A 72,089-nucleotide genomic window follows, 5' to 3' on the forward strand; every position below is an offset into this window, starting at 1 on the left:
TTTCAACTGCACTTATATGTAGCACTTTGTATGTATTCCCATGATTCTGGCTGTTTTGGGTTTGTACTCTAATCGTTGAATGCACAATTGGAAGTCGCTATGGATAAAAGCCGCAGCAAAATGAAATGTAATGTTAAGAAAAACATTCACATCCAAGCAGACTAAAAAGAGAATCCAAAGTTGAGCTAATGTATCACAATACAGTGCTAAGTTAAATAGTCTACTAGTTTAACATGTGCTGAGAGTCATGTTGAAAGCTACAAATTAATGAAAGAAATGATATGCCTCGTGAAGTAAAGCCTAAAAAAGTCTGTTTTGAAATTTTGAATGAAGTCACACAATAGACTTTTGTGGCTTTGTATTGCAGTTTGAAAAGAGCTTTCAGCTTTTCAAAGTTATACACTGAAGAAAAATAAGTATATAACTTTCCTAAGAAGAAGAAGAGAATCAGAGCTAGTCATTAGTGTACTGGCTGTTACAAAGCTCACTCACTCTCTATCTTTTACTTTGGTTCCTCTTGACATGTCTCTGTGACATTACTACTCCCACGTATGTTCTTATAAAGTTTGCTTAAAAAGTGAAAGGTTCAGCTTCAGATGTGTGTGCTTGTATTCTCATATTTGTTTGAGCTTTTGTGTTTTTCTCTTTTTCTCTCCTTTTTGGTCCAATGCAACTCTTTGGGAAAGCGGATTATGTCACTGGCAGACTGTGAAACTGTGGTTAATAAGACATTAAACGAAAAAATAACTGAGTTCAGTCCCAGAGTTTTCACTCTTCGTGCACTTTATAATACATCAGAAACGTTCCCACAAGCCTCCTGTTCCTCAAACATGTCAAACTCTAACTGAGAGGAGTTACAGCTTTGGAGCTTTCAATTGATGGAATGAAAAACGCTAAATACTTCTTTACATTTCCCCCTTTTTAACTTAAAACTGTCCATTAATTGAAACATCCTGCCTGTGTATTATATATCATTACATTTGTCTGCTCCTGCTGTAAATCTCTAAAAAAATCTAGGACATTCAGGCAACATATTGGAGGCAATGAGAGCTGTCATTTTCCATGTCTCCCTCACTCTCCCGCTGACACAGGACTACAGTTTGTCTTGTAGCTAATCAGACTTCTGCTCAGAAAACTGCAGGCATGTGCAGAAAAGTTTTGCTGCAGTCGTCCAACCTTGGATTGTCCAGCTTCAGTTTCTGCTCATTAGTATGTAAACCACTGTTGTAATATGTTCCCTATATCACCTTGATTGTGTTTATAGCTTTGTCGCGCTTCCCCAAATTTTGCCCCAAAAAATCAATGAATGCAAAATATAAACTGAGTTTTGGTCCTTGGCAAAATCTTCATTTGTCCTACACCGCTACTATATTATCGACTGGGAGACTTGTAATTAGTTACACACAGTCAGCCTAAATGCGTAATTTATTCTTCCTGTTGATACAGTGTATTCATCTGAAACTTCCCCCTGCATGCTCCCCTCACACTCTCAGCTGTGCGTCCCATTTTGCCTCTCGCATCCGTACGTCTTCCCCCTCCTCCATTTTAGTCGTCTGGTTGCACAGCAGCGCTCCTGAAATTCATTTCTTCACACAACGCCTCTGGGCTTCTTCTTCACCTCCCTGGGGCCAGGTGAGCCCTGCTGTCATTATCTCTGCTTTCTGCCTGTTTGCCGGTTGAGAAGAGGACTAAACACCGGTTGGGAGGACAGTATTGAAAACCTTGACTCAAACAGGGGTAGCAACTCACCTGCTGAATATAATTTCCGTTATTAGCCCTAAACCCTTTTTATGTAGGTTTCATCATATGTTGGTTACATCCTTGTTGCAAAGCAGCCAAGGAGTCACTTACCGGGTATTGCCTGTCAATCAAATGTTGCGTGCAATAATGTGCAATCTTCCCGTAGTGTTTCTGTATAGGAAACTATAACTGCTCACACCCCTCTTCTAGTAATGGAGTAGTCTAAGGTTTTTTTATGAGTTGAAATGTCAGACTTCCAGTGAATAGACTGAAGAATTATTAATAGGATTCCAGGTAATCATTTATAGTTACTTGTTCATTTAGTCTGCATATATTAAATTGTTCATTCTGTCAATTTTGGTAAAGGCTCATTGTTTTTGTGCAATTTATAGAGGTTTGTTTCAGTGATTAGCATTTTTTGTTTGTTTTTTGTTTGTTTATTCTAGCGCCCCCTTTGGACAAAAGCGGAGGTGTTTTTGTGCGAGTGAAAGAGAGATGGCAGGATGCATGAGTCAATGTATTGATATGTGACTATGTATGATTAGCAATGGTAAAATTACGATTGTGAGGCAAAGTAAACTTTGATCTAGTACTGTTCTGTGCATTTTCTGGTCTGCCTGCCATACATCAATGTATCTAAGTTTGCAGGAATCGTGCCCATACAAAGGCAATAATAATATCTAAATAAAAATATAAAAATATGTTCATTAAATTATTTTAACTTCATCATGACCAAAATGCAACATCATATTAACTTCATAATGTACAAGGCTGTATCTGGTACCACCTGTATGGTCTCCCTGCCCAGCCTCCTTCACTCACCCCTCTCCTATGTAAACCTCCACACTGCTCCTGGAGAGTCTCAGCTCCCACACTGACCTGCTCACCCCGGACTCACTCAGGAATCCCCATATTTACAAGCTTTTCACATCCATTATTTTACCTCACTCCCGTATTGCCCCCCTCTGAAAATGCTCTGCCTTCTTACTGAAATGTATGATTAACATTTTTTCTCTATACAGCTTCTATATCTTCTCTAAACGACTGGATGGTTGTAATATGTGCATGGGCTAAATGCAAATGCAAATAGGTCAGTTTTCAATTTCTACCTTTGAGAATTCTAGCCAAAATAAGAAATCATGCAAAACAATACAAACCGAGTTTTTTTGATTGGCTAAATATCGATGCAAACACAGACTGCAGACCCTGGAACAGAGTCATTGCTTCTGTATTGTTATAACAAATTGGTGGTGAGAGATTAGGCGCGTACTATACGTGCAGGGAGGTTTTGCTGAGAGGGCATACTGAATTCAGCAACTTCACATTCACACACACTTATTTACATTGGTACACTCCCTATGGTGCTATAGTTATCCTCTGCCTGCTATTGAAGAGATCCACCAACCGGGGCCCAGTGTACTCAAGGGAACAGCCTTTGCAGCTGTTTAGAAAAAGAGGACTGCTCAGCTGAAGGATTTTAATGTCAAAGCACAGACCGCAAGCCAATTATAGCACAGGCAAAAACTCTGTTAAATACATCAAACCTGGACTAAATTATACACAGCAGCAACGCCATAGCTGAAATTTGAAAAAAATAAACTTCTGGTATGCAACTTGGACTAAGTTTAAAGTATAAGTAAACACACTGCATAAGTAAACACACACAAAACACACTTCAACCAACTTTTGAAATTCAAATGATGAAAGAATTTTCCCTGGTGCTTCACAACACCATGGGGATAACATTTCAACATATCTTACCAAGCCAGTTCCATATTTATTAAGTCTTTAGATCTAAAGCAAGGGGAGATACGTCCATGTTTATAATTACAACCTCTTGAAAAGAAAAATCAAAAACTCGCTTTAAAGCCTCAAAAAACATGGTTTTAAATATTTCTCCCTAGCAGGAAACATGCATGACTGGATAGCAACATTTAATGTTAAAGTTTGGAGCAACAGCCAACATCCTTATTTGAGAGTTAAACTCTAAAACTCTGCTTTTGATTATGACTCAGACTGTGTGGCTGTCGTTTGATCAGATTTGACTGACGGTGGTGGTAACACATAGCCTGGCTCCGCCCGCCTACCTACTTCCGGCCAAATTTAATTTTCCCTTCAGTAGTCAGTCTGGGTGTGCGGTGAATTTCTCAGTTTTCTCCGGCTAATCTACAGCCGTCCAATCAGCGAACAGAGCGAGTGGCTGAGAACGATGACGTTGAAGTCGCGCTCCAGTTTCAGTTGAATGCTGCGTTCCTTTATACTCGGAAGAAGGAGATTTCCGACTTGGTAGTTCCGAGTTCCAACCTGTCTGTGTTCCAGTGCATCTGCTCGCGAAAGTATGGACGCCGACAACCTTTCTCGTCCAAATAACTAAACGTTAGGCTCTAACAAGTTACCGTTGCCAGGTACCGGTAGATCCATAGACTACAATATGTAGTGAAGTCGGAGTTCCCTGTCCAACTGGAACGCACCGTCAGAAGCCGGCTCATGACACACGTGACGACCAAACGTGGTGCGATTGGTTGGCTAATCCAGAGTGGCACTGGGCAGATCCAATAGTTTTAAACTTAAACAGAAACCCGCCTCCAAGTGAGTGAACGTTTACAGCAGTTCCAGAACTTCTGTACAAATGAAATGAAGTACCATGGTCTGGTTGGACTAGGCTAGGTAACACAAGCAAACGACCAAAAAACTGCCATCACGCTTTGGTTCAAGTTTACCTAAACTCTGATTGGTGCAGGGAAATATGATACATCAGCAAACAGGACAACAACAAGGGCCTGCCAGTACCACCGGGGACGAAGCATGAGGGCCTGTTTTTACGACTATGATGAGATTTTAAAATGCTGTAAACGTATATTCGCATTTTGAAATTGCTGTTCCACACACAATTTGTACCACGTCTTCGTTGTCTGTGTTCATCTGCGTGTGTGCATTTGTTCTGCCTGCTCACATAGGCATGTGAAAAACAAAGAGGCAGCGAGACACACACACACACAGGCAGGGAGGCAGGCAGAAATAAGTGTGCTGCGGTTTTAGAAAGCCCCTGTTTTTTAGACACGGACACATGACGAATGAGGAGGGGATGGATGAACAGATGTGCTTTGTTCATGCGCCTGACAGGTGTACCCGAAAGCTCTCTCCCATTTTCTCCACTTCACTGACAAGCAAGCATGCACTCACTCTCTCCCTAAATCTCCTCTGAGCCTACACACCTCTTTCCTCCCTCTCCTGTCCCTCAGACACTAGCCGGCCCACAATGCCTTGCAGGTGGAACCTCACCTCACCGGTGACTTCCGACAATGTACCCGGGATCCTAATTTAAAAACGCTGTTGTGTGGACTGTGTTCTCTCAAGTGTAAAGCCTATTTCGTTTTTCCTAAGAGCCAAACAGCTTGCAGTGACTCGTCGCTCCGGTGGTTCGTCGCGGATGGAAAACAGGAGCTGCAGAGGAGCGGGGTTTGTTTGTTTTTCGCATTTGGTCGTGATCCAGATACAATTTGTGGCGCCGGGGGTCAAATTTGGTTGAGAATCAAGGCTTGAACCTATAGAATAAGCTCTCAGTGGTCTCTCCCTCATCCTTTGTCCAAGTTTGAGATGTGCTGGATAACACATCAAAGGGATTTCTGAAAGAGAAAACTTCTTCAAAAACATGTCTGTGCATTGAGTTCTACACTGAACTACATTTGATTGGTTTTTGCACAACGTTCTAAATCTTAATGAATTAGATATACAGAGTAAGAGGACCTGATATAGGTTGTAATATCTTTTTAAAAAATGTAAGCAATGGTTATGTGTGATCTTCAGATCTTTTGTCATTTGAAGGCCAACAAAAAACGAATATTAAAAAAATTAAAAATTAATTCATCAATGCATTTTCAATCTATTAAATGTCCAAGTGAAAATACCCATTCAGAAACTCCAAGAAACCAAGGCGACATCCTCAAACAGTCCTCAAAACTCAAAGCTCTTCATTGTAACAAAATGACAGGAAAGGATAAAAAGGAGAAGTTGCAGCAAGCAGATATTTGATATTTGATTTGATATGAAAAGTTTCACCCTTACCCTATCAGATAGGGTTGCCAGTTCATTTTCTGTTGACTGGCCTACCACACCCTAACCCTAAGATATCTCTTGATATAGCTCGACCCCTCTCTTTTTCAACCTAACCTTATAAAAGAAGTCGCCTTAATGTTACTGAATCTTGGCTGAGGAGAAAATGTCCCTATTGCTTTGTCACGGCATGACGACTTGAAGGGACTTGTCACCCCGGGACGAGAATCAATGTGACATTTGGGCATGAAGACCAGAAGTTGAGGTATGACAACTGATGTGTCTTCAAATAGCCTCCTTAAAGGCAGTATTGTGCCTGGTCTTGATGATTTTACAGGTGAGAAGTATGTAGGTTAATCTTGACATTGTTTGGTTGAGGAGTAAGGTTTGTCTGAATGTTTTGATGGAACAGCATTGTAATGGCAATACTGAATATCTTCTTATCAACCAATTCAGCCATGCTGATGTTTTTCCCACTGCAAAACAAAGACCAACAATGACCAGATTTAAAGCAGTGAATCTCAGAATCTTTGTTTTAGTTTCTTTGATTTTCCCCAGTCAGAGACCCTCCAGTGCTAGAGTGCTAGGGTTGGATCTATACCATCTTCAAAATTCTGTTTCTACCCCAGACCTTGATGCAAAGGCATTGTCTTCTATATATTTCTGAATCTCCTCCTCTGGTTTCTAAGGAGAAAAACTAACAGTAAATCACCTTTCCCGGTAGGCATAAAGATAATTTAGAACATTTAAAATCATGGCTGGCACTAAAATCCTTAAATGAACTCAGCGAAGGGCCATCTTAATTAACACTTTTTCAAACTGTACCCCACACATGTAAATGTTTTGATTAAATCACAACGTGCTTTATCAAAACTATTCTTAGAACATTTCTGCAGAGACGGAACTGTAGAATAAAAAGTAGAATTAAAAGCCACATACATGAACTAAACCGTGTTTGGTAGTACAAAAAAGAAAGTTGGATAGTTGTTTTCTCTTATTTTAGCGCCAAAATGCCAAAGGGTTTGGGATCAGAATCAGGATTCTGTATCATACCTCCATCAGTAAGCCAGTACGTGTTCTGTTGTTTGAGTAAAATTACAATGCCAGGGCTAGCAAAGAGACCACGTCAGTCAGAGATGTTATCTGTGTTTCTGGGGGAAAGTACCACAGGCATGTAGGTTTAATCTGACCTTTTGGAGGGACACACTCTCCATCAAACAGCGGATCACACCGAGGGCACAGGAGCAGCCCAAAATCCCCCTGACTTCAACACTGAAGATTGGAGCAATATCTACAGATCCACATGAGATAAGTCTGCAGGCAAAGGGTGCGTGAGGAGAATGTTTAGCAACCATGACGACGCAGTAAGACATCGCTCAACTGAACTCTGATCCGAAGAGAAAATTGTAATCATGATTCGAATCTTGGCTGTCGAAAGGTGTTGGCAAAATGCCTTCAAAGGTATTAGAGGGAGAGAATGAAAAGAATCCCATATATAAAGAGTGTCCGTTTTGTAAAAGTGACAAAAGTAAAAGATAAAATGTGTTTCAGTAGAGAGACTTTTATAAGCAAATATACATTAAAGGTGCAGTGTGTAACAGGAGCGGACCTTTTTCAGAACTGACTTTGTAGAAATGGAATAAGTATGTTTTAATTTGTGTATAATCGTGTGAAAATAAAAGTTGTTTAATGTATAACCTTTAGAATGGGTATTTTATATCTACATAGGATCGGGGCCAGTGTTAATTTCGTAGACTAAGACTATGACGAAAAATATTCGTCTACGAACCTTTTTCACGGACGTAAACTAAATAAAAACTAAATAAAAAGGCAGATGTGATGACGAAGACTGAGACTAATTTAAAGGCCTACTTCACCGGTTTGAATATGAAGGTGTATTGAATTCTGAGATCATATGTAGTATAAATGTGCAAAAAAAAATTAAATCGGTTCATCCTAGCCTGAGAAAAGGCAGAAAGAGTGTTTTTTTAACCCTATATTTCTCCTTCTCGTGACATCACAGAAAGAGAAATATAGGGTTAAAAAAAAACTTACTTTGTAAATATTACTGTGATGTCTTTTACTGTGACAGTAATATTTACAAAGTACGTTTTTTTTAACCCTATATTTCTCTTTCTGTGATGTCACGAGAAGGAGAAATATAGGGTTAAAAAAACACTCTTTCTGCCTTTTCTCAGGCTAGGATGAACCGATTTTAATTTTTTTTGCACATTTATACTACATAGGATCTCAGAATTCAATACACCTTCATATTCAAACCGGTGAAGTAGGCCTTTAACTGACACTATAGTCTACGAATAGGAACTAGACGAAACTGTTAGGGCGGGACGAATGGAGAAGAGATCCAATCAGAACTACTCTTTTTGTGGGACAAGTTGGGAAGAAATCCAATCAGTGCAAAGCAGCGAATGCAACGCTGTGTCGGTGAAAATCGACGGGAGACCGCGCAGGTGTGAGCGGGTGGAGTGAGCCGCTGTGCTGAAAAACTCTGCGGCATGATGGACAAAAATGATAGTCAGGGATATCCTGCCCGTTAACGATGTCTAGGGGAACGGCTAAGTTCCGCGATCTGTTTGTAGTAGGCTCTGTCTCGAGTTTGAATACACAGAGCCATGTGAAACTGCCGCCTCCGTCCGTTAGTTTCTGTTTTTAAGTTACAATCAACTCCGACGCATGGACAGCGTTCAATTAAAACCTCTAATTGTATTATCTAAAAGGCTTTGATGCAAAAGAAGTCCGAACACACACAGCGGCAGCAGTGTTGCTTAAAGGAAGGCGCAGTTGCTCAAATGTATCAGCACCTCAACTGCGTGCTGCTGCTGCTGCCCAGGGGCGGCCTTAACGATCTCGGGGCCCGTTTCAAGACCTAGTGTGGGGCCCCCCACTTTTTTAAAATATTTTCTTTATTTTTATTTTTTTTATAAATAATGCTTGTGCATGCTCCCCGCAAAAAGAAAAAAGATTGTGGAATCCAGTTGGTTCATAGACAGATCATGAGATAATGGACCCCCGGGCACAGGCTCTTAAAGGGGACATATTATGAAAAACAAAACATTGCAGGTGTTTGGGCACCCTTTTAGGTTATTGGGGTCTCTACCAGCACACACAAGCTTCAAAAAAACAAATGTGTCAGTTTCTTCAGGGATGCTTTTTTAGAAAAAAGGGGGATTTGAAGGTTTCTTCCAAAAAACACAGACTGGTGACGGAACCGGTCGGTTTTCATTACCATAAATACTCCCACGGGAAAGCTTACCAGAAACTCGGTAGTTGATTGGCAAATCAAGACGCCCCGTTGGTAATCACACACAGCTGAGCCTCCACTCGCTCATGCAACAACAGAGGAGAAGCAAGCTGCAGTGTTAGCTCATCCTCAAGCTACCATCACACCCCAGCCTCGAAGCAGACCGGGGCTGAATGGATTTTTTGTTTGGCTATGCCCAGCAAAGGTTGGCAATCTAGTGTGATCTGCTGTTATACTGGAGTGTGGAGGAGATTGTGCCTGGAAGACAGAGAGACACCATCTCTCCTCTGGAAATGTAAGTAGTCCTATTTAAAAACAAATCTGTCCGTTTATGAGTTCAATGTGTGTAATGTGCTTTAATTTATCCCTCCTATAATAACCAACGCCGACTGAAACGAGAGAATGTCTCTGGGTTAAGTAGTTAGCGTTAGCGCCCGTTAGCTTTTATGCTAACGGTTAGATCTGTGAGTCTGTCCGTGACAGCCCCTGTGTGAAAACACGGTGAAACTGTATGGTGTGTTGGAAACTGAAGAGTATTTGTTTGTTGTTGACAGTGTGTAGTTATGCAAGCAGTTGTGGTACATGCAGCAGTAGGCCTATTACATCTCCAGTGTCATATAATAGACAGGAATAGCCTACTGTAAGTTGCCTCTGTTTGTTTCCTGTCCATTATATTTCAAAAAGCACACAGTATCACTCAGAACTCGTTTCTTCTTGAGCAAGGGCTATACTGAACTTATTAGTGGCCCATCTTATTTAATAATGGAAGAAAAAATATATTTTCATTAGTTTGTAGCTTTGCCATAACTACAGATGTATCATGTATGTAGGCTACACATGATGTAACATTGAATGTGCCATGTTTTACAGCTATCTGGGTGACCTGACGGAGCGTTGACCCACAAGGACCGTCACACTATCTGTTCCATCAGAGGACTGTTCACTGGGTGGAACAGGTGGTCTTCTTCAGGGCCCACCAGCAACAACTGGACAGTTACATACAATATGGCTTTGCTTCTGTTTGAATTATGTACACTTTATATTTCCATTTCACTGGCTATGAATAAACTGCTTTATTTTTAAGTATGGTTTTGGTCATTTTAAAATGTAATGATACTGTTTCAAAGAAAACATCTTCAGAGAGATAAAGGGTTGAATTAAAAAACGTATAAGTCAATGCATGTAGATCGGTCTGAAAACTAGTCCAACATCCTGACTATGAAAATGTGAGTTTCAAGTAATCCTTTACTACACGAAGCAAACAGTGACGGTAAGCAACACAATACATGTTTTAACAGTAAAACTTTATTATAAATGAGTGATCACAATACAAATGATACATTACCTACTAGATATTGAAAGGGTGTCAGATAATTTGCAGCTCTGACTGTAATTGTTTCTATATATATTTTTTTTTTACAAAAGATAATGTCTTTCCAGTGGATCTTGACATGATACATTCCTTTCCTGCCACGTTACTGTACATTTACAGCATGGCTTCACAACCAAAGCTTTTTCACTCCACTGGGTTGTAGATCATTCCCCAGTTTAACCTGTAGAGACATACATAAAACGTTGTATGTTACAAGTTTAGAGAGTTTATTCATAAATACTTAGCTCATATTCTGTTACTGACTGTGACATATTTAAACTGTATTTACCTGAGGATAATATCAGGGAAACCAGAAATCTTGATGCAATTTTCACAGTTTTCAGCTCAGACTCCTGCCTGACCAGGTTCAGTTGTAAAGCTTTTGGTTTAGAAGTGATAAGTGTGCTGATATTTGCTGTAGAAATGAAGGTAAACATGGTAACATCGATCTCCATGCTGCATTGGCCAAAAGTAAACAAAACTGACAGCTGGGCGTGTGCCATGCCCATATAGGTAGGTATAGAGTAAATGAGCAGGGCGGTGCATGCACGCCCATGTAGATAGGAGGGGGGTAGATGTCAAAACCAAATTTTTTAGGGAGAGGCCAAAAAAGGCCTGAAAAGGCAATGAAGAAATGGGCATTGGTAGAAAACTAATGGGCTTTTTGTACAATAGACCATTAAAACCTTTTCTAGTAGACCTCGGAAATACACATTTAAACCTGAGTTTTTGCATAATATGTCCCCTTTAAAGCTCCCCCTCCCCCCTATCCAGTCAGGTACACTGATTTTATGTGAGATTATTACTAATGAAATAGAATACATGTTTTGTATTACAACCATTAAATCTGTGTCTGTATTGCATATTCAAACCTTAATACCATTCAATGAAGAAAAACACTTAGTCGACGAAGTCCGCTGTAGATTTAGTCAAACTAAAATCTGCTTATATTTAAGACTAGACTAGACTAAGACTAAAATATTTTAGATGACTAGAATAGGACTAAGACTAAATGGTGTGATATTCAAAAGACTAAGACTAAGACTAAATCAGAATTTGCTGCCAAAATTAACGGGGCACGCCTTCATGTTTCCCCGCCATGTTTCTACAGTATAGCAGAGAATGGACAAACTTAACAGCCGTACGTGTTTTTATACTGTATATAGGATGTTGGCAGAAATACACCTGTTGGAAGACAATGAAGAAGTACCTACTAAAAAAATCTTCACCTCATCACTTGGTACTTCAGAAAAGCTTGAGGCAGTGGTGGATGATGCTTCTTCAACCCATCTTCTAACCCTATAACCTAACGGAGGGGTAGAGACGGAGCGTTGAAATCTAGAAATTTCCCAACTAAATGATGCCAAAATACACCTTTATTACACAATGCACCATTAAGGTTTTTCTGGTTTTTAGCCCATGCTGCAAAGTGACACATTTAAGTTGTTTAACGGGAATGTAAAGATAACTTTTCACATTTTACCATGACTAATCATTTCATTTGAGTGGCATTTTGACCTTATCGAATGCCCTAATTGCATCCCTTATTTCGCATGGCTACATTTAAACGTCAAGGGGTGCTAGGCTCTGAATAGTTCACCGCGTTCCTCTTTTTTTTGACAGAGCAAATAAGACCAAGCTGTCAGGGAAGCATTAATCATTTAAAAGCATATTTCATTGGGTCATTATAGCTGACATTGACACCCACGGCATTCATTTCTATTTTAAAACAGCCGAATGGGAAGAAGCTCAGAGAAGAGAATATCAGGGTGAGGATGACTGCTGTTCTACAAAATGGCTGTGGAAATTTCAATCTGCATACAGGCAAACCCTTGCTGTGCCTTGGTCTTGGACAAACAGAGTGATTCGTATTTCTGTCAGTGGGAGGAGTGCAGGTGCTGTAACCTTTTTGCTGCTAGTCCTGTCGGAGTGAAAAACCCAGCTGTGCGCCGGGAATGACATACTGCAAATAGGCCTTCAGCTTCTTATTGGCATTCAGCGAGCCTATCAGTTCTCTCTGCCCTCACTCACTCACTCAATCACATACACACACACACACACACACACACACACACACACACACACACACTTCCACTTCCTCGCCTGTCACCATGCATATTGATAAGCCCATCTAGAGCACCATCTTGTGGACATGTCCAGCTCTGTTCTTCTAAAATGTCCCTCTTGATTACATCCAATTAAGTCTTTTCTAAACATTTAGCTTAGGAAGACATACTTAGCATAGCCTTTATACAATTACAGTTTTAGTTGTAAAGTGTTATCTTATGGCATCAAGACCAACTCTAAAATCAGTTTTGTGAATGGATAAAAGCAACAACAAAAAAGCAAACACAATCTCGACACCCAGACTACCCTCCCTACCGTTTATATAGATTACATTGGACATTCAGTGCGTGCATGTGCTGGCATGATATCTGTCTCCCCGGGGTCGGTAGTGGTGCAGCCATCTGGATCAGTGTGGAGCACCTGATACCTTAACACAGCATCTGCTACACTCTCCTCTCCAATCGTTTTCAAACTGAACGCATATTTCTCCAGATTAGGAATACATGTTCCATCCCTGTCTGCGTTGATAAAAAGTATAAATATGTTATATTTGTTGAGAGTTGCTGTGTTTCTGATGTAGGTTTTATTTGGAAACTGTATTGATGCTAAAGGGCCATTGATTCCCTTTTTAGCAGCATCCCTCTTAATTGTTACACATTTCTATCATTAGAGGAGCTCTAACATATTTTAATGTAAAAAAAATTAAAAAGACAAAATTAAATTTGATTTTACCTCGAAAAATGTAAACTTATTTACAGTACTTCAATAGTCATGCCTAGGTTTGTTTGCCAGCCTCACTCGTGCTTTCACCTTGCTTCAGATATATCGACCAACTAACTCAGTCAGAGGGTCTCCACGGAGACAAGCAATCAGCCGGGCACAAGCACACCCATGACCTCTGCTGTCAAGCCCCTGGAGCAGGATGCAGCAGCAGAATACTGATAACAGCTTGCCCCCCAAAAAATCTATATTCCATCTCTGGGTCCAGTCCTGATAGAAATGATGAGTGTGACGCCCTGAAATATAGCATGTACACACAGGGATGGACAAAATATCAGAACCACTTGGCAATATGATTTAGGCCAGTGAAGCAACAACACAAACTACGGCTTCAAATTGAGTTGAATCGAAGCATGTCTGATATAAATGCAACATTGAACATTACACATGTAACATGTTGCATGTTATTATACATTACAATGTGCAAATGATACCTTGGATGAAATTCAAATGATATCTGCAGATTTTGTCATCACAATTTCAACAAGAAAATGGCACCAGAACAGACGGGTAACAAAGCTCCTTGAAGCAAACGTTTTCATCATTGCAAACCGCCGTCGCAAAAGAACTCCTTCGGGACTTCATTCACACCTAATCAGAGGCATGAAAAGCAAGACGAAAAAGTGTGAAAACCTTGAACTGACAAGCAAAACCAAACTCAAAGAGGGTATGATAATGTTTGGGTTCCAGAGCACTGATTAAAAACAAACTGTACAAGCTGATTTTAATTACACCGACATGGTTGGATAAAGAAATAGAACCAAACAATTAGTCCATTAATCAAGTTTATTAGCAACTATCTTTTTTAATCAATTCATCGTTACAGCCATTATTCAAGAAATACTCTTGATAAATTTGCTAAGCATCAGAGTGAGTTTTTTCTTGTCTTTTATGGTAATCAACAGAAAATTAAGTGTTTTGGGATGGTTGGTTAAGCAATTTAAAAGATGTCATCTTGGCATCTGAGGAATTATATTGGACAAGTTTTCAACACAAAACTAGAGAATTAATCAAAACACTATAAAACACATTAATGAACAGATTAAATTATGATGAAATAGTCATTAGTTGCCACCCTAAAAGAGAGGACTTTGCAACACAAAACAACTATGGATCAATAAAGAACTACTGTCTACTCTATGTCCCGGAAAAGTTTTCACAACCAACAGAGCACCAAGTCTGTCATTTGATTTAATTTATTTGCATTTAATATACAGAATGCTTAAATCACAAACAAACTTTTACTACCATGCAATAAAAGTAACCTCTTCAGATTTTTCCAACTTATCTGCAGTCCTCATTCTGGCGTCAACAGTCAGAATGCATTAGGAGTAAAGTGTCTTTCATATGTCCAACATTGAGGGACATACGGTACAAACAGTCCGTCGTAGTCCATTTTTAATGTTCCATTAGAGCTGAGAGAAGAGTTGAGCAGCATTGTCGACGTTTACGGCTTCCTTCGGTGGCTCTCTGATGACCTAAAATAAAATAAAATAAATATAACTTGTTAATTATAGTGTGAGGATTAAAACGTTGGATGCTAAATATGTGTTTCAAATTCAACACCTCTACCTTTGTTAGTTTCTTGGGTTCGGGCGCGACAGACTTTGAAATGCTTGTCACGTCCTTCTGGACTTCTGTGAAGATCTGATTGAGGTTCTCTCTCACCTTTTCATTTTTCACTGCGTTGATCTGTGAAGCCACAAAATGAAGCTATAGCAGACGTGCGAAAAGACAGCAGGTACAAAGGGAGAATACACAAATATACAGTAGCTTATGTGGGAAAGAAAAAAATAGAGATCTTACATTTTTCAGCGTCGTTGTGACAGGTTTGGCTTTGTTCTTGTGCTTCTGCTGCTTGTTTACTACATGAAATACATTCTTCTGTTTCTTCCCCTTTCCTTTATTCTTCCCCATGTTACCTGGGGAGAGAGAAACAACCATGAGCAACGGAGATTTCATTTCTATACCGCCATAGCTTCTGTTTTGTTTTTCTTCCTTTACTGGTTTCAAACGCACATTTGCAGGCTCACACTGCTCTAGTTTGCTCCAGGTTCTCAACATGTCTACGACACGTCACCACTAGCCACTCAATTATCAACACATCTGAATACAACAAGTGTCCTTGAGTCAGTGTCCTACAACTCAAACAAAGTCAAGATATTCACATGATGCATGCACAAAAAGTGAAGAAGCGATCCTGAATGTTGTCTATCTTAAAGGTGCAGTGTGTAATATGACATCATCAAGAAAGTTCTAGAATGCAACGCTCCCTGGGTAACCCCAACCCTTTAGAATAATAACAGAAGCTACAGTGGCCTTCAAGGACAAGAACAATTCTAAATTTTAAACAATGCACCTGATGACATTCCAAAAACATGGATTCCTCCATAAGACTTGCCTGCTCAATGTACAAAATGTAAAATTAATATTTGTAATTCTCTGCTCAGGAGGATAATTCAGATTATTGGCAGAAGTGATTTTACACCAATGAGGACATATTTATGAATGAGGATATTGATTTTAGCTGATAAATTACTTAAAATGTTACACAGTGTCCCTTTAAGGTCAAAAAAAAAAGAAAAAGGAATTTAAAAGTTCTGCAACTGACCTGTCCTTGCAATTTTGTGAACAACATGGTTAGCCACTTATTAAGTGCTTGCAACTATACAGAAGCAAACTGTGTATCACTGTTAATTTTAGGTCCATGTAACCCAGCCTTTATGGGGAAAACAAGAGTCCAACTACAAGCTAAATAATCAAACGTATATTAAACGTTATCCACATCCCTCTAAACATTCAATAAACTAAATGAATTCCCAATTCTAGCAGATCATGTTGTTTTCAGCTGTCTGCGTAACTTAACTATGTGTCTTTGCGCGAGCTAATATCATTAGTTTCTAATCAAGATGACTCATTTCACGGAATAACATTACTAAGACAAAACAGTGCGTATACAGCTTCACAATTAACAATATATCAGTCAATACAGACCGTTTTTGAGGAGCGTTTGGTTGGTGTTTATATCCTCACGCGCTGGCTGGTCCACATGTGTCGCCGCAGCTACGTCATTAATGTGCGACCGGCAGGGACTTCCACTTCCACCTTCCACTCAAGTATGAAAAGATACCTCAAATTTATACATATAATTTAGAAAGTTAAATGTAATTCCAAACAATATTTAATACTATGCTTGTTAAATTATACAATACATTAATTTGACTACAACGGAACTGAAATACATTACATCTCCTTCGACCACACGCCTCATAGTCTCATTGACCAACAGCAGGTGGCGCCATAGTACCACCACAGCTGTGCTCACCACAGGTGTATGCTTTTTTTTTTTTTTTTTTTTTTTTTTTTTTTTTAACCGAGCTATGATTGTACATTGATCTGTACTGGCCACTAGGATGCACTCAAACTACTATTGTGGAGAGACATGGGATATATAATTTTTTTTAGATTGTTGCCCACTTATAGCCTATTTTAGATGCACACGTGAATTGAAGTCTAACTTTGTTTTCTAAAGGCCTACTTATTAAATTGTTTTATTTTATTTTATTATTGCATGCTTGTTAGGCAGGTTACTAATATTATTGTGTTTGAGTCATTAGGTTTTTTTTCTGTATGGGCGAAACACTGAGTTGGTTAACTTATAGGCAGCTCTTTTACTGGTAGACAAATCATGTTCAGCAGACATTCAGTTTATGTTATCTATAGGTCTACTGCTGAACCAGAAAGATAACTCCAAGGCAGCCTACTTATCAGAGAGTCCTCGTTCCAAAGTTAGCCTACATCATTTTAACCCTCCTGTTGTGGTTCAGTCAAGTTTTCTTTCTGAACAATGTAATTTAATGCAATTGTCATGAGGGTCGATGACTTTGTTCACACAGTGCCTCTGAAAATAACAAATTAATTTGGATCTTTTTCATTAAACTGTGTGTGTTTTATTTAACTTTTTTTGCAACCATGGTGTGACCAGCTATTAGAACAAACACACACACATACCTGAGAGCTGTAGCCTACCAAGAAGCTAGCTCAACACTGTTGAGCACTCTCTTGCCTTAGCCTGCTCCCATGATCAGAGATAATGGGTTTCATGACAGTGGTTATCAACCTGATTTGTTAACCCAGGGTTTTTTCTTCAGGCTCTGTGCGCCTTCACATGAAAGGGAGCATCAATTGACTCTCCTGGCGCCACTCTTACAAAGCCAACTTTACAGCCAGGAGCTCCTTCTTACCCATGCATGTCATCATTTCGGCCAGAAGACGGCAGGTGAAAAAGGTTCATGGGTGGTGCTTCTGGTACAGTGGAGAGCGCATGGAAAGGACCACCCCCTCTCCCATGTCGGAGATGTCAACAACAAATGGGAGTGATTGGGGTCAGGGTGAATGAGGAAGGGTGTGGGGGTAAATCGTGTCTTCGGCTCAGTGAAAGCTTCCTCGACCTGCAAGGACCAACTAAATGTGATGAGGCACCTTAAGTCAAGGCCAAGGTAGAAGCTGTGATTTGACTGAACCTCCTTATAAACTTAAAGCGGCGGTAGAAATTCACGAACCCAAGAAAGCACTGTAGCTGTTCTGTTGAGTCAGGCCGAGGCCACTCAAGTACTAGTCTCGCAAAGCCAGACCAAACTACAGCAAGTAGTATGGTCTGGAAGCACTCAGTTTAGAGCCGTCTATTCGGGGGGAAACTGGCCTGGCCTGTTTTTATTTCTTTAAACCAATCACAATCAATTAGGGCGGGGCTAACCCCGGGAAACAGCAGCGGTGTCCTGCAAAATAGTGCCGGGGGGAGAACTTATTTTGATGGAAGGTCTTCACGTCCAGAGGCTGTAAGAGAAATGGCTAAATCTAACCCGCAAACGCCACAAAAAAACTATTAAAGACAAAAGGAATACACATAGTGTGTTGCTTTCTAACTAGCATGTCAAGACACCATACACTTTAGCCCCCGAGGAGCTCACGTGATAATTTAACCGGAATTAACTAGTCACGCAGTTATCTCTGGTAACATTATCATCGGCGGCCCGCTATCCTGTAAATCACCAAAGAAAGGGAACGGCGGACCTTAATCTAGCTGGTTATAAGATCCGGTGCTCAATTCAAACCCCCACGCTTCATTTTCCAGAGTTTATAAGGGTAATTCTGCCCGGGGGAAGTTGTACAATGAAGTTGGACAGCTAGGCTAGGCTAGGCTAGTCCCGGACCACCGCCGCCAATATTATTATCCCGAAATATCGCCACACTTTATTTCTGTCAACAGTATAATTTCTGTCTACAGTAATGTGACTTCTCACACCCTGTGTGTGTGTGTGTGTGTGTGTGTGTGTGTGTGTGTGTGTGTGTGTGTGTGTGTGTGTGTGTGTGTGTGTGTGTGTGTGTGTGTGTGTGTGTGTGAGAGTGAGTGAGAGAGAGGGAGAGCGCTGCACAGAAGCACACAGGTTGACTGTGAGCAAATTGTTTCCTAGTTTGAGGGGGAGCTCAATACGGGAACGCCAGCAACAGGAAATGGAGGCGTAGCGTTGTTAGCCGACGCCAGCGCTAATAGACGCTGGCGGAAACGGTTCAGCCAGACTACTCAAGTACTGACTTGACCTTGTTGGGGTCCATCCTGACGCTGCCCTGCAATACAATGTACACTCAAAAGTTGGAGGCATGGAACACATTTTTCTGCCTTAACCTAAAGCTTGTGCTACAACAACTTCTGCAGTAATGCTTTCACATGGGACACATGCTCTCGATAAGATGAAATTAGGATATTGTCCAGGTACACATAGAAAACTGTATACCTGGACGATAATTAGTAAGGTTTAATTCACTTTGACTGTGTCCGTGAGCAGTCAAAATCCAGAGGTGAGTGATATGGCGGATCAGCTCGTTAGTGCTGTTGTTTGGCAGGAGTAAACGGCACAGAAGCAGTTAGAGAGCCTCAGAGAAAAAAATCAAATCCCCAAACACTCAGAACCAACCCCCTCAACTCGAACCTATACCAACCAGTGCCACCACACCACAACCACAAATACCAACAAATACCACCACAACACCCCTTCCTACCAGCACAACAGGAAAAAAAAAAGCCAGATATATACCAAAAGACGCCAAAAATTATAATTCTAATTGACTCAAATGGTAAATGTATTAATAAAGAACAGTTTTTTCCACGATGGAAAGTCTGAAAAGTATGGTGCCCAAGAACGGACAATGCCCTGCAGCTGCTGAGTCCACCCTGGGTCAGCCCGGCCACATTATCATCCCAACACTGGCACCAACAACCTGAGGGCACCAGCAGGAGAGAGTGGCAGAGTGTTGTGAAGAGAGAGTGGCACATAAAGCTATGGTGGAGATGGTGAGGAGGGGTGTGAGATCTTCCCTCCAACCAACTTCACCATCTCCACCATCCTGCCACTGAGAGACTTCTAGCCCAGCTACCATCCACATGAGTCAACGCCGAGATTTCCAGAGGATGCCAAACGTCCATGTGGCCCACCACCCCACTCCGAACATCAGCAGCCTCCACGATCACATACATCTCCACAAACACATGGTTAATGTCTTTCTGTGCAAAAACACTCAAAGACATTCCCATTTAAATGACGCCAGCATGGAACAGCCGACACAGGAAGAGATCTCTTTCTGTGCACAGTATGTATATCCCCTATAATAAATCTCCATACTAAACTGAAGAAATATTCCCAAAACCTCCACACACAGATCTGCACATTCCAGGCCCAGGGGAAATTTGCTGATCTGTGGGAACCTTAATGCATCCACCGGCTGCTTTCATCAAACTTGGACAATAAATACTTGAGCAAAACTTCCCTGTAAATATCGTTTAACATTCCCCACCATAACTCTGATCCCCAGGTGAAGAGGAACGGCAGAGATGTGCTCCAAAGCCTCGGTCTGTACATTGTTAAGGGTCTGGGTTTAGAGTTGAGAGTCTTTGGGAAACCCACCTTCTGCTCACCTCTTGGCAGTAGAACAGTTGACTAAATGATAACAGACTCAGATGGGCCCCCAAACAGTGCACAAGAGTTCCAGAAAGCAATCGGGGGAATCCACAAATTCAACCACAAATATGACAGCTTTCTGGACAACACACATGCTTGTAATAAAGAAGCAATAGACCAACTTCTTCCCCCTCAAAGAAGAGGATAAGCTACAGATCCTGCTGGGTGAGAAGAAAGAGAGTAGTGTCCTGTCAGCACAGTACGTCGGTATGTTTTCATATCTGTAAGACTTTGGCAATAATGTTTTCCACAATAGTCATGCCAATAGAGATATTTGAATTGAATTGAATTAAACTGAGAGAGAGAGAGAGAGAGAGAGAGAGAGAGAGAGAGAGAGAGAGAGAGAGAGAGAGAGAGCATTCTTACTGTTGACAATGACATTATTTTATTATTTACTGACATTATATGCCTTATCATTTGTTATGTACAGTATATGCATGTGTTCACGGGGAGGGGGATTGTTCTAATTTTAATATTTGTAATAGGCTATAAGTAATTTTTTGGCAATACTGTTTTCTAGTCATGCCAATAAAGCTTTTTGAATTGAATTGAGAGAGAGAGCGAGAGAGAGACATTTGTATTTCTATTCTACAAAACCACTTTATTTGCTATATTAAATATATATTATATAAATAATATATATTATTGTATATATTAAAATACGGTGCAGTTTGTGCATATCTCTTGTGCATTAACCTGTCCAAATTGCAAGTCATTTTCAACAATAGAATAGAATAGAGAGAGAGAGAGAGAGAGAGAGAGAGAGAGAGAGAGAGAGAGAGAGAGAGAGAGAGAGAGAGAGAGAATCATTGATCCATCTAAACTCCTCCCGGTTATTGCGCGCACGTCATGTGGCCAGCAACAGCCTGACAGACTCACGGGGGGGGCCCTATATAAACTCTGCAGCTGTCAGGTGGACGACACTGGCTGACGACTCGCTTTAGGGAATTACAGCTCAAGACACTCGGTAGATCCAAACTATAGCAATGGCTCACGCTTGGGGATACGCCGCAGATAACGGTGAGGCGCTCATTCATTGCACGTACAAGCTACAATGACATTACTGAGAGGAATGTTGAAACCATGTCATACCACCGGGGAGTGAAGTGTGCAGAATGAATGGAAAGCACCGGTCACTGCTGAGATTTCTTTTAATTATGCACATTTTGGGGTGCTTTTTACGCGCGTTTGAAGCACGTCTCCAACCCCAAATGCGCAATTTGTGTCATTACCAAACCCCTTATTTCAGTACTAATATTCTCATAATAACAATTGTATGATGATATCATTTTTTTAGGACCCGACAAATGGGCTGCTAACTTCCCTATTGCCGATGGACCCCGCCAGTCTCCCATTGACATCGTACCTGGTAACGCGCCTTTCGACGGGGGGCTGAAGCCGCTCAACCTCAAGTACGACCCCTCCACCTGCCTTGATATTCTCAACAACGGACATTCCTTCCAAGTGACCTTCGTAGATGACAACGACAGCTCAAGTTAGTGTGACACTCATTAATATTGCATGAACGCGGCCGCTCATCATTACAGTCTGCACACGGATTGGCATCAGCGCTCCTGATTGAGAAATATGCAATATTCCGGCTCAAACGCCACATTTTCCCTTATACTTCCACATACATTTTTTTTGTTGTTGTTGCCGTGTTTGCAGAGATAACAGAGGCGCTGTGAGCTATCTGGACTCATATGTTTGCAAACAAAGACAATGTCCTACTGATGATTTACAGGACGCAGTAACCTCCTCCATAATGCGGCATTCAGGTTCAGTGCTTTCAACCAGCAGCTCCAACAGCCTCGAGCTTAGAGAAAATATTGTTGAAATTAGATGGATGCATTAGTCATGCGCCCCAGATTCAAACGACAGGGAATTGATAATGATCAAACAGACGAAATATATATATTTTTTCTACTATTTTTGCTTTTTAAAAATATATTCTTATATTGCTTTTAATTACAAGACACTTAGGCGAATAGGCTGTATAGGCTAAGGGCTCCATTGAAAACCCGAGCACAAAGCATGCAGCTACTAATTGAATTGGTAATGTAACCCCTGCAAAACCTTTCCCACGCCGACTCGTTTCTGCTGGCAGTGAGGTCGAAAACGCATAGAACAAAGGTTACTCTGCAAACAAACGCTGGCTGGGTGGACTATGTATGCTCAAAACGTGCGTATTAATGAGTTACCATATAAAAAAAAACACTTGTTGTTCTCCCTTATATAATATTTTTTCTTTATTTTATTTAATGAATTAATTAAGGATTTTATTTTGGAAAGATAACACTCTCTTTTGCTCATTTTATGTTTGGCATCTTGGATTGTTTTTCTCTTCAGTGGATCTGATCAAATATAATAAACAATCATCTTTATTGTTACATAATCAACACAAAGACAGAGATTATTTCTAGTGGACATGCCTTAAAATAGAAAAGCTAACAATATGAGCTAGAGCCTCTCTCTTAATTCTTTCTTGAATGCTTGCACTCTTTTTCCACCCTGCCCTTCTAAATAAAGGAGCAAGCTAAGTCTGCATGTCATGGTCATACATCATGTCATGTGTCATGTGCGTGCACAGTGGAAAAAAAGACAAATAACAATCTCTTTATTTAGATTTTTCCAGTAATCCCTTTAAACCCCTCACACACTTAACTCGCCCCTACCAGTTCTGCATCTTCTTATCATATCTGTTTGGAGAGGCCAGTGTGTGTGTGTGTGTGTGTGTGTGTGTGTGTGTGTGTGTGTGTGTGTGTGTGTGCGCGTGTGTGTGTGTGTGTGTGTGCGTGTGTGTGTGCACATGCGTGTGTGCGCATGCGTATATGTGTGCGCATGCGTGTGTGTCCCTCAGCCTTTCTAAACATAGCACAATAACAATATACAGGATTATCTGCCAATACCCGGTATTCTGCAAATAGATAGGCTATATTATGTAACATTGAACGGAGGTTTGACGTTAACAATACCTGGACATCGCTCCAGACTGTTTGTCACCCTCAATTTGACCGTCTTACATAACAGGAACTGAGTCTGCTTCCATATAATAGGAAGTCTGCCACGGTTACACAACTGTCTATACGTGTGTGCGTGTGTAGTGCATCTAAACTCCCACATCTTATCTTTATGTTAAATTCTCTTCTGTTTTCACATTTCTACCCAATTTGTATCATTTCCTACCAAAGACATGCTCTATGGCTGACTGCAGCACAGCCCACACTCAGTGTAGAGGTTGAACTAATGGTGGGCGATGTGTGTTGTTTTGTTCTGCAGCTCTGAAAGACGGACCCATCTCAGGAACCTACAGGCTCAAGCAGTTTCATTTCCACTGGGGAGCGTGCGACGACAAAGGCTCTGAGCACACCGTAGCCGGGACCAAGTATCCTGCTGAGGTAAGGAGGAGATGACGCTCGGGGCAAACACAGATAGAATCTGACAGATGGGAGGGTTGACGTACACTAACAGGGACATATACAGGGGCAGATTAGAGTTTGTAATTGTGTCTGTATTGTAGGTTGTAAAGGTTTTTTCAAAGTTCAAAACTGCTCTGAGGAAAGATACAATCTCAATGATTGGATTGAACCTAATGGATGAGAAGGGATGAGAAACTCTAGAAAAAATCAGACCGTTGTAGAAAACGTAATGCTCTTTGCCTGTTATTGCATGAATTCCTACTAAACTAATAAGACTATTAAACCACAGAGAATCTGTCAGCAAATGCGTGTGATTTTTCTCCTTAAATGCAATTTTTTTATGAAAATATTTCCATTACATTTCAATCCCAAACCCCTACCTGGTACTAAAAAGTAATCTGAGGCAAAATAAACCTTCTTCTCAAAGAAAGTTCTTCCCATCTGCTTCTAACTTCATTATTTACCATTAAATAGGAACTCCACATTTGTTTTCATAAACACATTGCACTAAGGTCCAGTTACCAGATCAGAAATGAATCAACAGCTCTGAAAATGGTTTACAAAAATAAGATGTGCACTGTTTTTTATTTTGTTTCTCTTTTTCCAAGCTCCATCTGGTGCACTGGAACACCAAATACCCAAGCTTTGGTGATGCTGCCAGCAAGCCCGATGGACTGGCTGTTGTCGGAGTATTCCTGGAGGTCAGTAGCAACCGTTAGAGCAAATTGTTCAATATGAAAGTAACCAACATAATACATTGTGTAATTTATGCCGTTTGCTGATAATAGCGTTATTAACCTTCACTATTCATTCTTCTTCTCAGATTGGAGCTGAAAATGCTAGCCTCCAGAAGGTTCTTGACATGTTCGGCGCCATCAAAGCCAAAGTATGTTCCTCTAAAAACCAAATCCTCTTTTTATTTGGTTCTTTATCAAAAGGCCTTTCGCTCACCTGTTATCTATCTTTACTGTTTTCAGGGCAAGCAGACCTCTTTCACTGGCTTCGACCCTGCTTCCTTGTTGCCCGGTTGCCTAGACTACTGGACGTACGACGGCTCCCTGACCACACCCCCCCTGCTGGAGAGTGTTACCTGGATCGTGTGCAAGCAGTCCATCAGTGTCAGCCCCGCACAGGTAACTGTTGTCATCCACTCATTTAGCCTATTCAGCGACAGCATAGGGGATTGGCTGCATGCCTACTGGTCCAAAATAGCCCTGTCTGCAAATCCTCTCTCATGTTTTCGATCTAAGTCAAGGGCTTAATTGTTCAGCTTAGCTGGAGACGAAGAAGAAAACCTCTGTAATGGAAGGAGAGGGGAGACACAGCAGCCTATTTCAGAGACAAGGAAATGAGGGCAAATACAAGGTCACACAGATGGTGGTGCCAATGTGGGCTTACCACAGTGTTGTGTATGAGTCAATACAGTATGTGGGGTGTTTAACAGGAAATGCTATGCGTCTCACACATGCATCATGCCTCATGCAAAAGCAGGTGAAGAGACACGGCTTCAGTGAGATTTCATCCATAACAGAGTAAACACAATACCTGCATTTGCTTGGTATTTACTCCTAAAGCTACACCTAATCCTACCACTGATATGCATATTTGACTTCCAACCACCCATTAATCTAAACTAACAGTCTCTTTTTTGTCCTTGTGGTTGGAGACCTTAGCCACCGTGAAGTTGAACACTACCCTGTCAAATGTTTATTTCACGCCAGCGAGTAGGTTCCTCAAGGGTAAACACGTGAGATGTGTTATCATAACCTTTAGACTTGTAGCCAAGTACGTCCTGTCAAGCAGATAATGACACAGAAGCCTTTCATATAAAGTTATACTAGCCATTAGTTAATGAGTTTTTATCAGCTAATTGTGACAGGAAACACCCACTAGATGAATTATTGTGACCCAGTTGTGCAAAGTAACTCATTGTATACTGAGGTAGTAGCTGAAGCAGTGCTATCTCCATGGTCTAATTCATTAGTCAGAGTTAATGATAAATCCCTTACATATGTAGGTCATCTGACAGTCATGTAGCCGCCTACTTGTTTTTCTTACCCTGCCTGATTTAAAGAAATAGTTTTTGCAAAATATGCTTATTTGCTTTTTGCTGATAGTTCAGTGAAAAAAGGTTCATACCACTCTCATGTCAGTTGGAGTAATAAGAAGCTACAACCAAGAGGTGGCTAGCTTACCATGAAGACTGGGAAGCAGGAAATAACCACAGTTTATAGGTTTTTTATAGATAAAAATAGGATATAGCATTTTAAATGTGGATTCTGGAGAATACTTGTTGACAAAATCAATTTTTGTCAAAATCAGTGAATATTTCCTTCCTGCCCGTACTGTGTGTGCGCTGAAAAAAACATTGGCTGTGAATATACAGCCCAGACTCTGTAAACAGGTATGTAAACATAGCATTGTTGCTTGTTATGGTGAGTTGGTCCAAGCCACTTAACATACCCGTTTACAGAGCCAATAAACTGAGTATTTATACCAGATTGGACAGGTAGCAAAACGTAGATATTCTCTGATTTAAAAAAAAAACTAACCGACCGCATTCACTTCATATTTGGTGTCAGAGTTTTCCTTTGACCTAATACCTTTAGCAGAAGTAGAATGGCTCTACATTCACCTCTGTGCCTTGACCAAGGGACTAACTATGTGTCAGCTGAGTGACAGTCACAGGAGGTCAGCAGGAATGACTAACGTGACCGTCTCCTCCCTTTTCACAGATGGCTCAGTTCCGCAGCCTGCTCTTCTCCGCTGAGGGCGAGAAAGAGTGCTGCATGATGGACAACTACCGTCCTCCCCAGCCGCTCAAGGGTCGCCCCGTCCGCTCTTCCTTCAAGTGAAAACCCCTCCCCCCCAGCTGTGCTGCCCTTTTATGCCCTCTTGCCCTCTCCCTTCCCCCTTCCCTTTAGTCACCCTTTACCTCCCTAGCAGTGAGCCACAAAGCACACATATCTCTCTCCATCCAAAATCTTTTTTTTATGAAATTAAAATTCCTTTCGCTTTTAAAGCTGGGCAGTGTAACCGTGAGCTGTGAGCTTGCATCTCTGTTTGTGTCTGTGTAATGAGCCAGCAAAGATGCCCTGTCATAATTTATTTGATAAGAAAAACACTTCAAGGTGGCTGTGACACGTTTACTCCGTTAAAGCATCTGGTGCCAATGTTTTTTTAGAGAAATCATAGCGGTGTGTGTAGGCCAACAACCACCACAATGATTCAAATAAAGATGGTGCTCTAGACCCAGTAGGAAGCAGAAAGCACGGGCTAGTTGCCCTAGACAAGAGGGGGTTGGACAAAACTATATTACCATATGTGAGGAGGGAAAAATGCAGATAAAAGGATGAACACACACAAGGCACGTTCGACCCCAGCTGCCAGTCTGTCTGTAATCTCTGACCGACTGCCAGCGGATTAATGAAACGCTGCAGCCGCCTCCATCACAACCGATTGACTCAGAAAATCCCCCTCTGGCACATACACACAAACACACACACAGACGAACAACATCGCATGCACTACTCGTCTCATGCAGACATTAGGCCTATAGGCACTGACCTGCTTATTGATTTGAATTCAGTACACAGCAGCAGAGGACATGAGGACATCCATCTGCTTGTGCTGCATGGCTACTGAACATCATGACAGTGACTTGTTTCTCTTCCATGTGTTAGTCATCCCGTGTTGTGTTTTTATTATGGATCGTGTCCTTTTTTAGCCTTAGCTTATGCAAAATAAGTCTTAAGTGATTCCTAAATGATGTTTTGTAGCCACATTTTTCGATGGTTATATAGCAATAGAGAGGAATGATCCTCCTTTTCCAAATGAAATGTTAAGGACAAAAAAAAATCCCTTTGTGTGTTGTTTTGAAAGCCCAGTGTTTAGAGTGCTAAAGCTTAAAACGCACAAACGCCTTGTAGGCGATGCCATACTGGCTAATGCACAAAGCCAAGGAAGAAATTGACCTGCCAACAGATAAGATTATAGTGTTAGCCTGCTGTCAGGCCCTGTATAGGGGAATAATTAACAAAAGGCCATGTGGGGTCCCAAAGACTTCTGGCTGTAGCCATGTATGCATTTTTGACACTATAAAAAAGTTTGAAAAAAGGCTATGTATTTCCAGAAAGATTGTTATGATCATGAAAAATCAGAACGCCTTATGCCGACCCCTTTTAACGCTGTCCCATGAGTATGTGCTGTCGTCATTCAATTTTGGAAGTGGACGTTTTACTAGTTGAATAAATATATTTTGTGACTTACTAAGTGTCTAGTGTTTTGCTTCTTTCTGTACATTTCAACAACTTGACAATATCAGTTAATGTGTAATGAAGTGATGGAGATTTGTATATTATTCAAGTCCATTAGCCTTCTGGTCGTCTCTGGCCTGCAGGCTGTCAGCTGTTTTTGCAAATTCCCCTCAGTGATGTTATTTTCACCTTTCAACACCTAAAACCCAATAAGAATAACACCATCACAAACTACATATTGGTCAAACACTGATGTTCAACATAATACCTTTACATATCTGTATCTAATAAGTTTCACATCTGGATTGATTTAGTATAGCTTAATTGGTGGTTTTGAAATTTCTGTGGAAAATGTGCAAGGGCCTCATGTCATGGTGTTAACAAATCGTGGCACCATTTTCTACTGAAAGATGAACCTTTTGAGATCGTATCTCAAATGTTTGGAAATGCACCTTTTGAACATCACCAAGAGCCCAAAGTGTAAAAATTACAGGTTGTATTTATATGGCATCCAAGTCTTACAGTAAAGCTCAGCTATCCTAACATTAGTTAGTTATGTATTGGATAGATATGAGTGTATTATCAATCCTCAAATCTATATCTTGGCAAGTGAGTTAAAACATGTATTTCCCCAAAATGTCAAACTACTCTTTTAAGTAGAAATAGCAACAACAAAATGTAAACAATACTACATTACAAGTCCTTCATCTCTATGTATAATAAATCAGTAGCTGAATATTATTAACAACTGTCAAACAAACGGTTTCATTTACCAAAGGTGTGTAGTTGAGTATGAATATTCATTACAAATGGGAATGCTCAAGATAAGTATAAGTGCCTCTAATTTCTTCTTAAGTGCAGTACTTTAGTCATGCACTTTTTCTGTTGGCATTGTTAGGAGAAGCGAGGGCTCCATTTGGTGGGATTTTGTAAGTACTTGTGAAAATATCTGCAGGGAATGACTGCCTGTAGTAGGCTACAAAGTGCTGCACTGTCAGCATTGTGGAAGGTGTATTGTATTACCTCATGAGCATATATGCTGCATAATCCTATAGATATCAGTGATTGAACCTATTTTAGTGAATCATCTTTCAACTGCAGACTGGAGAAACATCTCCAATAAACCACATATAGCACAATATATTCACAATATACCCTTTTCCTTGTGATATTTTTATTTCTATTATAAGTCATTTTAGAATTAGAACTGCCACCACCTACCATGGCGGGAGATGGGTGATGATTTCCCATCATCACTTGTGGGCCAGAAAACACAGGGAGCTGCTAACACCTCGGTGTGTAGACTCACTCAAGATTTTAATCAGCAGTGGCATTTCACCCTCAGAGAAATGTGAGGTTGACACACTTGACTTCTCGCCTTTCTTACAAACTCCTGACAGGAAGATGGGACCGGGTTTAATCAACAGGGGTTCCTCTGCTTGAGGGTGGGTGTTTTATTTTGTAGCTGATCTTGAGTCTCTGTGGAGAAATGGGTGTGCCTTCCATGTACAGTAGTAGCTGGCTTGACCAAGACGGCAATGTCAGGATCGCTGAAAAATTAAGTATTTGAGATATTTTCCTATGTAAGTTCATTAGACTTCTAGATCTCCTGCGGTCTGCAGGCTGTCAGCTGAAACTCCCCTCAGTGACTCTATTTTCACCTGTCAACACCTAGAACCCAACACGATTTACACCCTCACAAGATATATAATGGACAACAACAGATGTTTAACAGTCTTACTTTGTGTATCCGTATGTAAATATTATCAGGTCTGGGTTGTTGTACTATGTTGTTGTTTTTTAATATTGAGGGTATGTGTTACCACTTGTTCAGCTAGTCTCGAGTCTCTGTGGAGGAATGTGTGTGCCTACTATGTACAGTAATAGTTGGCTTGACCGCACAGAGCCCTGAATAGATCTGGACAGAACACCCTCAGTCCCCAAAGTGCACTCACTAGACCAGTGCTGCATGTGTCCTCCAAAATATCAATAACATTAGGAGCTATCGACTGCTGAAATGTCTGATGGACTAGGCCTACCCCCAGTAAAACCCCAGTCAAAATCAATAACGAGTACGACTTGTATAATTAACTACGAAACTCTTTGATACAAAGCAGACTGGAAAAGGTCTTTTAGGTTCACATGCTAGTTGAAGTATTTTATAAACCATCTCCCCAAAAGGTCAGCTATGTTGGATGCAGTAGGAGACACAACAGTAGATGTAGCCCGGTGATGTCTGTGAAGCTTTCTGCGGGTGAACCAGTTACAAAACCCACATACAGTATGAACAATGAGCATCAGTCCAGGCTGTCATGTCAGGAGGTTGGTGAAGTATGAGGAAGCGTGCATATCAGATGTACTTTCAAGGAATTCGGGCAGTTGTTTCCTGGAGTTGACCTTTTTTTGTGAAAATCCAGCTCCACTGTGATGTTGCTGAGCCTGTCTTAGTAATGGTTTAAACAATTAGACCTTTGATTTCAGACAGTGGTGGACAAAAGCAGGCATTCCCAGCAGTAAACCGTTGTTTCTACCGTAAACGGTGAAAATATATATTCCTAAACAGTAAAAAAAAAAAAAAAAAAAAAACGCTTAGCAACTAAAACAGTAAAAAGTGACAGTAAAACACAAATATGATGTGATGAGGAAGTAAACAGACTGTTCAACAGTGTGTGTGTGTGTGTGTGCGTGTGTGTGTGTGTGTGTGTGTGTGTGCGTGTGTGTGTGTGTGCGTGTGTGTGTGTGTGTGTGTGTGTGTGTGTGTGTGTGTGTGTGTGTGTGTGTCAACGGTGCTCTGCTACCATACTTGATTGTATTTTGTAGCCGTTTAAACCTTTAACATGATTAGACAAAAGGGTAATAGGTTGGAGGACTAACTTTGTTTGGCAAATGTAGCCCTATATGTCGGTCGTTAGCTGGAATTACAGCTGGACAGTACATACTGTATCCCACTAATTAAGCCGGCGTAAGGTCCATGAGTTGATTGAAAGTAAAAAGAGTCTTGAGTTACAATATATTAGATGGATTCATACTATATGTGATACTTTGCTATGATGTTTGGCTGCTCGGGCTACTTGTTTGTGTTTTTTAACAGTCTAAATTTGAGAGTTGCAAGATAAAATATTATATAATCAGGAGGACTCACTTCTCTGTTTGGCAGATGTAGCCCTATATCTGGTGAAGTTAGCTGGTGGGACTGTGGTGTTAATCTCCCAAAGAGCTGCTAATGTTACCCTCACCTCTGATTGCATCCAGGAGCAGCTTCCATGCAGTAAGCCAACACTGCACAGGGGACGAGCTTCTCATAGTAAACTGCTGCTTGGCCTTGAAATGTAATAATAGAAAGGCCACAACGAGCACCCAGATATGCTAACGAATGTAATCCCTTCCTAACAATTTTACTCTTTCAAAAGGACTCGTAAAAATACACCACCATCCAAACTCTTCAAATGCTTAGCATTACTCTTATACAGCTCCATACACACATATACTATTGCTAGATAAATCTGAATCTTGACAAGCCTCGTTATTGCTGTCTTTTAACAAAAGTTAAGTGTTTTGGCTGACAATAAGACAAACTAAACAAAAAGCAAAACATAAAGATGTCCTGTTGCTGGATTGTTAAAAAAAGAAAAAGAAAAAAAAAACACTTGCAATGATCACCTGTATCCCCTGTGGCCATTTCACTACATCTTCCTGTTTCCACAGTGGTGTTGTCCCACCAGTGCTGTTTTTGTGTTGCGTCTTTTCATCTCACTTGGTGTTGTGACAGCTGGTTGAGAGAGGAAGAGTCCTGCTGGGTGCCTTCACGTGGCTACATTCATTTATTTGCATTGTTGTGTCTCCCTGACGCTCATGCTTTTGTTTACTGGTGAGAATATGGCCCGGTCATAGTCTGCAGCAGCGTTTTTTTCAAGGTCAGAAGCGTCAATGCCATCACAGATTTCTGTTAGTGACACTGGTTTGAGCATCACATGGGAAACCCACAGTGGCAAATGGTGTATTGTTGTGTAGATGGCTTTTTTATTGAACATGTTAGGTGAGCGCAAACAAATCAGGGCTAGTTGTGTATGGTCAGTGCCAGTGGTCATAATATGAGATTTGACACACAGCGAGGTCAGCATGTCACATATTTTCGCCCGAGGCTTCTGGACAGTGGTTGCAGCTTGTTGCATAAGCGAGCGCGGCAGGCGAGTGACATATATTAAGCAGACAGGAGCTACGCACCCATCCATAATCTGAGAGAACAGAGAGCGAGGGAGCCAGAGGATAAGGCCGACTGAATGCACAGCGCCGCAGTATTCAGTCAATACATCTGACACTGCATTTCCTCTCAGAGGAAAGGATGCATTAATACACAACAGAGACGCAGTGCTGCTTAGTCTTATTCAGTCGGGATGGCAAACACAGGAAAGGAAATTAAAAAGAAGGTAGTTAGAAAAGTAAGATGATTGTTAAAGGTGCTCCTATGAACTTTTAGTTTGTGCTAATTATTGCACCCCCTTTGGACAAAAGAGGTAGTGATTTTACTACGCCACCTGTTGTTCTTGGTGAGCGTATACCCCATGACAAAAGCATAAAGAAAAACACTGGTAACACTTTCCAATAAGGGTACATTAATTAACTGTTAGTTAATGCTTAGTAAACACATACTCAACATTAAATCATCATTAACTAACCGTTGATAAATGCTTAGGTAATGCTTAACAAGCATTAACTAACTGTTATGTTTAATTAATGTAAAACTGAGCATTACTTAACCAAGCATAGTTAATGCCCAACCAACCATAAACTAACCATTAATAGTTAGTTAATCCCTAATAAGCATTACCTAACCGTTAAAAGCATTGACTGAATATTAATTAACAGTTAATTAATGTACCCTTATTGTAAAGTGATACCAAAGAAAAAGTTGACTCTTTCAGAAATATTTAAAAGTTCCTCATAGCTACAATAAACAAAGGGTCTGACCACCATTTCTCAATCATGTTAAAAAATAATGTTCTAGGGCTTAAAGGATCTTTCATATGTGGAATACAACTTACTGAACTTGTGGGGAGATCATTTTCTAAACTGACATTAGAACTTAAGTAAAATCATTCTATGGATCAATTTGTGAATTTGTCAGAGAATCAAGTACAACGCGTTTCATGGTGAGGGGGTGTGGTCTTGTCTATTCCAAATCAGGTGTCAATCATCCTGTCCCCTACAGGAAAACATGATTAACGTCCCACAATTAGTTTCCATGTGGATTTATGTCTTTGCAGTGTCTAGAACCTCTGGTTCAGGAGGTAACATCCCCCAAGGATCCTTGCGATTCTACGTTGATCCATTGCACGAAGGGTCTTGTTTGTACCTTTGCATTGACAATAATGGGTTGGACCAATTGAAGTTGTGTAATATATTAGTTTATCCAATGCTGCAAGGACACAAAACAAGGTCTAAACAACCCTTAGTGTTACATTCCTGATGCCTCCAGGTTACAGCACTAATTAAGTTTCTCAGCGTACTGTATAGAGACTGTGTATTTGCCAGTATAACTATTGCGTGCGATGTTAATGTATTCCTTTACGTTTCTTGTCTTTTCACTTATGTGCTTTTGAAGGTAAATGTATTATGTGTGCTGGTGGGTCATGTGTTTTGTGATCAATCATGAGGCCATGTGACAGACATCTGTGGCTGCTTACAATGATCTGTCAGTGTATAGTGAATAGTCGACAAAGAACAATGTGTTTGAAAATTAAAGACTTTAAAGCTATAGTGCGTAAATATATGTTACCCCAATAAGGAATTCTGAGTAATAACAAAGACACTGTCGGCGCATCAACATGAGGTGTGAATGAACAACTGAAAAATGTTGTGGCCGCTTCTTGAGCTCCTGCGTCAGTGTCGGGGGGGCGACAGCAGTTTGTAAACTCTGCAATACTGAGAAATACAGAGAGAGTTCTGTGGAGCTGATAGACTTAATCAACTTTGAGTCAACTTGTTTGGCCGATGATTGTGAGCTGGATAAACAGAAGTTCATCCATTCATCCATGCAGGTTTGTTCCTTAACTTGCTCTAGATATCTGCTTGGATCCATGTTGTTTCCTGCTATTCACTGCTGTTGCTTTGGAAAACATTCCTCAAATGATAACGTAAAAAAGCTACATGAATGACATTTTCATTTCATATCTGCTTCTGTTGCAAAACTCCTCATGCCCACGTGCAGAATCTACAAGTCATCAGTTCAAAGATCCCCTACACAGGAAGCCCTCCACTGCGCACTAAGCATTCTTCAAACAAACATTTCAGTGGCAAATTTCCCTTTGTAATTTCCTGCCCTCAGTGTGCATGGCCATTTTATGTAAACATCCACTTCAAAAGAAGAAGCTGAACCTAACAGATCGAACACGTAAAGTGTGTTTCATTTGTTTTATCGTTATTGTTTTAATAGGGAAAGAAGTGAAAAACACCTTCTGGTATTTAAACTGCTTATGGCGCTTGACAGATTTAGTTTGAACAAATATGGCACTTCTCACGGACATGGGTCCTTTGTTTAAAGCAGACGCTGGTGTGTACTTTATATTCCAAACATGCAAGTATTAACAAACGCTGTCCATGTGTGTGTGTGTGACTCTGAAACCTCTTTAGGCAAAGTCCCCGAGTAAGACAATCAATTAGTCGAAGCCAAAATAAAATAATGTGGGAATCAGTTATATCATTCACTGTATATATAATCTGCAGGATATTTGTCTCAAACATCAACAACAGTGTTTTTACATGTTAACCCGTGGGGCGGTGGACAGAAAACATGCTCTCTGCCAATAAACAAAGCTTAAAACAAAAAAATGCAAATATTCATGAAATGGAAATACTCTATTTGGTTTCTCATGAGGAAATGCAAACAAACACTTCTTTGTTTGTTTTTTTCATTTTAATCCTGTCCATTATCCAAAAGCTAGATTTAGCCTGGATATTATTCACCTCCTGTGCCCTCTTTTTCCCCTCTCTCATCCCACTACATGTCTAGTATGTCAACAATTTAGCTAATGGTGGAGTCAGTGATTCTGGAGAACGCTTGTTTGCCAAAATCACTTTCTGTCAAAATCGAACATATCTCACCACGATTTGCTACCTGCCCGTACGATATGTGCTCTGGGAACAATTGTGTAAATACACTGCCAAGGCTGTCAATACACTGCCTAGGCTCTGTAAACTGGTATGTAAACAAAGGGTACTTTAACAAAGGGGGACCCCCTTTATTTTATGTAGACAAGTGTCTAGTGTATTAACACTGGATTTTTTTTCAGCGCACACAGTAGGCCTATCATGAGTAAAATATCATATAGGAGAAAGGAGATATTCACTGATTTTGACAAAAAGGGATTTTGACAACAGGCGTTCAACAGGATTGCTTCACCTTTAAAAAATAGTGATGATTATGATGCCTACAAACCAAATATCAGTGTGGGGCTATATCTTGTAAAAGGAGCAATAAAAACATAAAATTAAAAAAAATATATAGGATCACGTCCGTTCTCCTGCTGACCATCAGGGTGACTGTGATGCTGCATTATGTATGACAAGCTCTCACTTTAATGAGATCATGGGATAATCCCCGTTAACTGCTGCTGAAACTAACTATCTGTGACAATCACGCCATGGCTCGTCACACATATTATTGTGCCATATGGAGCGTTAACGGTGACACCGTGTCCAGCGTCTGTTTGGATTTTACTTGAATGATCATCCCTGTCAACGTGGTCCGGCTGGAAAATGATGACTGTGCATTTTGTGTGTGGGCTTCTTTCCGTTTTCAAACCCATAATTCACAAGATGTCTATTCATTCTGCTGACGTCTTTGGGCACGGCACTACACAACCTTCGTCCAATAGCGGATCCCCGTCCAACAGTGTTTGAAATGTTTAGTCCAAGTTTGGTTCAGAGATGATGCCCACTGTTATTAATGAGGCGTGCACACGTTTCCTTTGCATGTTTTCCTTTCCTGGTGCTTCTGACTTTGGACTGTCTTGTCAGCCATGGTGGCTATTGCTCCTAATGCTAACAACTCAGGGCTTTTTTTGTATTCCAAAGAAAACAGTCTGCTTTAGCTTCCAAGTCAACTCAGTAAGCCACTGCATTCTTTCAAGCATGCACAGTCAGTCTGACAGCAACGTTTTCTTAGAAAATCAACGAAAGAAAAAGAAAAAACTTAGGTTTATTAGGCTTTAATAGGCTTATTATGGTAAGCAATTGGTAAAGTAAAACAAAAAGTGTATTGTGCAAAAGTTTCAGAATTCAGGAAGAAGGCCTGAAATCAACTCATTAAGCATCCAGAATGATACATATTTAAATCTATAAATCTCCCTCTTTACCAAATGATTTGGTTATACCTTGTTTATCAGCGTTCACCTTTAAGGGTCAAAAAACATACAGTACTATTTAGCAGTACAGCCTGGTTGTGAACACAGTTGCTTGAGTGGAAAGTCAGGGTAAGTAAACTTGTGGTTTGTTTGGGCACCTGGAGGTATTTGCACAAAATCTTGTACAATTTACAGGACACTCTCTGAATGACTGTAGGTGAAGAATAGCAGTTGTGTCTCTTTCTATATACAAGGAACACAGCCTTGAGGAACTTGACATCAACGCTAGCTGCACTTGAACTGGATCCCACCATTGGTCTGGCTCCAACCAGTTAAACCCGAGCCATGACATAGTGTAATTCCAGCTGGAAAGTCAAAACTTGTGTTCTACTTTCAGTTTACTGAAGTGCTCTAAAGGTATGCCTGTTTCAAATGGATACGAAGCAAACTTGACATCATCATTCCAAGCTACAGGACTGTTCTGTTTTTATCCTGTTTCTGCTAAAATAGTGGTTCGTTGTTAGATCTTCAGATACACAACTTTGTTCAACTGTGGAGAAATCAGACTTTGGAATTATCTGAATTTTTCATTACATTTGTCATTAATTATAACCCCTAAACATACAGCCCCATAGCTGATTTTGAATGTGACATCCCGCAGCTGACAGGGCCCCGGCGAAATCTATATGACATAACATACTGTAGTATCGAACATGTGCTTTTTGGCGCTACGAGGGCTCTCTTGCTGCTATCTTCATGCTAACACGTCAGAATTTTACAGTGATAACAGAGTGAAGGGGGTTGATAATGGAGGGGTGAGGCCGCCCCACATGGACCGTACGGAGCAGGAGTCACCTTATCTAGGTCCCCTACACTGAACCTCACCTCCTCCTCCCGCTCTGCTGGTCACACTGATAAGAAGAATGAGTCTATGTTTGGCGGCTTATTACTTAGTGAAAGTCCAAGCCATTGCCTTTGTACATTTGAGTGTCAGCTTCTTGACTCTTTCTTTGTTTTTTGCCCTTTGTTCTCTCTCTCTCTCTCATACACACACACACGCATGAACACACACACGCACACGCACACACGCACACACGCACACACACACACACACACACACACACACGCACACACACACAGACAAACTTTTTAAGGCAGAGGGATAAGTTTCGCCTGAATAAATAACAACAGTCAGTCATTCACTGTCCCAGTCCTGCCATCTCATTGTGCCATTATCCCCAGTCACCCAGGCAATACATCTTTGGCGTATTCATTTTCATTTCATTTTATGTTGATTTGATAGGGACAGATAGATAGATAGACCACATAGAAACATGAACAACACATGTCTAATGTACAGCATAACAGCATTTACAGCTACTGCTATTTTCCAATGCCTTCTTGTTCTTCTGCGTATAATCCACCTATTTTCCCTGTGCACCGCTCCAGACCACAAGTCAAATGAAACCAACCAAGGGCCGGATTTGTGTTCATGGTCTCCTGCTCTCTCTCTCTCGGTGGTATGCTGGCTAGCGTTACCCATGGGAGTAGTGTTTCCTGTGGACCTGCAGGAGGTCAAGTATCTCATGTTGCCGCCTGTTATGGTGGCCTTTGAGTTAGTGGAATTCAATGAGTTAGTGGAATTCAATGTAAGGACGTTTCTGTAACATTCGCTGCTTAGCTGCACATTTTGAAAAAAGTGTTTATTTCGGTAAAACTCCCTTTTGATGTCACAGCTAAGATAGTATAATGTTAGGAGAGAGTGTTTAGTGTTTTTCTTTTTGTTGCATAATAGTGCATTTGATTTAACTGGTCGGAGCATGGCCGCCATCAGCATTTAGAGGTGTGTTTGTGTTTGCTTAAGATTATGTATTAAAGATATAATGTTTGCTCACTCTTGAATTGCATTTGCTATCAGGTGATTACTGTAATCTACTTTTTATTCGTCATTTCTCCTTGCAAATTATTTGGCAGCACTTAACGTGATTGTTAACTTCAAACCAAGACCAACATCTGCAAGCGGGCTGTGAGAGGTATGTATTTTTGTATTTTTTATTTATTACAACCTAAAATAAATCTCAAAAAAACCATCTATCACTCAATATCAGATTCCCAAAAATAAAGATGTCAAGGTCGATGACAGCAAAATGGCAGCCGTGAATGCTGTTGAAAAATCCTGATGGTGACATAGCATTAACAGTAAAATGAGTAGGAAACAAATTGTCCCAACTCAACAGTTACCTGACAGTTCTTTTGTCCACGTTAACGCATTAAAGATATCGTACATTTCTATAAAACACATCTAACCCATTATGTGGCGAAAACATTGCACATTGTTCTCCACGGAAAACGCACACAGATAAAGACAAGTTAAGAAAACAGAGACAAATCAAAGGTTCTGCACGTATCCACTGCTTCAACAAAAAAGTGACATATCTAAAGAGTCCCTCTCATTTCAAAGAAACACTTATCTGGCGCCATGTACAGTACACATAGGGGGAAGGAAATTCCTTTGCACGTAAACAGCAATGTACTGTAAGATCACGGCTTTGATAGACCAACGTAGCCTAAATAGCTTCAGTGAGCTCCTCCGAACAGCAGGCAAAGGAAACGGCTGCTGCGACACTGGGTGATGAGGTGATAAATTGCACCAGCCGTGGCCCCCATCAGCTTTGAGACAGGTTTTGAAGATGGCAGAGATGCTGGAGTATAGGACCCATGACAGGTGATACGCATCACACGCATGAAGCTAATATGTTCAAATCCTCAAAAGGATTAATGGCATGTCTCTTTTGCTCCCCTCAGGGACATGATAACAATACCAGTGTCATGTAGAGTTCATAATTTGCTCCACCAAATAGGTTCTGGAGAAAACTTACTGTACTCACTGCATGATTAAAGTTCAGTACTCTTGCGTGTGGATTCCTTAACATATTGCACATAAATCATACAGATAAGGTCGCTCAGAAGAAGTACAAGACTTTGAGATTGAAGACCAGGATTTGTCACCTGCATCTCATGTGTTGTGCGCTGAAGTCTAATAAATCTCTTGCTTGGGTGATTAGGTAGGCGTGGCAGAACTCAGTGTTAATTAATTTCATATTTAGGGGGGACCATGATCTTTCCAACTCATTCCAAAGTGCTTTGAGTTGACTAACCCATGCGTTGCTTGTCTTGTGCACCGTAACCGATGTGATCATAAAGACAATACAGCACATACAAAATGCATGAACGGATTGGGAGCTAGAGGGGTGGGGGGGTCGATAGGGGCCCACAGCAACTGTTTTGCCTTGGGGCCCCATAGCAGATTAGTTCAACCATATTAGTCAAAGTCTGCAGTTATCTCAAAATATTGGACACCCCCCAGCTAATTCTGTTATGAATATGATTTTGAAATCAACCAAAAATATGTTCATGGTCTGCTCATTAACTTTGTCCGGAATTTTATGGTGTAATGATTTTCATAATTATAAAACCTTATTTTTTCAGCCAAAGAAGAGAACAAATGTCCCTTATCACTCTGGCATTGAATGATGTGGAAACATTTATTGTATATATAATGAATTGTTTATGAGTTGAGATGTTTAAAATAAATATAAAGCTATATGGTCAAGAAAAAACACTTGAAAACATTTAGTTTTAGTATGATTTTGTTTTATGATGAAAAAGTATGTCCACACATCTGCGTGACTTATTTTATTCCCCACACCTCTGGATAAGTAACATTATCAGTCCCTCTCTTCTACATCTGCCTACCACTTCTGCTACGGCATGATTACATCAACTCTGACCCAGACACAGTGGGTTCATCAGTTGACGCAAACTGAAACCTTTAAGGGAAGTTGGGTTTTTGTTCTCAGCCATGTGGGCGCAGTGGGTTTCACATCAGTCGAGGCATCTGCAGAGACGAGGTGTTGGTTTTCCACTGAAAGTGACACTCGCTCTAATTCCCACGGACCATGAGGAAGACGGTGGGTGAATTTGACATGTGAAATATTGCTCAAATTCTTCCCTATGTTCAGAATGTTTACTCACTGACGATCCTACAGTGAGGAACTTTTGTTAGACTTTTGTTAGCAGACTGAAAGCAATGACAAAGAATGGGGACAGCTGTGCCAATGGCATATTGATTGACGTGTTTGGATCAGTGGAGGACAAAAAAGTGTCATGAGTTTGTCTCTTTAGCCAATGAATATAATGACTTCACAAAATATATACAGTTAGGAATAAACAAAAGTTGATCAATGATAGTTGCACTCTATTAATGTCATACCCAATGCAAAGACTATACAAACTGTATAATGTTGTGTGAATGTATTTATGGTTAACATAAACCACTGACAGCTCACTGCTTCTGTGAAGTTACATATCAGTGAATGGTTTACCAGGGTTAACTTGGTTCAGACAACCAATGTAATATGTAAAGGTGACGATGGTGACCTGAGCCCGCGCTCTGGGTGACTTAAGAAGGTATTTATATTTTTGAAACCTTCAATTTGTGTGTGGTACATGGTAACTGATGCATCGTATCTGATGCTTCACAGGGTGCGGTTGGTATTTCTCTGTTACAGACTTCTGGCACCATATGTTGGTTCACTGATAGCATACAGTTACTCTGAAAACCTACTGTATGTTGTGACTATGAGGGAGAAAACAACAGCCCAAATCTACAGTAACGATATGAATTATTTAAGACTGCTCCAAATGTGCTTAATTAACTTATTAGATGTACAATAAAAAATGTAAACTATATTATATCAAATAAAACAATGTAAAATATACATAATTGTATTCGACATCTAATAGGTTATTTTGCCTCCGACAGACATCTGATTTTTCAACTATTGTGTGTTCCTAAACCACACGTAAACAGAAAATAACATACATCGAAAGTAATTGATGAAAACAAAGTCCACAAGGTCCATTACATAGCTCTTTTGGAGCTTTCAAATGTATCTTCCTAAGCAGGTTAACCAAGTACCAAGATCTCAACTATAAACCGAGCTTAAATTGAACAATCCTTAAAGTGCCCAGAACGATTCAAATGTGAAAATCCACAATTGTATGTCAATTTACCAATACGCTTACAATTGAAACCTGTGGCACAGCTACTAAAAGGTGAGATTAGATTTTGTTTTCATAGGTAAAAAAAGGACACTAAATATTCTCCCAGTTTCTTTTAATCATGTATGAAATGGAATTTTGAGCACACATGTAGCTCCAATTTAAGTATACATGTCTGTGAGGCAACTATGTATTGTGTAGTGTGTTACTGCACAATTATAGCTACTATTTAACCATTTATGATAATTCAATTGCCTTCCATTGGTCATTCCCTGGCTTCAAATGTATAAGCTCTCACTACATGAGTCGCTGCAGCATGTCTACGCAGTCGAGCAAAAACTGAACGCAGCTGAAGTGTCCTCCGCCACAGCGCCTCGCCTGCAGGCCCAGTGGCTGTACGAGAAGATAGGAAATGACAGCTTCATTGTAGATGTGACACATAGCAAGACACAAGGAAGACCTCTGGGGTCGCGGCTACAAATCTGTGGGATGTTGATGCAAGTGAGTTTGTGTTTGTGTGTGTGTGTGTGTGTGTGTGTGGATGGCATGAAGAAGCAGACAGAGAGAGAGAGAGAGAGAGAGAGGGATAAACAGAGAATGCTCACGAAGTATGCATGGACACGCTCCAAAGTGAATCACTACAGCTGTTTCACCGATTGGACATGGACTTCTCGCGCTGTCCTCAGCAGGTGTAATGTTAAATTTATTCTCTGAGATACATGCACAGCAGCCTGATGCGGTGACCAACGTTTGGCACCAAGACAAGCATATCTTTCCACTTATACAGCATATGTGTGTTTGCACAATTTGTTCTCGAAACTGTAATACACAGGACATCTTGTGCACGATTTCCAAAGGTTTTGCAATTGAGCATCTACAGTTTGCTTTATGATAACGCTCATTGATCTACCATTAAAGCAATAACCCTTATGACCATAACATCAAGTGGACATGCTGATGTGTGCATGAAAAGGTCCACTGACAATTAAAGTCGCTCTGTATAGTGTATGACAAATAGTGGCGCTATAGAGCAATGTTTTGATGAGCATTTGTCGCTGCAAAAACAGCTTGCGAAAGGACACAGAGGCAATGGTCTTGTGCATCCAAGCTTCTCTTAATGTGAGAAGGCTCCCTTTTATAATCAACTCAACTGCAGTTTTCATTGCCCTAGTCCACAGCGTCCAATCAAATGTTCCAGCAGTTTCAAATACCTGTTCTGTTAATAGCCACTTGATAGCCACCGTTCTCAGATGACCACAGAACATTGTGTCATTGTATTGAGGTCAAGACACAGCACAGCCACTCTCATTTTGTTTACATTGAGCTTGCCATGTGCATTGCATGATTATGCAAAGAAAGGGCAACAGAAAGTGGTAGTGTTAGTATGCTAGGAAAGGAAGCAATAAACAATATACTATATACTATAGTATTGGTTGGTTAAACAATTTCAAATAATGTTTAGGTGCCTAAAGGCCAGGACACACCGGCCCGATAATCGCCGTCGTAGAGTCGGGAGGGGGCGGGGACACGAATCTGTTTGGTGTGTGCCGTGAAATCGGTTGCCGTAGATGTCGTCGGGCTTCTTTTGAGCCGATTGAACATGTTCAATCGGCGGCGGGCAGTCTTTCAGTTGGAGCAATTTGATTTGTGGAGGGCTAGCGAATCAGTGAAGCCCGGAAGTGAGGCGGGTAGCACAAACAGCTAACAACAGTTAGCCATCGTTTTAATGTGTTTGTTTGTTTCGTTCAGCGAGTACTCACATGCATCAACCCTTGTTGACTGCTCGACACCATACTCAACACTCTCTGCTAAAAATGGTGCTCTTTATGGTCCATAAATATAAATACGTATTTCTATCTATGTTTATGGTCTAGAGAGCCGTCCCATCATTTCCGACTTCCGTATTTGTTCGGGCCACAATACAGATTAGCGCCGCCTGCTGTTATGGAGACATTACGTCCCGCGCAAGCGCAGAGCGTACGAAAGTCAGCAGTCGGTTTGGTGTGTTCTTTGCACTTTTTCGGCCGCGACGGGAAGACTGGAGCTCCCTGAATCGGCAGTCTCCATTTTCGGGTAGTCGGACTGGTGTGTCCTGGCCTTTAGGGATCCAAGTGACAAAGAATGTGTCAATTGGCTGGGCATATCAAATTGCCAAATGTGACAGACTGGTTATGTCTGTTGAAATATCAAATGAAAACGAGATGTGTAAGTGCGCCAAAAAACGTAGCATTGAGTCAGCAAAAGGTGGGCGAGAAGACTGGTTGTCCATCGAAACAATGCATGCTTCAAAATATTCAAAATAAACTGGCTTTGATTAACAAAGGACAAAATGTATTCTAACGTGCCTGAAGGAAAAAAGACATGCGTGCTGCGACGGTGGGTGATGAGTTGAAAAAGTGCACCAGCCGTGGCCCCCATCAGCTGTAAGACAGGTTTGGAGATGGCAGAGATTCTGGAGTATAGGACCCATGACAGGTGATACGCATCACACGCATGAAGCTAATATGTTCCAAGCCTCAATATGATTAATGGCATGTCTCTTTTGCTCCCCTCAGAGAATCCATGGACATACTGTAATACTAAAGCAGTGTCTTCTAGAGTTCATCATTTGCTCCACCAAATGCGTTCTGGAGGAGATATACTGTACTCACTGCATGATTAAAGTTCAGTGTGGATTCCTTACCATATTGCACATAAATCATACAGATAAGGTCGCTCAGAGAAAGTACTTTGAGATTGAACACCAGGATGTGTCACCTGCATCTCATGTGTTGTGCGTTGAAGTCTCATAAATGATTAAATAGACATTGATGTTGATCTATTGCATATTTAGGATGGACCATGATCTTTCCAAATAATTCAAAAGTGGTTTGTATGATTATTGATTTCAATATAAGCTAACAAGGTAATGCATCAAATAAAACATAGCTGCCATGTGTTGCCTGCCTTGTGCAATATTACCGATGCATACAAACAGACAATACAGACTGGTAGTCCATGGCAACAATGCAGGCTTCAAAATGTTCAAAATAAACCGCCTTTGTTTAGGTCAAAATGTATTCTAACGTGCCTGGAGCATAAGTAAAATACACTGATGATAATGTGTGCTACTCATTAGCATCATCCCACTTTGCGTTCACTTTATGTGTATTTCCAGATATAACCCGCTCTCCACACATTCTTATGAGGCTCTGCACACATTTTAATGAGGCCACATTAATGAGGTTACTTCCTCGCTCATGTGCCATAGAAAAAAGAACTCACTTTGATGAAAAGAGCGAGAGGGGATGAGAATGGGTTCATCCCAAATTATGTAACGGCCAAACAGCAGAACAGTGTGTTTCCCCTCTGCTGCTTTGATGAGCTGTCCTGAAGACCATCTCCGTAGATAATGATGATTAAGGTTGATTATGGGACTGTAATAAACAGAGGCATCAGGGATCTGGTTGGGCTGGGCTGGGTGTTGTTTACTACCGCCGAGCCTCATGTTGGCGGATGCTGTTCCCAAATCCGCTGCATAAGCCTGCTGACCTGAATTCATTGTTTTGATGCTAATATTTTTCATGCACACAAACACACACAACTTTGTCTTTTCAGCCCCCCTCCCTTCAAAAGGCTTTTGTCTTGTGCCCAGCAATCTCTTTAAATAACAATTTGTTTGGTTTTTATGAATGAGGTTCTCGGCAGCAACAAAAGCTCATATTTCCGTTCAAAATTGTGCCTGATTTTATAAGCAATTTTTGAAGGATGCTTTCAAATATTCGACTCCAACCAATTCATTAATGAAGACCGGACTTATTTTGTGTGACATTTCTCTGACCTACACCTCATGCCACCCGAAACTGCCACCTTATCCGCCCATCTCCAAAAAAACAGATACTGACTGTGTGTCAATGTTGGCAACGCAAACACAAATGCCTGTGCTTCCATTTGAAGTAAAAACAGACAGGGTTGAGAGGCCAGTTGATTGTCATCGCATTTCCTTCCCCCAGTGAGCTCCCGGGGGCCAATCGTGATGGGAGGGGTCGGCCAGTCTCCTTATGCAACCAGACACAAATCTGTCTGGCACCCTGGTATCAGCAAGGACTGATGTACAAATACCATGAGGGATGAGGGAACAGGTTTGACCAAACACAAGATGGGGGTGTTCATGGATAATGATCCCACAGGTATGTGTTTGTACATCATACAGTTCACAGAGTGGCCGTCAGAGTTTATAGGTTCATGGGATACAGAGGCACATGTTTATACTGTATATAGGGGTGGACTAAATATAAGAAACCCTATGCTCAATATTTTAATATGAAATGCCTCATAAGGGGTAGGGAGTGTGCTGATTAGTTGTTTGAATCTTTATTATATACAGTATATATAAATATTTACATATTTTCATCCCATGTTGACCATTTGTCGCTTTAATAATGCCGAAGTGTATGTGCATGTTGCCTGACCGAAACGTTTCCTTATTATTTTTTTAATTACTGTCCGTGAGATGAAACAGTCTGCTTTAGATTTTTCAATAGTTTAACTGCACATTCCTTCAACCAATCAGGTGTGCAGAGATCCTTTTAAAAAATGTCTTTAAATAACTAATTTCATTGGGGCCTGATAAGGACTCTGTCCATAAAGTTGTTTGTATCATACTTTTAATTCAAAAAAATTATATTTACATTATTTCATCCAATGCTGACCACTTATCACTTCAATATTGTAATAAGTGACGTGTATGTAGAAATGCAGTCCCGCATTGTCTCATCCAACATGTCAATAAAGGAGCGTAAACACAATAAACATCCACTAAATAAGGGAAAACGTGTCTCTTGCCTCAAACCATCTCAATGGTTGTTTCAGAGGCTAATATTTTGGGTCACAACACAACAGGTTTACCTGGATTATAACAGGCCATTTCCTTCTCCTACTCAAAGCAGCAGCACTTAGCCTAAGATGATTATGAGTAAACAAAGGTCTGCATTTATCAATAATTTAGGCTGCGTTAATTGTGCTTATTCATCAGTGGTTTGCACCTAAGGCTTAACTTGCTTCTTGGGAATTCCTAGCAGTATAACTAAGCCTCAGGTGATCCCGTGCAGACCTGCTGAGTATTTCTTTAAGAAACAATGAAAAGCATTGTAAAAAGATAAAAGGAACTGAGCTACTGAGTTTCTCATTCTCAGCTATGTGTGAAGGTCGTTAAGATCTGTCCTTCGAAAGCAAAGCTCATTATCTTAATATCGCTCACGGCAGCTTTAAATCCGAAGCCTCGCTGCAAACATACAGTCACAGTCACTGGCTGTGGTCCTGTGAGTTTGCATGCTGACTGAGCATTACATCTGAGAAGAAAAGGGCTTAATACTGTACGACTTCCATTTTCAAATTTCAACCTGATTCTGTTGGTTAATGAGTTCTTTGGCTTGTCTGAGTTTCCTAATGACCTCTGACCCTTCAGCAAGCAAGCATATCAGACTGAAACATTACAGTCCACGGTATTCCATTCATTTAATATAATGCAAAACATTTATTTAAAAAAATTAGAGAATGAGAATTCACTAATCTGTTGTGTGGAGACCAAAGTGAGCTCTCACGCAACCTTTGTAGTCTGCTCCTCAGTTTTACTTGAGGCTAGCGACTCGTGGCTTCATGAGCCGCTACTAGCATAACATGTAGGTCATGTAGACTAGGCTCCAGCTATGATGAGGAAGAAGAAGAGTATGTGGGATAAAAAAGACGTAAAAGAAATCGTCTAGGGTTTGATTGAAGTCAACATATGACTAAGACTGAATGCTCTTTCACTTGGATGACCAGAGTGTTCGAAATCTACTTATGAAATCTGTCTGTGTCTCAAGGTTTTAACATGACCCCATGGAAGCTTTAATGCATGGTTTTCAATCCTATAAGAGGATTAGTATAGTAAAGTATTGCAGGGTTCAGCTGAGGCTACACACAGTCTGAACCATGTGCTTCCACAACAGTTGGAGTGGTGTTTGGGTGCAGTTTGTTTAATTTGACCAAGTATCCTATCACCTCTTTCTGCTTGTTTTGCCACATCATGCTAATGCTAATAGTAGTGACACGCAATTGCTCATAGATAGTATATACAATACAATGCAATTGCTACTACACCTAAATGAGTAACTCAGTCTGTGCTTAGAGGGTATACGACTGCGGCTACAGTACAAAGCCCTGTGAAGATAAGATATGGTGACACACTATTGATCTGTGTCAGGTAATGAGGTCATCAGTAAAAGGTTGGGATTCATCTGTGAGGGAACTATAGTACACCAAGTGCATAAAAAAAGTCAATAAAAATAGAACAAAGGCTAAAAAATTGTCAATTGTGCAAACAGTCCTGTCACAATCATGATGTTATGTTGCATTCATAAGATCATTTTATCAGTAGCACCATGCACATGGCTGATTATGTAAGTGGTGCCCATTTTAAAATATGGGCCAGCTAAAGGCATAATCCATTATTTCCTACAATGACCATTATAACAGGGTTACCAGGAATCTGATGCCCTGCGGGAATCAGTGTTCTCCCTTTTTGTCCATTTCTTCAGGCAGTAACTAATCAGCAGTCCTTTAAAAATGTATGTAGGCCTACAGCATATTCACTACTCTCAATACTCCACTTGTCCCAACGTTTACACCAACATCCCTAGACTTCAATACAGTCTATAATGTTGCATTGATACAATAACATACGGCAAAGGTCATTTAAAAACTAGTTTTTAGCACAGAAAGATGCCTTATGTTGCCAATGACCACTTAACATTTCCATTTTCAACAGATGGTCTTCCGGACAGATGGAAGGTCTCCCTCGTCACCTGAGGAAGTCCATGTGCATAAAACACTGTCTTGTCCACATAAATCATAAAGGCTTGGGAATTGAACAAAAAAGCACTGTAGTTGTGTTTGTTTGCATCCTGCACAAGTAAACAGACTAACTCTTGTGGCTCTGCTAATACTAAGAGTGCTTTCTTGACTCTAGACCAAGGGGAAGATGGGGAAGAGGAAGCCAGAAATAACGGGTGCGTTGGATTCGGCCCACACATTGCATGTGCCAAGTCTCCCCTTAAATAACACTGTTGTGCGCCCTATGACTGGGAGGCACAGACACAAGGCCAGCTCCCCCATTGTGTGAAGCCTGAATGAGTGAAGGCACAGAGGAGGACACCCGCAGCGACACACAATTCTCCCCAGTTTGTGATGTATGATAATGAGATGGGATTATGGCCGGTAGCAATCTGTGCCTTTTCTGATCTGGCATAATGATTTCAGGCTCTTTTCATCACCACCTGCCGCTCCTTCGTCACCTATTGTGAGCCGGCCATAGCATCAAACAAAGAATGTTAAATGCAGAACGACCCTTTCGCCACACTATACATACACTGTAAAACATACAGTATAGTGAAATTTATTGAGCTGAATCAATCTCTTATCGTGAGGATACTGTAAATATTAACATTTCCAGTATATTCTCGTTTTCATTTAAATTCAGAACGTATTTCCTTTAAATTGGTTTTATTCCATGTCTTCAAGTTAAAGTTGTTTATATGGTGTTTTTCCTTATCTGAACCGAGGGTCCAAAGACAGAGGGTGTCTTATACTGTAGGTTGTAAACCATGGCATCTTACAACCAGGCATCACTTTGCCTGAATAGTCAGCATTACCTTTTACTTTTTTAGTTGTTGCATCTCATTTTCAGTTTTGATTTATCTAAACAAAGATGGCTGAACTGGCCATGACCCAAAATACCCATCTTTCTTTTTTCAGCACGCCACACATAGCTTTAAAAAGTCCAGACCTGACTTGTGATTTCAGTGTTTGCTCATTATATGAGAAATCTAGAAATATCCTTTGTGTTCGAGAAAAAATGTGGAAATTTGTAAAAAAAAAAAAAAATAGAAAAACCTGAAAGATCTGGCTTTGCTATCGATGGTCTAAAGTGTTCGTACAGCAGCCTTCCTTGGTGATGGTGAGTGTTAAGCATCTGCTAATTCCCTCAGGGACAAGCATACAGGGACATGAATAGAATATTAATAGTGTGTTTCCTGAGATAATACAAAGAAGTGCCAAGGATCACAGCTCCAATCCAGTTTGTTACGCGCTCATTCAGATGCATATGAACCCTGCCAGTTCCCCCTCTCAGCCTCCTGCTCTCGGCTCAGTTTTCCTTTTCAAAGTCCAGTCTTGTGTCCCTCCGGCCCCACGCCTCATTCTCTGAATGTGTCCGGTGAATAGCAAAGAGCTCCTTTGCTCTCCTCTCGCGGTTGACCACTTCTCTCCCCCTTTTGGACAATGACCAAACTCTGCAGACCAGACGTGCTCTGCATGGTAACAACTGGGGAACATAATGTATTTGAGTCCATTCATGGCGGCCATTCTTCATCTTCTATATGAAGGATGTCGTGCGTTTTACCCCGAGATGTTGACGACGGCAGCTGAGAAGGGAGGGACCCTCCTATGTATATACAGTACTTCTGTGTGTGCTGTTTGTATGTACAGTATGTGTGTGAAGATTTATCCCCCCTTTACACGCAGCACCAGTTGTACATACTTGTGTGCAATACAGTGCAGTGCAGTGTTTGACATAACACCTTCTGGTGGACTCGATGCAGTGGAGAAATATGGCAGATTTCCAGGTTTTCTTTTTCTATGCGAAGCTGCATAAGTACTGCATTCAGCCTGTATCCCCACGACACATGCCCATTACCAGGAAAAGTGTATTATCTTGATTCAAAGATGAATAAAAAGCAAATATTCAAGGACACTGACATGCTGTTTCAAAAGTAGTTAAACAGCTCCATACAATCTGTGAGTGCTTTTTAATCCATCTGATCAGCGCTGAAATCTAGTTTTGAAGGAAAAAAAAAAAAAAAAACATTTGGGGGATTATGCAAACTCTTACATAATATAATCTCCCTGTGCGGGAAGTAGATCCAATCAAAATCCCGGCGGAGTGGATTGGAATTTCATTTAACCCAACCTTAACTAAACAGCCTAAGAAAACGCGTTGAAAAAAACCAAGTCCACATGCACCAGCATCATCGCTCAAGCAATTAAGCGGCCGTTAAAAAAAAACATACACTGACCAGATGTGTGAGGCCTATATACAGTACCTTCAAGTATACACAAGAGACACCGAAGGAAAACATAACTCTCAACTTAAACATTATGCAGACCATTCTTCTCATTCCACGTTAGTGCCTCTTGAGATGTCCTGTATACCCGATGGGGTCAAAAGTTTCACATGCATACGGTCTGAGTTATCAGGCATAATAATCAATATGTCTCAAGGGATGAGGCCGGCAGTCAAACTCAGGTCCTGAATGAATACAGCTATTGAATCAAAAAGGCTTTGCACTCGGTCAACGTTCACGTCTGTAATGTAACCCACTCGCATTACATAACAGCACAATCCAGTTGCTCCTAATAAATCATCTGGACTCTTGAGTTTGAGTATTTTTGGACCCCGTCTGTCTTCAGTAAAGGGATAAAAGAGGTCACAGGGTTTTTGCCGCACTGTTTGTTATCATTGCCCCTCCAGATGTTTTTATCATGTCACTCATCCGTCGCCGATACCCGCCTTCAAACAAAATGGGCTCTGAATCTCGCGTGTGTTTTGGGGCCCTTTCTTCTTCTACTGTATGTTTGTTTTTGTGTGTGTGTGTGTGTGTGCGTGCGTGCGTGCGTGCGTGCGTGCGTATGTCTGTTTGAACATGTGGCCGAAAAATGACCTTTCCCACCAAAGGCACAGGATGTACTGGTTCCTGTATAATGGCTTAATTGGTGTAAGCTTGTAATAATCTGTACAGTCTAAAATGTAGCAGGTGGTAAGGAAGCAAGGAAGACATCTTTGTATCAAACGACTGAGCAGTGCAAAATGTTATAATGCGTTGTAACACATTAGATTTATGAGGAGCAGTGTACTCCAACTCGAAGCTAAAATGACACAAAAATATATTTTCTAAAGATTTTAGTCCCGGTTGATTTGGGGGACACTTCTGGCTACTGGTGTGTGTGCTTTAATAATATGTTTTCTCCACACTATATGCATTGTGTGTAAATATGCCTGACATAATGAAGTAACATCACTTTCCTAGACATATTACAGTTTCCTATACACTTTATGCACTCGTGAAGGTCTTTATACAGCACATCCAGGCCATGCAAAATAATCCCAACCAAGAGATAATAATGTGTTTAGTTAGATATATTCTGGTCAGTATTTAAATGCCTTTTGATTAGCCATGAAGGGAGGCACACAGTGAAAGCTTTTTATCGCAAATCTTCAGTCATTCATCAGAGAGCAGCTGTTAGTTCCCTGCAGCTCTATCTAAGGGCAGATTACTATGGCTATAAACGATAAGATTCACTCATAGAAAACCCTTATAATTGAAAACTAAATGTATTATTGTTCATTATAGGGAGATCTGAAATGTAAATAATAGTTGCTGAAGAGATAGTTGCCACCATAACACGTGCAATTCCAGCTTCCTCTTATCTATTTGTGAGATGAGATATATTTAAAATGTCAGACAAATGAGGGAGCAGGTGGTGTGGGAACAATGGACACGACAAACAACTGGGGTATAAATAATTCTCTCGTGTCAGAATCTCCTATAGGCTTTTGAAATCATAAACCTCATATTGACAGGCTGAGAAAAAAACTACCTAGTAGATGCAGTAACCGATGTACAGTGAATTTTACGGGCTCATAACTTCCAATGGTTAATTCAAAAGCACTAGGTTTTTATCTGTCCTTTATTCGGAATATCACATAGAATGTCAGTAGTAGCCAAAATGATAAGATATTATAACCAGCAGAGCAATTTGAAAATCTGGGCCATCTCTAAAGTCACAGAGTAAAGCATCTGTTTTTCTAAAAGATACAATTATGGAATGTTTCTGACTACACATGATTTGCAATGGAAAATGCAGCGATTACCAAACCAGACAACTAAGACAGACAGAAATCCTTGATAGACAAAATATCAACAGTTGTTCTTCTCTGCGATTATTTGTGTTGGGTATTTTTGGTTCCTCGCTGCCCCGACATGAACAACATGGCAATCACTGATATCATCCTCCATTCATGTTTGTATTTATTGTTTTTTAAAATACTCTGGGCCACAACACGGGGTCTGCTGGGAAATTCTTGGCCGGGGTCAACAGTGCATCTAAAGGATCAGATGATACGGACTGATAATTTTACACAGGCCTCAGACACCAGTTGGTCAACTGCTGCTGAGGGGTTGAGTGTGACTAATTAGCGTGGATTACTTGAATCAAGTGCATACTTTAGTGGGGCTGCAACTGATACAGTATGTCTGCAGGAAGGGGAAGCCCATACTAGATGCATTGGAGAAGGTTACACTTTTACAGCAACACTTTAGCAATAAAAGCAAAGAATATTGATAAAGCGGAAATGTTTACAGGGCTATGCTGCTTGATATATTATAGGGTATAATAGAAAAGTACCACTGACTGATTGATGTAATGAATGTACCGCTCTCGTGTAGAGTAGGCTATTTGTCAAAAGGGACGACATTTGGGACGATGGGTAAAATAAATGTGTCATGTAAAGATAGTACAGGCTCGATTAGGCTACATACCTTGTGAAAGGAAACAGGAATGTATGTTTTTCCAACTATCATAAAACAAGTGAAGATCCAGCTAGAAGTGATTTAAGGTACAAAAGGCAATATGTGTATGACTTGCTTGCACAGAATGATTATAATAAAAAGGAAGGACATTGAAAAAACCTGCAGAAAAACATTTGGTTTGTTTTTTTTGGTGTATCTTGATGTAAAGCAGGGAATTTGCAATTAGCTGAGAAATGTTTCATATTGAGGCTAGTACCAGTTATGTTAGAGGTAGAGAGAGATTACTGTGTATATCTTCAATTGATATCCTGGGCTAATATGAGGGGTTCCCCGTGCAGTCTGTTGATATACATTATGAATAGTAGACATATAAATCACAATAATAAAGATATGTAGACGATCATTTGACACGTAACATCAGTGGAGTTTCTCCCTTAATAAAGACTATATCTGCCCCTATAAGAAACAAAAGTGTGCCAACGTCTTGGCATTTGGAACGCTCCGGGTGCTCCCTGACCTACATGCAGTTTGAGCAGCTGAAAGATGGCGGGCACTGGCGTGAGTGAGACGGCTTTTTCATGATGCCAAAACAAGAGGAAAAATAGGGAAAAGCAAATGTAGAATTGTAAATAAATATGAATGTATTTTTGCTTGTCAAAGTTGTGGCTAAGTCACGAATCCCCATTAACTGAATCGAATACCAATTAAGATTACTAAAAAATACATCTTGATAATGTATAATCTATGCAACGACACCTCAGTCATTTGGGTACAGTCCACTAAATCACTATGAGACCCCTCCTTTCAATCCCTAATATGTTAATTTAGATAATACTCACAGACTTTGTCACTGAAATATGATCTCCTGCTGCTCTGTAAATGTCATGAAGCAGCCATTAAAACAGGCCACCCCTACCCAGTATTGAATCCTTCAGACAGCTCTATAAATAGCACCCAATGCCTGTTCCCCGGGGGCTCATAGCAGCTCCCTAGGGACTGTGTCTGTTCACCTTCAAAAAGGCCAACGCAACCTACATTCAACACAGTGCCTTCTTGCCACAATTTTGGATGATCTCTTTGATGGACAGAGCCGAAGAACACATTATGGCTTTTAGCTACGTCACACTGACGCTGTGTAATGTTGTTGCCCAATTTTCCGTGCCATAGTGACGCAGAGGTTTTAGCCAGCAAGATGAAACAGTGATGATCAAACAGTGGATGTTATGGGAAGGAAATGAAAGATGGGCATCTGCAAAAAAACTGATTAACGCTTCTGGTGCACCTCTTCTGGTGTATTTCAAGGAAAGGAAAGGTGGCATTGTGGGAAGAATTAAAGGCGCCTTGAACCTATTTTTTTCAGCTTTTTCATACAAGCGATGGGGCCATGTATGAGCACAAAATATTCTGCTAGAGATTTTTCTATAGTTGTATAAGTTCTGTGCTCTACTCACAGATTTGAAGTGGGTGCGAGTGATAATGCTTTCACATCGTGCCGGGTCTGGAACCTACTTTTGAACTGGCCGGCGTATTCACACCTAGAATAAATTGGTTCAGAATTCTGAAAAGTTGGTTCTCAGCTGGAACCAAACATATTTGTTTTTTCTGGAGAACCGTGATGACATCAAGGGGCGTGTCTAAGCCGTGAAGGCAAGAAGAAGAAGGAAGGAGGCGAAGGCAGCGACACTGGCAAGGCAGCAGAAATCTAAATCTGTTAGTATCACTGTGACAGAGAAACGCTCAAGAATTGAACCCACATTTATTTTATGCCCCCCCCCCTTCCTCTCCCCTTTGCTGCACTTTAATTGTCTAGTTAGCCCCTTGTTGAAATGGTCAGTTCACCTAATAAACAACAAGCACTGTAACACTGTTTCTGAAAAACTCTGATCAAACAACTATCGCTGTAACATCCCATAGTGTGAGACTGCATGCAGGGTTTTTTAATACCAAAAATAAAATATTCGCCAGAAAGGGGAAGGAGTTGTTGTGTAACATTAATCTCAATTTTTGAAACACATGTAGGATTTAGATACTGTACATGAGGGAGGAAACACTTTACATTCCTTAGAAAATGCGCTCTAGGCTGCATCCAGCAGGGGAAACTTTACATGACCTTTTTTCAGCTTTTGCAATGGTTGGTGAGAAATAAAAGGCCCCATTTAGCCCCATTATTAAGGGAACTGGTGTGACTGAGATAAATGATACAGTGTGTTTTAGGTCAACAGTGCAGTGGTGGTGAGCTGAAGGGGGTCTGTCATCTGGAATAAAATAAGACCTGGGCTTGACCAAAGGGTTACAATGATCAAAGTATAGATTGGTATCGCAGGGAAATGGTGCTGCAGCAGTTGAGAAAAGCCATTACGGCTCGGGAGATTGGATCGGTTAAATGGGATGGTCTGAGAAAATGAATGGCAGCGTTTATGTGTTATGTGACCACTCCAAGAGGTGAGCGAGGCTGAGAGAGTGAGAAACTAAATACAGGAGCATGGAGGGGGCAGACTAAACAGAATACGAGTGCAATGGTTTGTCTGTACAGTAAAGGTGGCAGGAGAGGAGGACGCTCGGAGATGTTTATCATGTCACACAGCTTCAGATCATTTGAGGTTTACGGGGATGAGAGCTCAGTGAACCATGGCAGACTACTGGCAGCCTGCAGTAGTCTGGCTACGTGTGTGTGTGTGTGTGTGTGTGTGTGTGTGTGTGTGTGTGTGTGTGTGTGTGTGTGTGTGTGTGTGTGTGTGTGTGTGTGTGTGCGTGTGTGTGTGTGTGTGTGTGTGCGTCTCAGGGGGGAGGCAGTCAGGGATGTGACCTTGGAAAGATATTGTTATCATGTAAACAGGCGGGCTGCTTGCTCTGCTACTGACCTGTTTTAAAGGTCAAGAAAACTCATTTTCTTTCTTTTCTTTATGAAACACAATTATTCCTAAAATCACTGTATTTCAAATGTTTATTGTGTACTTTTTAGCCCATGCATATACATATTGTGCAAAGTATTTCTTTAGAAAAGTCTCCTTTACAGGGATATGTACATGTTGCACATTTCTTGGATGTGTTTTCGTTGGTGTAAAACGTTACATATCTTTAAAATCAACTGGTTCCTCCCTTTTAAGCAAAGTCAAACCACAATCGTTGCTTAACCTCATATCAACACAAGATGTTCTCCTTTACCCACTGTGTTTATTTATTTGTGTTTTCTCCTCCCCTCTGTATAAAAATAAAAGTCCTGCTGTCCATGTGCCAAAGTAAAGTTAATCGTCCCATTATAGCTAATGGATTGTTCTCATAGTTTATTCAGTGCATCCTCTTGCCTTTCTATTGTCTGTGGCATCTAGGAAGCTGCTAATGAAGGCGCCAGTATAATCTTAGGTAAACTGTTATGTCTGAGGTTTTTTTCGCCACTAATGATGAAACAGAAGTCCCTCGACAACAGCAAAAAATGACATGCAAATAAAACACACATTAGGATTGTGTCACAAAACACATAAAACTCACCAGCTGTCCTAAAAAGTCAAATATGTACTTACATTACATAACTCAGTGTATTTTTTCTTTGTGTAGCCTACCTATTCAGTCACATAGCACCAATTAAATAACAATAGGTCATATTGTGATACGGCATATGATAAATTAATCAACAGCCATTTACAACCACTTCCTGTAGGCTTCTTGCCATCACTTGTTGCTTAAATAAACATGGAAAAGGAAGTAAAATAAGGGGCGGTAGAGGGTCAGGGAGTGGGAGGGATACAATCAGGATAAGTGCACACAAACTTGATTTGAACTCCAGGGTTTGATGCAACCATGTACTGTACAAGGCTGCAACCTAAGCTGATTTAAGAACCACATTTTCTTCTTCTTCTTGATCTTCTCTGATGAAAGTAGATATAGTTATCCTACTGTATATCCATGTCTTTGTGAATAAAGTTTTGGGAAAAAAACGGGTCCCCTTTAAGTACACTTTACTTTCCACCATTGATGTTTTGTGTAGTGATCCTTTATTAAGTAAATAAATGAAAAACACGCAATATACTGTGTCTTAAGCAACAGTAAAAACCATATTCATTGTGACTTTATTTTTTGTTTTTCTCACAAAAGAAAACACAAATGGAGAAAACCTATTAGGAGGACATTTGACTTGTTTTAAAAGTGTTTGTTACAGTAAATATTACCATCACAAACAATGTCCCTTCTTTTAAAATGGCAGTGGTTTTTACCACTAATGGTCTTCCTACTTGCGATACTTGGTTTATGGATGAATTGCTCAGGCTGGTTCATAAAGTGAGTCAAGGTTTGGTTTCATTGTCTTTGCCTTGTCCTTAGATTATTAACTCTACAATGAATGAATATAAACGCCCCTTCGATCGTCACATTGTATCACCTGACAAAACCTTCAAAACAACTCCTTCAGTTTGTTTACTTGAACACAAGTGCCTTGTTCATGGTTCTAATCAATGTAATTTCTGTGGTCGCTCATTGTTTTTGCATTGTGATGGCCCAATACTTTTTTATTACATTAAATGAATCCCCCCCCCCCCACACACACACACACACACACACAAACACAAACTCCTATACACTCCTTCGATGACTGATCTTGCAAAGAAAAGGGAAGGAAATGTTCGCTTATGCACAATCAGCTGATGACCTGCACCATGTTTCCTGTTCTAATGACCTTTTGTCTACTATGTGATTCCACATAATGCTGTAATTGTGTCTGCGAAGTATGAATGGACATTTTGTAGTTTTTCGTATGGGAATCCTACAGAGTCATGCAGGTGATTAGGTCGTTCGTTTTTTCAGCACCGTGCAAATTATTTACCAGCTCAGTGAGATCTCGGCCAAGGACAAACTCTGCCCAAGCACCAAACCTGTTAATCTGTCCACAGACATAACAAAGAGCTGGTGTCAAAGTATAACAGACTCCCCTATAGGCTGATTCATGCTGTTAGTGGTCACTGACTGCCACCTGCAGGACAGAGCTAGAAATGCTGATATTCATGACTATTGAAAGTGGATCTTTTTGCTTTTGTCATTATTTCTTATTTGGTTGTCTGATTTTTATTTTGCTTTGTTTTCAAAGAGAGGGCATAAGGATATGTATTCAAACATATAGACCTAGTACTGATGCTGTATTTATAAAAGCTCAAGACACATCTAGGTCTATTTACAGACTACACATTTCCTGACAAAATTAAATGTCAATGTTATTTCTTTGTTATAATTAAAACATAAGAACGAAACAAAATCCCTTGATTCAATATGTTCTATATTTATTTCTACATATGTTTTAGCCTACCGATACACATTTAAATGTATTTCCTTATTTATTTATTATTTTGTTAAACATTTTATTCTGTTTTTGTTTTGTTTATGCTGAAATACTTTACTGTACTATAATGATTTACTTTAACTTATAAATAACAGTTGTAGTTTCTTTAGTTAGGCTACTGTAAACTTATCGATCACACAAAAAACACAATGGGCGGACCGAAACATAAAATCTAGCCAATCCCTGTTGTTCAAGACTGACAGAGTCTCAGCCGATTGGCTGAAATTGCAGCCAATCGAATGTTACTATGTAGTGACATTTCCGCATCGCTAGTTTTCAACCCAACCCAATGCCGATTTATGTTAAGCCTGTGTTGTTTCAAACGAACTAATCCTGGAATAAACATATGCTCTTATATTTTATTTCTCTCCACCACCTGCTGAATGCTGTAGTGAAGTGAGATGCAGTCTATAAGGTGAGGACTGTTTACATTCATGAAAACGCCGACTGTAAATACATTATTTAGTTTAAGACAGGTGTTAAATGTACAGTAGCCTAATGTTTAAGTGGTAACGTAAGCCAATTTAAGATTACTAAAAGTCCATTGCTACATATTTAACAGTATAAACGTTTTATTTGCCTTAGTTGAAAGCAAAGTAGTATATTATTTTGTAAGTTCCTGTGTTTTTGCTTTTGCATTGTTCTTCTCACACCCATATAACTGGCTGAGTCACTGAAGTAACTCTGATTTCTCAACATGTCAGAAACCTATTCCGCCGTGCCTGGTCCTCTGATGCAAGACTGGACGACATAACAGTGCTCATCACTGGGGCCAACACTGGCATTGGCAAAGAGACAGCCAAGGACCTGGCCAAGAGAGGTTGGTGTGTCACTTTACACCTCACCATCACTTCCCTCAATTTTTTTTTTTTTTTGCTATGTCATGGTGACTTGCATATATGTTGGGCTGGGCATTATTGACCTTTTATTAATATGATGCTAATATGATACCTTATCTGCACTGATACCACAGCAACACTTATGTTCAGTGCTTCATGTGGAGGAATATGAAAATAATTATTAGACATTGAGCTATTCAGGCAATTTTTTTAGCATTTGTTTTTTGCATTGCATTATGACAGTAAACACACACATCAAAAGGAAAATACACAGATTTTTTTTTATTTATTTTGCGTTATACATCATATTACCAGAACTGTGACTTAAAAATCATGACATAGTCCAGGGGTCCCCAAACTTTTTTCACTGAGGGCCACATACAGAAAAATCTACGAAGGGCCGGGCCACTTTGCTAAAATAACACATTTATCAGGACATGTAGCTGCTCTGATGTTTAGTTTCATAGTGTCTTCGTAAATTGTAATCCTTCTTCACGGCAACACTTTCCTTGCACATTAAACAGACACATTCCCCCTCTTGTTTATATGCCAATGATACACCCAGTGTTTTCTGCCTTTGCGTCCAATGTCCAGCAGGGTGAAAATAGTATCCAGCCGAGGTCCCGACCCTCCTAGGGGGCTCCGGGGGTATGCCCCCCCGGGAGATTTTTTAAAGTTTTTAAAGCGAAATGCATGAATTTGGTGCACTTTGAGAGGGAAATTAAGAGGCTAAATCTGAAGAATTTTGTATGAAAAAAAAATGGAGACACTGTGTCAGATGAATTAGAAGCTATTGGAGAAGGACACATAGATTTTCCATAATAATTTTAATTTAAAATAAAATATTATGCAGGGTCCTCTGGGTTGGGCTTGTTGCTCATTTTCTTTTATGGGACATATTTGTCTGTAATATAATGAGTGCATTTAAATTATTTAAAAGCGCCATATTACATTATATTTTTAAAATGTGCCACGGGCCAATCAATCAGTGTTTGACACCCCTGCACTAGTGGGTTAACTAAGAAATGCAAAAAAAAATAAAAAAATAAAAATAAAAAAAATTACATTATCTTTTTAAAATCGGCCGCGGGCCAATAAAAAGCGGGCCGCGGGCCGCATTTGGCCCGCGGGCCGTAGTTTGGGGACCCCTGACATAGTCTATCCAATGAATAATGAGTTAATACGACTTTGATGTAGAATTTTTGTTGCCAACTGTGATCTTTTCTAATACATGCTCTGTATTCAAATGATTCTGGTGTTTAATTACTAGCTCTACAATGTTAGAATATGAATATTAGACAAAAATACATGTTTTGTTTTTGTTTTGTATAATTATTCACTTTCCATGCGGCTGATTAGCAAAATTCACGGACATTACTTCAAATGTTAGAGTTTTATATCTCAATTTTGATCCATAAGCCTGATGTATAAGCCTCCACAAAACCTAGTGAATAGAATATTATTTAAATGTTTAAAGGGCCTTATTGTCACGTGTTCACTTTTTGTCACGAGGGGGTGCTCTTCTTCCTCATTAAATGCATACCTGTGTGTGTGTGTGTGTGTGTGTGTGTGTGTGTGTGTGTGTGTGTGTGTGTGTGTGTGTGTGTGTGTGTGTGTGTGTGTGTGTGTGTGTGTGTGTCTGCAAGTGCGAGTGCATACACATAACCTGCATGTTCATACACACATTGCATTATTTGCATATATTGTTGTATTTCACTTTTTGTTCATTTTCTGTCCAGGGGCAAAGGTCATCATGGCGTGCCGGGACATGGAGCGTGGACAGGCCGCTTTGAAAGAAGTCATTGAAACCTCAGGCAGTGAAAACGTTGTCTGCATGAAGCTTGACTTATCGGACACCAAGTCCATTAGAGAATTTGCAGAAGCCATCAACAAAGGTTAGCCGATATAGTCCTTAAAATAAGCTATGCACGTGAAGGGTCTTAAAAGCCAAATATTTCTAAATTCTTAATGTGCTTTTTCTACAGGAGAGCCAAAACTCAACATCCTCATCAACAATGCGGGGGTGATGGTGTGTCCTTATGGGAAAACAGCAGATGGTTTTGAGATGCAGATCGGAGTCAATCACATGGGTAAATAAAGCTATGTAGTTTCTAACATGAGTAAAGGCTTTCAGTATCACCAAGAGTCTGACTGAAGTGGTGCCTAGTTTTCCAACTTTCTTTCATATATGCCACCCAAATTAGTAGAAATGTAGTGTCCTTTTCATGAAAAAATATTTATTTTCCTAGCAGAGCCTTACTTAGATTTCCGGTCATGTTGGACCATCAACCTCAGTGAATCGCTGTAGCTGAAAGGTTTTACTTTTAGTTTACTACACTTGTAGCAGACAGGTTTCCAGGTGGAAAGTATCAGAGCATTCAAAATAAATCCCATAACGCCCACTAAGAGGCACACTGAGTTTCCTTTCTCTCGCTGCATCCAATGTTACACAGAAATCTGTGACCCATCAGAATGTGTGACTAAAGAGGGCTCTGTTATTTATATTTTCATTCATTCAAGCTTTATTTAATCTTAATAAATCATTAAAAAAAGCTCTCAGTTACAATGATTTCAGGAGTATATCAACGCAGTGTCACAATGAAATGTGTAATAACTACGTTGGTCCACAGCGCAAAACATAGTAGTTTCTCAAAAATGCCCTGAAATTGTGAGATTTTTGTGTTTTTTTCCCCCTCACTATTTATTTTTTTGTGTGGTGGAAAAACTTCCTACTAAACCAATATATTTGAGCTTGAACGCAACATTGTAAATTGGGTGTAACCTTGTAAAAAAGAAAACATATCATAAAATCAGTGATTTCAATTAGCCATTTAGGACCAACCTGCTAAAATTAAAACATGTATTCGAGACATAGACTTTGCACAAAGAGAGGACTTTGTACATTTAATCCTTTCCCACTCACCGGAACACAGACCTTTATTACACTAAACTATTAAGCAGTTTATCCTTTTGCTGTTAAATATTGATTGATGTTGTTGTCATTTGCTGCACATATGTCTGATAAGACAAATAGGTCACGGAGAGAAAAACAGAGCAGGAACATTTGTCCCTGCCAAGGTTCATGGACTACAGGTTCATTATTGTGTTATTATTTTTGTTGTGATAAACTCCATCTTCTAAATATACAAGAGCCTTTTGCTAGGTTCGGGATATACAGCAGCCCCTCTGTGCTTTAAAAAAAAAATCAAGCTTGGAAATGTTAAACAGCATGTCATTTTCTCTAATATTACTTGTATTGTTACACTTGTATAATCGACACTATACTCGTACTGCTTTCTTAAACTCTTAATTTGATTATAACAGTCACTTCCTTGTTCCTCCAGGCCACTTCCTGTTGACGCATTTGTTGATCGACCTGATCAAAAGGTCGGCCCCGGCCCGGATCGTCACCGTGTCCTCCATGGCTCACGCCTGGAGCTCCATCAATCTGGAGGACATCAACAGCGAGAAGGGTTACAACAAGAACACAGCCTATTCTCAGAGCAAGCTGGCCAACGTCCTCTTCACACGCACGCTGGCTAAGAAACTAGAAGGTGTGCGTCATTTTACAACCCCTGTTTATTTGTTTATTTGACAAGGACAATGCACAGCTCATTAGCAGAACCAGACTTAGCTATGAGCTCATTTTCATCTGTAGTATTATCTCCTTCATAAGAGCACCTCCCTACCTTGAATTTGATTTTAAACAAAGGTTTGCTGAGCAACAGGAAATAACTGAGGAATAGTTAATTTGCTCATGTTGTGCATGACATATCTTGACATAACATATTTTCTTTCCTGGTCTTTCAGGCACAGGAGTAACAACGTACTCCCTTCACCCAGGAGTGGTGCAGACGGATTTGTGGCGCCATCTCAGCGGCCCACAACTGACTGTCATGAAGATGGTCAGTCCTTTCACTAAAAACTCCACACAGGGAGCTCAGACTACTATCTACTGCGCAGTGGAACCCTCACTGGAGAAGGAGAGCGGGGGATACTACAGGTACAACCAAATATATAGTGTTTGCATTATACTACAGCTCACAAACATTTACATTTTACCAATGAGAAATAATTTAGTGATTTCTAAATGTAATTTTTAGATGCAAGAAATATATACAGTATATATTTCATGTTAATCATTTTGCAACCATCAAGTTGGCACCTCTTGGAGAAAACGTAATACACAATATACTTGGAAAAATACATTTCAGCTACAAGACTATGTTAGCTGCCTAACACAAATTGTGTGTGTGTGTGTGTGTGGGGGGGGGGGGGGGGGGTGGGTTGGGATGCAGGTGTGGAGACCCAGGGGTGTCTTAAATGTATCCTCGGAGGGATAACCACTAAATCGCTATAGCGATGACGGGGAAGGGGAGAAAACAAAAAACACAACAGAACTGTAAAGGGCCACACAGGCTTCCTTTAACAAATCACACTTAAACGACCAACTAAACCACTGCTGCCAAGCAGCTGAAAACACACACAAAGAACTAAACAGAGACACTAAACCCAGAGAACACTCAGAGAGAAACTCTCCCAATCTAAGAGGGCGAGACACTGAACAGCACAGAGCACAGCACTGGGGTCTCAGGGCACATATAAACTCCTCACACCTGGGTTCAATCAGCCTATCAGTACCAAACACACCTGATTGCAGTGAGTGAATCAATCACCATTCCAAGATTCCGTGCCCTCACACAAATGTAGAAAAGCAGCCCCAGCTAATGTAAGCTAATTATAAACAGGATACAATAAGTGGCTTGTTTATTAGAATGTATTTAAAAAAACACTATTATTATGCTGAATACATATTACCTAAGAATAATTGATCACATTAAAATAAGCCTTTCCTGGTCAAACTTTTTTTTTTTTTTAAATCTACTATATTGACGTAGGCTATATAGACAGATTAACTGAACCGTAAACTCAGTAGGAGATCAATTATTTGTATACATTTGAATGTTCCTGTTCTAATGTGTCTTATGTGCCTTCAGCGACTGTGCTCCTGCAAACTGCTCGGCGGCCGGCAAAGACGACGACCTGGCGCAGAAGCTGTGGGAGTTGAGCTGTCGGATGCTGTCTGTAACGTGGGAATGACAGATTTCACATTCAATTTCTCACCACACAGACTGTTGACATTCTGGTAACACTTTATAATAACTATCCATTGTAACTCGTTAATAGATCATTAGTAAACTCTTAATTAATGATTTGTTAAGTGTTTGTTACCAGTTTGTTAAGGATTTATAACAATGGTAGATAGTTAATAGCTTAATAATTGAATCAGTTCATCTGGGAGGTAATCCGAGATACCGACGAGGCTGAAATAGGCTATAGACTATACACAGTGCATGGGCAACTGAGGGCGGCCCCATTTTCATATATTTTTAAATAAACTCAATACACACTGTGCATGCCATGTACTTGAACGTGACGTGATCAATTAATCTCGGATTACCTCCCAGGTGAACTGATTCAATTATTAAGATATTAACTATCTACCATTGTTATAAATCCTTAACAAACTGCTAACAAACACTTAACAAATCATTAATAAATCATTAACTAAGAGTTTACTAATGATCTATTAACGAGTTACAACAGATAGTTATTATAAAGTGTTACCGACATTCTTTACTAGTTGATGCAAAACATCTAATTTCACTAACACCTCCTGCCAATAAATCACCTGCATCTTAATCATGAGTTATCATGGTGCTATTTATATTAATACTATTATACAAAATATTATATTTGTAATGTGAATTTTCTGATTTACAGAAAATACAACAATATTTTTCTAGATTTCTAGTGGATACTTGGTTATAATTGTAGGCTATAACAATTTCAAAGAAAAACCTATATTTATGAGTCGTACTACAGAATTTGTCGCAAATGTTTTTCTGTACTTGTATGTTCACATTAAAACCCAGCACTGCACTTCATCCCTTTGTCTTTGTCTGTTCTGTACCTGAGAGCATGCTTTATACTTCAACTATTCGCACAGCACATTCTTGGGCCCAACAACATACTTATTCACAATGGCATTATAAATATATCAGGAATTTTTAATGTGATGTATTCCTCTATCTCTCCTCCACATATTTGTGTTATTAGTTATTGAACTAGGCAAGTTTCTCTGTGATTTAGGTCAAATAGATAATTTATTTTATAACTAAAAACAGTATTGCACTCATATAACTTCTGTTGTGTTGACACACTTATATAGAAAGTAATAAAGACAACCACAGTTAATAACTTTAAAGCCACTGTATGACCTCCGTGTGGCTGCAGGGCATTGATAAAGGCAATAAAACCATATCTTTGTATGTTCCTATGATATTTGGAGTTATAAGTTGCACAATATCTCCAAAAGTAACTTTACATTTGTTATATATTCTTAGCCATCAATGCATTGTATGTGAACAGCAGAGAGTCTGTTGGATGTTGAAAAGACATCTGAAGATGGTTTTTCTGCCACTTTGTCAAGACGTTGTTTGAGTGCATCCTTTAACATCTACTTTGACCTCATTGTATCTCATTAAAACACAAATCTAAGGGATGTAAAGTAGGGCCATGCTCAACTTGACATGTGTGCAATGCATTGTTGAATCATGATGACTCAACCTATATCCAACAAGTGTTGTGAATTATTATTTTCAGATGAATCAAGTTGTGAGACTTTGGTTAAAAGCATTACCCATAAGAATATGTTTCCTTGATTTATAGCTTGAGTAGTTGTGGTATAACTTGGATAAACAACTATACAAGACCTAGAGCCACCCCATTCTTTGATAGTGTATTATGTGCTTATTAAACTTGGTCTAATTATTTGCAAGGCGCCATAAATGTGTGCACTGAAGTCCTTCATCTCCATGGCCACCAACCCAATTAATCATTAATGTTTAATAAAGAATAGAAGCTGGCTATAAGACTGAACCGCATGATACCATCACTAAGGGAAAACCTAATGGATGTAAGGATGCACTGGTGCACGTACAAACCTGGACTAATTACACAGTTTTGTAGAACGCAAAACGCATTTGTTTCTGGATGTGATATTGCCTGGAAGAAAGTGATGTGGACAACCCATTGCAGTAAAGATTTTTGATTTATTTTTGATATGTGTGTGATGTGATGTTCAGTCACAATGGGAGAAGCTGAAGACAGTATTGCCGTAGTGGGAATTGGATGCAATTTTCCAGGAGGTAAGCTATACAACTTTGGGAACCTTTACTTTAGTTTTAGTTTGATTCATTATTTGTGTGCGTTTCTTATTTTTTTATTTTTTTACAATTGTCAATTACAGATGTATCTTCTCTCACAATGTGTTTTCAGATAAATTAACAATACCTCTGAATGTAGCAATAGTAAAATGAAAAAATAAAAATAAAATACACACTGGATTACTTGATCATTGTTCAATCAGCTCCGAATTTAACACATGTACACTTGAGATAAAATACTTCTTAATGACCATGGGGATTGGCAAAATAAATCCGTAGTTATTTTCAAATAAATCTGTGGAATAATTTTATTTGGTTCAAACAAGCTGTGTATTTCATTAAAAAAAAACTAATTTTACCCTTTTAACATTAAGGTTAAGGAAATCATGTGGTTATAAAAAACTTCATAAAAACATTGTGTCTTTTTATAGTAGCATGGGATGACCTTTTAAGTGTATTTTTCTAAATAGGGGAAGGGCTTGACAATTTCTGGAAGGTTCTGGTGGAGGGAAGAAACTGCTCCGTGCCAATTCCCAAAGAGAGATTTGACTTAGCCAGCTGGTATGACCCTGATGACAACAAAGCGGGAAAATCCCGCACGGCCAAGGCTGCACTAATTGACGGGTATGGCCTTAAAACCTTATCATATGACCTTTAGAAAGGCCTACTTTTGTGTTTTGTAAATATGTGTTCATAGATATGTCTTTAGTCTCTGTTGCCATTTTTTTTTTTTTTTTTTTTTTTTTTTACTATTTATTTATTTACTATTCTTTGTGGCACTTACTTTTCGATTGTCTTTAAATCAAAACTTAATTGTGTCAAATATACTAGATATAAATGTTGATGTATTCTCTTATCATTTCCCCTTGTAACTTGGTTATGATGTCACTGATTTTAGTTTATGGTGTGAGATGTATACAGTATGAGCTGGAATATGGCACGTGTTTGACTTGCCTTGAGAAAGTGCAGTAAAAAGTAGAGTTAACGTTTTAAATATGTGTTCTCAATCATAACATTTTACCTAATGGTTCTGAATGTTCTCAGGTTCAATGCATTTGACCACAAGTTTTTCGGCATAAGTGACAGTGAAGTGGAACAAATGGACCCTCAACAAAAACAGCTCCTTCAGTGCGTCTACAGGGCTTTAGAGGACGCTGGAATTCCTATGGAGAAGGCCAGTGGGACCAGGACAGGGGTGTTTTTTGGTAAATTGGAAAAATGTGTTGCCAGTGACTGGCTTTTAAGTTTTGTGTAGTATAAGGACTTTCTGCTGTATCAAATTTGTACTTGTAATTTAAATTTTCATCTGTTTTTCACTACTGTTCCTTGAATCATCAAACTCTGAATCATCTTCATGGACTAACTATTGGGTTATTTTGTTTGATTATAGGCTTAATGAACAGAGATTATGAGACAAATGCTGCACATGTGCACCCAAGTGTGATCAACCACTGGACCGGCACAGGACTCGCCATGAGTATAGCAGCAAACAGAGTCTCTTACATCTTCAACTTTACTGGGCCCTCACTTTCCATAGACTGTGCATGCTCATCATCTCTCGTGGCTCTTCATCTTGCCTGTCAATCCATTAAACAAGGTCTGTACATGTCTTAACTAAAGTTAGACACTTTTCAGGGCAATCTATGAGCTAACTCTGATGGAAAGCCATGCCTGACAATTGACAAAGGTTTTTCAAGTATTACTATGTGGGTTAATGAAATACGTTTTATCTTATCAGGTGATTGTGAAATGGCTCTGTGTGGCGGAGTCAACTGTATCATAGAGCCCAGAGTGTTTGTTGCTCTCAGCAAGGCCAAGATGATCTCACTCGAAGGGACCAGCAAACCTTTCTCCAGCAGAGCGGATGGTTATGGTAGAGGGGAGGGCTGCGGTGTAGTTCTCCTCAAGCCACTGAGAAAGGTCAGAATATGTTCTCTTTATAAACTGGGTCAGACAAAATCAGATATTAAAACAATATCAATTAATCATTAACTGAATTACTATAACCAAGCAATGTGTTTCTTCTAAACACTAACCAGTCTGACCAGTTGTCATAAATGTTATATTAGTCACCAACTTCCTTGTTCCTGTTAGCCCTGTTGCTCTTTAGTAATGCTTTACAACACCACACAACTTGGGCTTGGACTACATATAAAAGTATTCACTTTCTGCGTCATTGTATACCAATATGACACACTTAACAATGTCACAATAATTATACTGATTGTTTCATTTTATCTTTGTTGGTGCCTTGCAGGCTATACAAGACCATGATCATATCTGGGGAATCATCTCAAAAACAGCTGTCAACCAAGATGGACACTCAGTCTCTCCCATTACAAAACCCTCTATGACACAACAAGAGGAACTTCTGCGCAGAGTCTACTCAGATTCTGACCGTGCAAATGTCCAGTACATAGAGGCACATGGGACTGGTACCCCAGTTGGAGACCCAACAGAGGCAGAAAGCATCTCAAACGCCATTGCTAAAGCCAGACCTCCTGGTTCAATGGCGCTGCGGATTGGCTCGGTGAAGGGAAACATTGGACATACAGAATCTGCTGCAGGAGTGGCCGGACTCATTAAGGTTCTCCTGATGATGAAGCATGAGATCATTGTTCCTTCAGTTTTCTACTCTGAAGAGACTGCCAGTGTAAATGCCAAAGTCCTGAACATTAAAATACCCAAAGAAGTAGAAAAATGGGAAGCCTCCGGTGCAAGAATTGCAGGAGTGAACAACTTTGGCTTTGGGGGTACGAATGCACACGCAATTGTCAAGCAGCACAAACAGTCACAAATTGAACAAAAGAATAATCGTCAGGCAAAGTATTTTGTCATGTCAGCAAATTCACACAAATCTCTTACTCTAATGATGGAAGACACAATGAAACAGCTAGAAGCAGATAGTAAAGTTGATCTAGATTCTCTTTGTTACACATCAGCTTGTAGAAGGAGCCATCTAAAACTTAAATACAGAAAAGCCGTCTTGGCTGCCTCTGTAGATGATCTTAAGGAGGAGTTTAGAGCAACTGTAAGCAAAACGATTAGCCCATCCTACTCAGATCCAAGATTAGTATTTGTCTTTTGTGGAAATGGCGTCACTTACCACGGCATGTGCAGAAACCTACTGAAACACAAGCCTGTATTTAGGAAGAAGATCAAAGAGATTTCACAACTTTTCAAAAGATTGAGTGTGCTGAACATTTTAGACAGACTTAAGAGTGAGTGTGGGGGTAGTGACTTCACAAATCCAGATGTTATCCAACCACTCCTCTTTGCTATCCAAGTTGGCATTACCACCCTATTCAGACACTGGGGTGTCAAGCCTGATGCAATACTTGGACACTCTGTTGGTGAGGTTGCAGCTGCTCACTGTTCTGGCCTCTTGTCTCTTGAGGACGCAGTAAAAGTGATCTACTTCCGCTGCACTCTCCAGAGCAAAGTCACTGGGGGGAAGATGCTTGTGATCAGCAACATGGCAGTAGAAGAGGCAACTGCTAATCTGCCGCGTTATTCAGGTAGAATTTGCCTTGCTGCTGTGAACAGCCCACAGTCCTGCACGTTCTCAGGTGATGCAGATGCAATTGAGAGCCTCTATAAGGAGCTTAGCACTTCAGCCAACAGTCAGAATCTGTTCCTTCGTGTACTGGATGTTCCTGTTGCTTACCACAGCCACATGATGGATCCAATTCTGACAGAAGTCAAGGAGGCAATTGGCTCCCTACAGGTGAATGATCTTGACACAGAGTTGTTCTCGACAGTGACAGGAGAGGAAGTCCAACAGGGAGATTTCTCCCAAGGGGAATACTGGGCCAGAAACATTCGTGAACCAGTAGCTTTTGAGCAGGGGGTGAGGGCAGCAACTAAAGGAAAGAAGAATACAGTCTTTGTGGAGATAGGGCCAAGAAGGGCACTACAGAGAAACATAATGGAATCTCTGGGTAATGACACAGCTATTATTGCATCAGTGCACCCAGAGAAAGATCATGAAACAATGTATGTTGTTTCTAAGCTTTTCGAACTGGGGGTCAATGTAAATTGGAATACCTTTTACAAAGGATATGAGACAATGCCACTGTCGTTTCCGAAATACCAGTTCGATTGCTCAGACAGAGATGTTATCATTGGAGCAGCACAGAAAAGTACAGCAAGTAATCATCCCGTGCTCTGTCAGACAGGCAGTGAAAGCAACATTTTCAGCTGTGATCTGATGTCTGACTCTTGTTTCTACCTGAAAGAGCACAAGCACAACAATGTACCCATTATCCCGGGTGCCTTCTATGCTGAGTTGGGTTTAGCAGCTTTCATGGCCGGTGCCAAACCAAAAGTACCGCTTAGCTCACTACAGCTCAGTGTCAATTTTCACAATCCGTTTGTTTTAACCAAGAATACACCTGAAATGAAGGTGCAACTAGAACAAAAAGAGACAGAAACTACATTCATGGTACGCTCAACATCCGCAACATTTGCATCAGGCTCAGTCGTTTCAAAGAAAGAGAGGCTGATTGAGGAGCAGAGCATTGCACTAAGCTCAATCTTCAAAAGATGCAATTCTGCAATAAGCTCCCAGGACTTCTATGGTTATCTCTCGCAGGGAGGCTTTCAGTATGGAGAAGTCTTCCAGAATAAGGGGGATGTGCACTATGGAGAAGATCTTAGGGAGGCTGTTGCAGTTGTCACAGTACCTGAAGAGCTGCAGTCCCAGTTGCATGACTACTGCATTCATCCTGTTTTGCTAGATTTTCTGATGCAGCTTCTTCCAGTTACAGTAAAGCACATTTTTGCTGGTAGACCAGGATTTCCTACCAACATAGGAAGCTTGACAGTGTTTGAACCCTTGCAAGATGAGATGATTGTCTATCTGAGAGCAATGGATGTGGGCGTTGATCAGTTTGAGGTTTGTGGGTGCTTTGCAGATAAAGATGGAAGAGTGTTGGTTGAGGTTAAGCACATCATAATCAAGTACCTTGGAAGTCACTCTCATGTGGTTGAGAAGTATTTCTACCATAACGCCTTCAGTGTCATCCCTGATGGCATTGAATCTGCCCCTCCTCCTAAGGCGTTGGTCTTCTGTGACCGTTTAGGGATCTCTAAAGGCCTGCAACAATATTTGGACTCAGGTTCTAGGTATGTTTCATTTGCACATGCAGAAGATATCTTGAGCCATGAGTTTCCTTCACTCTTGGCAAATCTCAACATAATCGATATTGAGAAAAACTTTGATGAGGTCTTATTTTTGTGGGGCAAAGAGAACCTTACTTCCTTAGCAGCTGATGTTGTCCTGCAGAATTTGGCAAGCTGCTGTGAGATTTTCCGTCAAATAGTCCTTGAGCTACAGCGAATACACTTCCCCAACTCCATCAGAGCAGTCACCTACTGTTCATCTGAACTCACAGTAGACCACATAAGTGAAGGGTTTGCTCTCGCTGGCATGACAAGATCATTTGCTGCAGAGATACCAGATCTTTTTTTTCAGCTGATTGATATAAAGACTATCTCTGCTAAGGACATTGCGGCTCTGTCTGAGGTCCTTAGATCGTGTCCTTGCAGTAAGTACCCAGAGTTAGTTGTAAAAGATGGGTTGATTCTGAAACCTTCCATTGTCCGGACACCACCTGAAATCACTAACAGTTCAGCGGGCAGTTTCACCAAAACAATATATGATACCTACATCCTTCAGACAGCTGACACACATAAGATGACTCAACTAAGTGCCAT

The 72,089-nt window shown here is 40.3% G+C and overlaps 4 protein-coding genes across 4 annotated transcripts in view; 3 read left to right on the plus strand and 1 right to left on the minus strand.

The window, feature by feature from the left end:
• Positions 1 to 14,062: 14,062 nt before the first annotated feature.
• rbis (ribosomal biogenesis factor) lies at positions 14,063 to 16,326 on the minus strand. The gene is made up of 4 exons (XM_080050635.1): positions 16,269 to 16,326; positions 15,081 to 15,196; positions 14,847 to 14,966; positions 14,063 to 14,752 (listed from the first exon to the last, which is right to left on the minus strand). The coding sequence occupies exons 2-4, from the start codon at positions 15,189 to 15,191 to the stop codon at positions 14,684 to 14,686; spliced, it is 300 nt and encodes a 99-aa protein (XP_079906761.1). The 5' UTR covers positions 15,192 to 15,196; positions 16,269 to 16,326; the 3' UTR covers positions 14,063 to 14,683.
• A 4,879-nt stretch (positions 16,327 to 21,205) lies between these two features.
• LOC307267517 (carbonic anhydrase 1-like) lies at positions 21,206 to 27,949 on the plus strand. Its single transcript, XM_080049853.1, has 7 exons — positions 21,206 to 21,310; positions 21,588 to 21,785; positions 23,570 to 23,688; positions 24,318 to 24,410; positions 24,533 to 24,595; positions 24,687 to 24,842; positions 26,445 to 27,949. The coding sequence occupies exons 1-7, from the start codon at positions 21,277 to 21,279 to the stop codon at positions 26,562 to 26,564; spliced, it is 783 nt and encodes a 260-aa protein (XP_079905979.1). The 5' UTR covers positions 21,206 to 21,276; the 3' UTR covers positions 26,565 to 27,949.
• A 30,638-nt stretch (positions 27,950 to 58,587) lies between these two features.
• Positions 58,588 to 65,090, plus strand: rdh12l (retinol dehydrogenase 12, like). Its single transcript, XM_080050415.1, has 7 exons — positions 58,588 to 58,718; positions 59,008 to 59,123; positions 60,882 to 61,037; positions 61,128 to 61,232; positions 62,487 to 62,696; positions 62,953 to 63,145; positions 64,140 to 65,090. The coding sequence occupies exons 1-7, from the start codon at positions 58,705 to 58,707 to the stop codon at positions 64,240 to 64,242; spliced, it is 897 nt and encodes a 298-aa protein (XP_079906541.1). The 5' UTR covers positions 58,588 to 58,704; the 3' UTR covers positions 64,243 to 65,090.
• Positions 65,091 to 66,295: 1,205 nt separating this feature from the next.
• LOC307267699 (phthioceranic/hydroxyphthioceranic acid synthase-like) overlaps positions 66,296 to 72,089 on the plus strand; it is a gene marked incomplete at both ends in the record, with an annotated part of 7,874 nt that continues 2,080 nt past the window's right edge. The window contains 6 exons of the mRNA XM_080050081.1: positions 66,296 to 66,353; positions 66,842 to 66,995; positions 67,416 to 67,576; positions 67,762 to 67,968; positions 68,110 to 68,291; positions 68,629 to 72,089. The exon at positions 68,629 to 72,089 is cut by the window's right edge and continues 2,080 nt beyond it. Coding sequence (XP_079906207.1) covers positions 66,296 to 66,353; positions 66,842 to 66,995; positions 67,416 to 67,576; positions 67,762 to 67,968; positions 68,110 to 68,291; positions 68,629 to 72,089 — 4,223 coding nt within the window. The remainder of the gene's footprint in view (positions 66,354 to 66,841; positions 66,996 to 67,415; positions 67,577 to 67,761; positions 67,969 to 68,109; positions 68,292 to 68,628) is intronic.

This window comes from Ammodytes marinus (assembly GCF_949987685.1).
Source record: "Ammodytes marinus genome assembly, chromosome: 21".
NCBI classification, from domain to species: Eukaryota; Metazoa; Chordata; class Actinopteri; order Uranoscopiformes; family Ammodytidae; genus Ammodytes; species Ammodytes marinus.

Excerpts from the sequence above, each read along its gene's own strand:
- rbis (XM_080050635.1), bottom strand. The coding sequence starts at position 15,191 with ATGGGGAAGAATAAAGGAAAGGGGAAGAAACAGAAGAATGTATTTCAT. Across the intron at positions 14,967-15,080 it reads TCACAACGACGCTGAAAAAT|ATCAACGCAGTGAAAAATGA; the intron begins GTAAGATCTCTA and ends GTGGCTTCACAG. Across the intron at positions 14,753-14,846 it reads AACCCAAGAAACTAACAAAG|GTCATCAGAGAGCCACCGAA; the intron begins GTAGAGGTGTTG and ends ATTTTATTTTAG.
- LOC307267517 (XM_080049853.1), top strand. The coding sequence starts at position 21,277 with ATGGCTCACGCTTGGGGATACGCCGCAGATAACG. Across the intron at positions 21,311-21,587 it reads GGGATACGCCGCAGATAACG|GACCCGACAAATGGGCTGCT; the intron begins GTGAGGCGCTCA and ends TCATTTTTTTAG. Across the intron at positions 21,786-23,569 it reads AGATGACAACGACAGCTCAA|CTCTGAAAGACGGACCCATC; the intron begins GTTAGTGTGACA and ends TTTGTTCTGCAG.
- rdh12l (XM_080050415.1), top strand. Across the intron at positions 61,233-62,486 it reads GATCGGAGTCAATCACATGG|GCCACTTCCTGTTGACGCAT; the intron begins GTAAATAAAGCT and ends TTGTTCCTCCAG. Across the intron at positions 63,146-64,139 it reads GAGAGCGGGGGATACTACAG|CGACTGTGCTCCTGCAAACT; the intron begins GTACAACCAAAT and ends ATGTGCCTTCAG.